General features: G+C 39.1%; 3 protein-coding genes, 1 long non-coding RNA gene and 1 pseudogene across 4 annotated transcripts; 2 read left to right on the forward strand and 3 right to left on the reverse strand.

Annotated features, from left to right (window-relative positions):
* Positions 1-3,597: 3,597 nt before the first annotated feature.
* LOC122671109 (protein AUXIN SIGNALING F-BOX 2-like) lies at positions 3,598-6,559 on the forward strand. Its single transcript, XM_043868207.1, has 4 exons — positions 3,598-3,630; positions 3,685-4,187; positions 5,196-5,691; positions 5,777-6,559. The coding sequence occupies exons 2-4, from the start codon at positions 3,736-3,738 to the stop codon at positions 6,545-6,547; spliced, it is 1,719 nt and encodes a 572-aa protein (XP_043724142.1). The 5' UTR covers positions 3,598-3,630; positions 3,685-3,735; the 3' UTR covers positions 6,548-6,559.
* An 11,823-nt stretch (positions 6,560-18,382) lies between these two features.
* On the forward strand, positions 18,383-20,726 carry LOC122671111 (annotated as a pseudogene).
* A 2,345-nt stretch (positions 20,727-23,071) lies between these two features.
* LOC122671112 lies at positions 23,072-26,687 on the reverse strand. The gene is made up of 2 exons (XR_006334311.1): positions 26,504-26,687; positions 23,072-23,307 (listed from the first exon to the last, which is right to left on the reverse strand). It is a non-coding gene; the product is annotated as an uncharacterized LOC122671112 (long non-coding RNA).
* Positions 26,688-35,659: 8,972 nt separating this feature from the next.
* LOC122671110 lies at positions 35,660-36,756 on the reverse strand. Its single transcript, XM_043868208.1, has 2 exons — positions 36,482-36,756; positions 35,660-36,041 (listed from the first exon to the last, which is right to left on the reverse strand). Exons 1-2 carry the CDS (start codon positions 36,692-36,694, stop codon positions 35,700-35,702), a joined length of 555 nt encoding a protein of 184 aa, XP_043724143.1. The 5' UTR covers positions 36,695-36,756; the 3' UTR covers positions 35,660-35,699.
* A 5,718-nt stretch (positions 36,757-42,474) lies between these two features.
* LOC122672847 (translocon-associated protein subunit beta-like) lies at positions 42,475-52,125 on the reverse strand. The gene is made up of 6 exons (XM_043870343.1): positions 51,871-52,125; positions 44,111-44,209; positions 43,863-43,971; positions 43,705-43,776; positions 43,585-43,590; positions 42,475-42,896 (listed from the first exon to the last, which is right to left on the reverse strand). The coding sequence occupies exons 1-6, from the start codon at positions 52,053-52,055 to the stop codon at positions 42,780-42,782; spliced, it is 588 nt and encodes a 195-aa protein (XP_043726278.1). The 5' UTR covers positions 52,056-52,125; the 3' UTR covers positions 42,475-42,779.
* Between the last annotated feature and the right edge of the window lie 19,964 nt (positions 52,126-72,089).

Here is a 72,089-nt window from a genome sequence, read left to right on the forward strand (position 1 = left end):
GATTTTTATCGTCTTCATTTGTCTGTCCCTCCATTTCCTCCATTTCATCTAATAGGAGGCGAGTGGCCCTCACCCAGGTAGTGTGTTGGGGCAGGGGATGGGTGATCATTTCAGGGAGCTAAATGTGTCGAACAAGAAACATTCTCCCATTTTATAATCAAAACCCCTTTCCTCTCTCTCTCTCTCTCACACACACACACGCGCGCACTGCGCACACATTCATTATACCACTTCAGCTTTATTGTGATTAGTACGCCAATCCCTCATAAACTTTGATTAATGGCCGACACATCTTTTTTTTTGATATATTGATTAATGGCCGACACATCTTGGTCGACTTTGCAAGTTTTCGTCGTCATACATAGGAACACCAGTGAGTTTTAACAACAGTTTATCCAAAAAATAAAAAAGTTTTAACAACTTGGTCCCGCATATGCTCACACTTTAACCCCTACCTTTAGAGTACAGATAATAAACCAATCTATAAATCATACCCAACGCCATTAATTTATAAAGTAATATGCAATGGTCCATGCATGATCAACAGAGAAACAATTTAACCTCTACGCAGGATTCTCTTCCCACAAGTTCTTTTCATTTTAGAGGAAAAAAAAACCCGCTAACTTGCAAGTTTCAAGATAATCTCCACTCAAATCGTCTCGATTTAGATTCAATTGGTTCTTGGTACTCTTATGGTTTCTTCCATCCTTAGAAAGTTGAAACCAATTAATAAAAGGTAAGGATTAAGATTTCCTTCACTCATGTTGTATTCATCATTAACTCCCACTTCTATTGTATTAGGTCAAAAAAACCTTCTCTAATCCGAATTAGAACCCATAGTTGAAGAGATTTTCTCTTCATCAGGATAGCAAAGCTATCTATACCGGATATCTTTGGGATCTCATAATCCCATGTACTTGAGCTTACCTTTCACTTTTCATAACATGACATAGACTATTGATTGTTTCGATATCCTTGATACTCGATACAAATGGGGAGTATCAACAGAAAAAAAGAAAAAAAGAATGCTTTTTGAATTTGCGCCTGATATTGGTCTTATACAGATTGATACCAACCGATCCATATCGATATCAATGGTGACCGATAGGCACTGGTATCGGTACCCAAACCTTTGAGTATAATAGCATGCATGTTAAGGGTGAATCATTGGTAGCAGCACAAGCGCAAAAATAGCCATACTAATCTGTTTTTTTATTTCTGGGAACTAAAAAAGAGGAGAAATCTATTTGTTAATTCCGGTTAATTTTTTTATTCCTGGGAATGAATCGGGACCAAAATGTAGCTGAGAAATAAAAAACAAAGAAGCTCCATTTAGGAACTTCTCTATTCCAAAATTAACACATTGAAATAGGGCTCCACGGACTCGAGTCTCATCTCCACATGACTCCAACGGCATCTTCTCCAACAAAGTTCATCGCGGTAAGCTTTGGTTTTTTTTTTTTTTTAAGTTCTATTCTCCATCAACGGATTTGTCTCTGTTTTTTATTTTTTATTTTTTAAATGTTCCACCTTTTGTTTTGTTATTGAAATCTTATCAATATTCATTTCATGTAGTTATGGCCCAAAGGGAGAAGAAACTTGAAGAAGAAGAAGAAGAAGAAGAATAATAGAAATAAATCGTTACATTTGTTACATCGACCTCTGATATGCGGATTGAAGGAACAAAATGATATATTTGAAATAAACCAACACCACATACCAGACATGCCATACCAGGAGGATTGAAAAGCGGAACATTAGAATATTGCTCTCCACGTTCTAAAAACAGAACCCTTAGAAACAAAACTTTTCCATTCAAAAGGTGGACTTCTAGAATTTGGACATAATTCGTTAGCTGTGATGGAGATATTCAATTTGCTATTTCTTATCTAATAATATCATTCGTACGCTAAAGAAATTTGCAGATCTCCTGGTATAGTTTCAATTTTCTGCCCAGGCAGATATTATCTACTTTTATGAGTGTTTCCATCGGTTTCAATTGATACAATCAGAGAGATTAAGACACAGATAACGGAACAGAGAACATCACACTTCAAGTTTAATCGATGGAAAGATCTACAGTAATAGAGAGCAAACAAACAAAAGATAAGAATATGGGACAAGAATAGATACCTGCGGCCTGGGTTAGAATAAAATAAATGAAAACTTTTAAAATTGCCCTCTTCTCATTTAATTATTTTAAAATTTATGAAATTCGATAAAAATACTATTTAATTGTAAGAGTATAAATCAAAACGGTTCTATCATGAAAAGGAATCAAAGCTATTATTATCTCCTAAATAAGAGAATAATGAAAAAAAAGAGGATGGTTAACCCATCGTCTTAGGGTTTTTGTATGTTTTAAAATATATTATTTATTCCTATTTTCTCCCCCTACGGGAATTGGTGGAAGGAAATTCAATCAAAATAAATAAAAATAAAATAAAAAATAGATAGAAAAAATTATGTCTCTTCTCAAAATGATAAATAATGTATGTAAAATAAATTTAAAACTTACTTATCTTGATAATTTTCATGTTTACACGATGGTGTATGAAAACTTTTCCCTGGATCTAAAAAATTATCCCAAAATACAAATCGAGTCAGAATTCGTTTTGACCCACAGATAATAAGGACATCTGCATGATGAGTCTTTTACCAAAAAAAAAAAACTGCTTGCTGGGTCATATACCCATGGCTCAACATTCAACGGTGAAGATTCCCCAACCAGTCCCACATACGTGATTTCCACCCGTCCGATCTAGGGTCTGGTTGACCTAACCATGGTTAGTAAATGTGGTTGGAATCTTCACTTTAATCCGAGTTGGCTTTTAACACTAGAGTGTTTAGATACTCCTCGAAGAGATCGAGTATGAAAAAAGAGAAGAAAAAAAACAAGATAAGAATGAGTCAGTAACTCAGTCCAGTCTAGTTGTACTACTTACTGACTGTAGTGAGAGATTGAGATTGAGATTGAGATTGAGATTGAGAGGGGCTTCTTTCCTTGATCAGGGAGGGTTCCTTCCCTTCCCTTCCCTTCCCTTAATTTTGTAAATTTCTTCTTTGGGGAGAGAGATAAGCTTGGATTAAGATCTGATTTTTTGTTTTTGTTTTTTTTTTTGTTCTTTTCTCTTTTAATGGAAATTTTCAAGGCTTAGAATCTGATCTATGAATTTCATCACTTGCTGAGGGTTTGTCATCACCGTAATCATCACTTTTTGATTCATGGGTGATCACTTGAAAAAGGAAGATCTCATTTCCCCAATCCTATCCCCCACTAATTTTTTTCCACGGAGGTTTTGCTTTCATTTCCCTTTTCTGTGTGTACTGTGTAGATCTAATCTAATCTACGGAGGGGATTAGAAGAAATTTCGTACTCTGTAAATCTTGTTTTCTTCTTGGTCGTTTTTTTGTCAGATCTAGGCGGAGCTGTCGCTAGATTGCATGATTTTCTTTTCAAGATCTAATTTCTTTTGTATAAAAGCTCGTTGAATCGAGGCTTGGGAGGTTCCAGTTCTCTTCAAGATCTAATTCTTTTTATATTGTAAATGTGCTTGTTGAAGGCTTAGGAGGTTCCAGTCTCCAGCAATTGAACCTTTAGTCTTCCTCTCTTTTTCTTATTTATCTGTTAGGTTTTTAGGTTTACGAAGCTCAGTAGTCTATGTCCTCTGTAGTAGCTGACTCTTGGAGATACGTCTGGAAAGTTTTTCTTTCTTCTTCTTTGGGTGTTAAAGGATGACTTATTTCCCTGAAGAGGTTGTAGAACATGTGTTTGACTTCCTCACGTCACACCGTGACCGGAATGCGGTGTCTCTTGTCTGCAAGTCTTGGTATAGGGTGGAGAGATGGAGCAGACAGAGGGTTTTTATAGGGAATTGTTATACCATTAGTCCAGAGAGAGTAATTGCGAGGTTTCCCAGGATTAAGGCTCTTACGTTGAAAGGGAAGCCGCATTTTGCCGATTTCAATCTGGTTCCTCATGATTGGGGTGGTTTCGTCCATCCATGGATCGAGGCAATGGCTAAGAGCTATCCGGGGCTTGAAGAACTCAGGCTTAAAAGGATGGTGGTCTCCGATGAGAGCCTTGAGCTGCTCTCTCGTTCCTTTCCGAACTTTAAGTCTCTGGTTCTGGTTAGCTGTGAAGGATTTACTACAGACGGCCTCGCAGCCATAGCTGCAAATTGTAGGTAACATCATTTATCACTTTATTTTTTTCCTTTTCCAGCGATCTTGTAGTAACTGTTATCTTTTGATCTTGGATTTTCTTTTCATTACGGCTTCTTTATAGTATTCAATTTGACCTGTTCCTTGATTTCTACCTCGCAAATGATAATCAAATCTTGGAATGATGCATGAATTCTGTAAAGGTGTAGCCCTGATGTGATGATCATCTAATAATTTTAGCCATCTAATTTGAAAATTAGTTTATCGCTTATTGTCCTCAAACCCATATTGATTTATAGTTTGGAGCATTCGCATGCTGTTGGGACTTCAGGCTTTTGGCTGGTTTGTTGCACTAGTGTACCCTTGGATGTCTTATGGCTGCTTACCGAACCTGACCCCTCCCCCTTCCACACACACACACACACGGCTTTTGGCTGATTGGTTGCACTAGCGTTTTCCTTGGATGTCTTATGCCTGCTGATCGAACTTGACCCCTCCCCCTTTCATACATACGTTTCGGGTACGATGTCTTGTATTCAGTCGCTTGCATCCCTGTAAACTACCTGTATAGGGTTTCGCTATTAATTTGTAACGAGGGATCTTTCACTGTAATCAATCAGAGAGAGATGTGAGGACGAGCATCTGTAACCCTATTCTCCATTGATAGTGGAGCAGATCTCATCTCACTGTAGACGTAGGTAATCTTGCCGAACTACGTAATTCTTTGCATTGTGTGATTGTTTGTTTGTGGTTTCCATTTCTTTCTGCATCGTTCAAGGTTCTGTTTTCTACAACACACAGAAAAGAAGAAGAAAAGGAGATATTTTATACTAATTTCTGCTTGTTTTTTATCTTCTTGTGCTAATATTTAGTGCCATGACGTTCAACCTTGGAGGATATTTTCACTGTGAACTACGAAAATTTACCTTACTCTTTGCTGATGATGAACATTTTTCTTGTGTTTGCTCCTTATATGTCGATATCGGAGAGAGGTGCACTGAGATCTTGTTGTTTTCTTTTCAAACATGTAGGGTTCTTAGGGAACTGGATTTACAAGAAATTGAAGTTGAGGATCGCAAGGGACAGTGGTTGAGCTGTTTCCCCGATAGCTGCACATCACTGGTATCACTGAATTTTTCATGTCTCAAAGGAGAAGTGAATTTGGGTGCTCTTGAGAGGCTTGTTGCTAGAAGTCCAAACCTCAAGAGTCTGAAGTTAAACCGGACAGTACCATTTAGAACTCTCTACACAATCCTCTTGCAGGCACCTCAACTGGTGGACTTAGGCACAGGGTCTTACGTTCATGAGCCTTATGCAGAGCACTACGTGAATCTTATGAATGCTGTTCTCAATTGTAAATCAATTAGGAGCTTGTCTGGGTTCTTGGAGGTTGCTCCTCGCTGCCTGCCTGCAATTTACCCCATTTGCTTGAACTTGACATCCTTGAACTTGAGCTTTGCACCGGGTATTAAGGGTAGTGTACTCATCAATTTGATTCACCAGTGCCGGAAACTTCAGCGCTTATGGGTTAGATATCTTAACACTTGTTTTCTGAAATTCCACCTTGTTTTTCTGTATATTGTGGTAATCTAAGTTTTGGTCATACCTGCAGATATTGGATTGTATTGGAGACAAAGGGCTAAAAGTTGTAGCTTCTACTTGTAAAGAACTGCAGGAACTTAGGGTGTTCCCATTTGATCCCTATGGTGGGGGAAATGAAGCTGTAACCGAAGAAGGCCTCGTTGCCATATCTATGGGTTGTCCAAAGCTTCAATCTTTGCTATATTTTTGCCTCCAGATGACAAATGCAGCCCTCATTACAGTAGCGAAAAACTGCCCCAATTTCACCCGCTTCAGATTGTGCATCCTTGACCCAAAGAAACCTGATCATTCGACTCTGGAGCCGCTGGATGAAGGATTTGGGGCGATTGTTCAGTCATGCAAGGGCCTTAGGCGGTTGTCACTTTCTGGCCTTCTTACGGATCAGGTTTTTCTTTACATCGGAATGTATGCTGAGCGATTAGAGATGCTTTCAATTGCATTTGCTGGGGACAGTGATAAGGGAATGCTGTATGTTCTAAATGGGTGCAAAAATCTCAAGAAGCTGGAGATACGGGATAGCCCCTTCGGTGATGTTGCACTTCTAACGGACGTAGGGAAGTATGAAACAATGCGATCCCTTTGGATGTCGTCCTGCGATGTTACACTTGGTGGCTGCAAGATTCTTGGGAAGAAGATGCCAAGACTCAATGTAGAGATCATAAATGAACACAATCAGTTGGAACATAGCCTCAATGAGAGTCAGAAGGTGGAGAAGATGTATGTTTATCGAACCTTGGATGGACCCAGGATGGATGCACCAGATTTTGTCTGGACTTTATAAATGCTAATGACATCTATAATTTATCTCGTTTCTTAATTGTACTTTATGCAAGTCATATGATTTTATGTCAAGAGAAAGATGGTAAATTTGGGGCCCAATTTATCATTGGAAAGTTTGATTGAGGGATCATTGTCTCTGTAGAAACTCCAATGCTGTTCTTTGAGGAGTAGAAGGAAAGTGGAATGAATTATAAACGATAAGGGTAACCGTGGCTTTAGGTATTGGTATTGGGTCGCCCTATACATTTCTGGTATTAGTTGAAAATTCAAAAAATGACAATTTTTTTTTATTTCATTTGTGAATTTAGTCACGAATATTCAAAGAGGGCCAGGGCCAAGGCCAAAAATTCAGATTTCAGAATAACAAAGTAATGTGGACAATGGCCAGAGTGCCAAACATGAACTGAACTGAAGTAGTTACTTAGGTTGTGATTGGTATCCATTGTCAGAATTATGAAGCAAGAAAATAGAGGTGAATTGGTTTTCAGAATCTAGAGAATACATAACAAACACAGCCTAAGATTCTTGATTATGTTCCTTTGGTTGGCTGCTACCTACAAAAACCGGAGTCCAGAGTTCGGACCAGCAGAGTGTACTCCCAAGGCTCCAAAGAACCCTTATCTTAATTTTCCTGTTTTAATATGCTCAGGAATCTTTAAACGAGGCATAGACTCATCAGCTGGGGCTTTTTGCATTTTTTCACAGAAACATTTCGTTTTGGCAGTTGCAGGTTTTCGAACTGTGTATCATGCTTTGGAGCTGAAGGTGATATCGATTGTGTCTAGTATCAAACAAGCATCCAGATTAGGTCTAACGATAAAGAAAGTCCGGGTTTCAAACAAGGAAATACTTCAATATGTTCCACAACCCTCCCAGAAAGTCTGGCCATGGGACATCCTGCCTAATTTGATTGAACTTAATACTTTTGTACAGGATGAGATTGATTTCTGGACACTTCCTGACAATTATTGTGTGTTTTTTTTTTTGATGACAAGGTTTGCTCGAAAAGCAATCCAAGTCATCAAATTTTTTGGTTCAAGGACACTCTAGATACCTCTATATTTCTCTAGTTAATATATTGATAAACTCAGGTTGACATTGAGAGGGGGGGTGAATTAGGGTCACCAAAAACTTTCTTCCAATCTCTAACAGTTATCGTACTGGAGAAGTTTTCTCAATCACAATTCAAAATTGGCCGGGGCAGTCCTGTAATTAACAATCACACACAGACACGTTCACCATACACCACAACGTGGTTGGGTCTACCAGACAGTGTCCCTCCACTCTGCACAACACACACTTCAAATATATGTTTAAAAATAAATGCAAGACAGAACACCAGATATACGTGGTTCGGCCAGAATGCCTACGTCCACGGAGGAATACTCGTATAGGGTTTCGTATTCCCTCAATACACTACTCAAATTTTGATGGCTACAACCACCCAGGAACTCCCAATCCCTGCTTCAGTTTGTGCAACCACACAAACGAGGGCAACTATCCCAATCTCTGTGCAAGCCCCCACTTGACAGAGTTACAATAATTAATTGCAAATAACATAACTAAATCCCCCAATACAATGGCCAATATTGGCTTACAATCAAACTAGTTTTTTTTCAACTAAACATGCAACCTAGAAACTCACAATGGGGATTTACAATCGAAGATTACCTCTTGTAGAGTAATCCAACAATCATGAAGCCTTTGACGCATAGAAATCAAGTCTGTGTACGCTCCACTGCTCAAATCATCTTCAATACGGAGACATCGAGCATAAACCAGTGATGCCGTCGATTTTCTGTGCTCAAACGGTTCTGCAACTCATTCCAATGGATTCCTCTCGAAAAATCACCCAATTTCAAAATTTTTTTTGTCCCATTTGGACTTCAGATGACCAAGATATGGTTTTCCAAAGTTGGATGCTCCAAAACGGGTAACCAGTGGCAGAATCGTAAATAACTAGATTCTTCATGACGAAACCATGCGTAACGAGGACACATATCAAAGAAATTCACAAACCTATCAATGTTAAAAATAGGAGGTGATGTCATGCTGATGTCACACTCCACTACCAAATCCCTTATTTCCTTTTTCTCTCCCTTCTCTTTTAAAAAGAATCTTGCATCAATCCAAGAGGAATCTTGCACTAGATGCCGATCCGATGTTTGTGGTGAATCTGGAACTTTAACAAAACAATGAGAAACCTCTATCTCCAGTAGCACTTAAAAAAAAAAGACCAAAAAAATTTGGCTAAGTATAATTTTTTTTGTCTATTCCAGATTTGCTCTGTTTTTGCGCATCAACATGGAAACAACTATAACTTTCTCGTCTGACACTGAAATGATGCGAAACTAGTTGCGTTGGAACCATGACTCGACGAACTTCATTTATCATGAAGATTTTTCTCCCAGTTCAGCCATTAAGGCTTCCAAAAATAGCTTTAAAGTGGACCCCATTGTGCAATCCTATGAAATCGCAGCTTTTGATGTACAAGACCTTCACCTGCTGCTTTGAGTCTTTGCCAAACACTTTTAGGGACCCAAAATACTGTCAATATACATCCTCCATGTTTGGATGTCACTATAACCCTGCCAAATGATCAAATTGCCCTTGACGCTGTGTAGAAGCCTGTTTGACCAGTTCAACTCTTCCAACTCACCAAAAACCATTACCGTATCATCAAAATGTCTAGAAATGTTTCCAAAAATGACAACACAACTTCAAAATGCTCCAATTGCCCAACATATATTTTTATTTCAATAAAAAAAAAAGGGCTCCAAAGAACGGTTGGGGAAGGTGAGGGGGAGAAGGGGGTGGGATTTGCCTGACAGGACCGTGCTATGCAGTAGCAGCAAGGTAGGAAATGACTGCCTTACCCCTATTCGGGCAAGGCGCTCGGGCAGGGGTAAGGTAATCATCATTTCCCACCTTGCTGTGTCTATGCAGCACGGTCCTGCCGGACAGCTCGGCAGTAGAGAATCCAAATTGGTGGTGGTGGGGGTGGGGGTGGGGGTGGGGGTGGGGAAGCTCACGTGTACAGACCTACAAGTTCCTCTTAGCGGGCAACTTGGAAAGAATCTCTAAGCGGATTCTTCATTTTTACACACGCCTGCAACTATTATTCTAGCAATTACTATGCCCGCTCATAGTCTTGAGTTTTTCAAAACCTGCATTTGGTCACTGTAAAATTTAGATTTGACTAAAATTTTACACATGTAAGGTACTTTGAGGTATACTCATCCATAAAATTTGAACCCTGATTCCTCTCTCGTATGATATAATATGATCCCTCGTTGTATCGTAACAAGGAGATTACTAGCTAGTGGATAGCCTGCCGAATGCCAAAATGCTCATGCTAATCTGATGATTATAGAAAATTGCACTTCGACTGCCAAGTGCGAACTTTGGTGTATCCATACTGATTCTGCACATCTCCTAACCACTGTAAAGTCCTTTTTACCCTTTAACACTTGATAAAATATCCCCTCTGCATCTCCCCTTTACCGGTTAATGAGTCAATTGGTATAAATTGTTGATAATAATTGTCTATGGGAAAAAAGATTGCCACGACGTCAGTGTGTAGTTTTCTCCCACGATTTTTTTTTTTTATTTTCTTACACTTTATTTTGAAAATATGGACTCCATATAGATGATATCATTTTAGAACATCAATTGACGTGACGTATATATTCCTCCTCACACTAGGAGCGTGGGGGAACCTTCTCCCATTATCTATACATGACCATCGTAGATCAAAAGGACTTAACACCACAGGTTTGAAACATTTGCCATATGTTATCATGGATTCATGATTCAGCTCACAGGCAAAGTTTGGTACCAAAAGGTTTCCAGGAAAGATAACACTATATTTTGCATCTTCATCTCTTAATTCCCTTCTCCAGTGAAGATGGAATTCAATCCCGAAACCTTGCCACAACCAGTTAAAGCTCTTACCAGTTTGGCTCCTCTCAAATAGAATTTCTATGCATTAAGACTACCCTTCTTCACATACCTTCACATGGTATACATGGTGGTCTTAATTGCGTTGTTGCCAAATGATGGAGGGTAGAGGAGGAGGAATTATGGAACCGTATGTAAATGAAGCTGACCACAAAGAAAGAATGCTTTACAGAGGCCACAGGTAGCCTTCTATCACTATTACCAATTTGGCTCTCCTTTGGTTGTGGTGGGAGTTGTAGGGTCCAGCCTAGCAAAACAAAGGGGGTTTTGATCATTTTACAAGTGGAACCCAAATCCCATGCTTGCATGTCAAGATTCGGCTTAAATATAATTAGCCATATGGCAAAACAAAGTTTTCAACCAAACTAGGGACAATTTCCTAGATCTATTAGATTAAAACAATAATTACAAAACATGTTGGTTTACAAGAAAAATAAGTGTAGAACAAAATCAACCTTACATGTATTGTAATCATTGAGTGGGAAATGCCCTACCTTTGAATGCGTTTTTTTTTTTTATGATAAAATAAAAATTGAAACATTAATACCCTGTCTGTTTGACGGAGACTTAGGTGGGGTAGGAGAATTGGGGTGGGAAAGTGTTGATATGATACTTCAAATCCCACATTTACCTTGTTTGTTTATCTTGGGGTGGTGAATTACAGAAGCTAAGGGAACAACATTAAATGCTTTGTCTGCTTTTGAAAATCGCACCCCTATAATATTCAAAGTCCCACAAAAACAAAGGACTTTGGTTAATAATCATGAGAAAAGTATAAATCCCACCCCTATTCTCCAACCCACTACACTGTGGTACCCAATCCCACAACATTCCCACTCCATCCTCCTCCCTGTCTAATAACAAGGAAAGTAAAGATAAAATATTATTTACAAAGCCATTAATAGAAACCGCCCTCCCCTTTGAAGCTTGCTTGCTTTTATAGTAAACTTGTTAAATAACGAAACTACCCTATCATCCCATCATTAAAAATGAAATTGTTTGGGAAAATAAGTTCACTTGATCAAAAATATAAAAAGACTTCCAAAAAACATGTGACCTGAGAGGAGAGGATCCTTGAGTATTTGCTACAGTTCTTCAGACACATTCCAAACCCGAATGTTAGTCTGTATGATTTCAACCATTGATTTACGTAATTACAAGTAACCAATTAAAAGCTTATGATGAAATTTAAAAATTATTTTATTATAAAAAAATATTTTCTAATGAGAGAGTGTAGCACCAGACCCACAGAGAAATAGAGGAGAGCGAAATGATCGCCTCAACGCCTCAAACCCCATGAAAGCACACTAGAAATTGCACACTAGAGATCACCTTGTGGTGCGCGTGCTCATATTTAGGCCTGTCAAAAAAGCCCAGCTAGCCCGAACCCGCCCTGAGCCTGGCCCAGACCCGACCTTGATTTTTCAACCCGAAGGGCGGGTTTGGGTTTAGAAATACCCTAGCCCTGGCAGGGTCGGGTCGGGTCGGGTTAGGGTTTAAGCCCCGGTCTTAGCCCGGCCCGGCCCGGCCCGACCCGACCTTGTACTAATTATAATTATATACAATATAGGTTGGGCTTTTGGGTGTCTATTTTGTATCGTAGGATTTAAGGTTATTTTTTTTTGTTTTCGTTAGGACCGTAGGATTTAAGTTGTTGCTTTAGAAAACGAGAAACCCTAATTTCTTAAGTCCCAACATTTCGTTTTTTCTCCCACCCAAGTGTTTGGATTAGCCTCATCTATCGTGCTCGTTTGGAGGAGAAGATCGAAGATCCTGAGCCCTAGCCTCATGTTTGTGACTGCATGTATCGTTCTCGTTCGGAGGAGAAGGTCGCCGAAAGATTATGAGCCTAGCTTCACCTGCTTGTATCGTTCTCGTTTGGAGGAGGTCACTGGAAGATACTGAGTCCTAGCCTTACCTGCGTGTATCGTTCTCGTTTGGAGGAGAAGGTCACTGGAACTTTGGAAGCTCCTAAGCCCTAGCCTCAACTGCGAGCATCTATCGTTCTTCCTTCAAAACCCTCCTTTAGTCATTTCTTCCCCACACGAGTCCCAATACCCATCCTTCCTATAGATGCAGTTTGCTCAGTATCCTGGTCCAAGATCTGGCCCTAGACATCATGGTGGCAAGCGTTAAATCAGGCCTGAGGCAAAAGTTTGCTGGTGTTATCTTGCCAATGGATTGGTGGGTGCATATCCTTACCTTTTGTCGGTATTTTCTGTTTCTATTTTCTTCAAGAACAGGCTTCAAACACTCATTCTTGGGCTGAGAAATATTTACCATGCTGTAGCTGTACCTGTGGTTTATCTATCTTATTGGGATTAGTATTATTTACCACACTGTAGCTGTATCCATGGTTTATCTATGGCCGTAGGTCATGATTGGCTATTGTAATTCTGTTTTGATATACAGGTGTATATGAGATTAAATTATTGTAGATTATGGCCCCAAAACAATAGATTATTGTTGTCAATTCTGTTATTCTCAATTTGTTTTATGAAGCAATAATGGTGGATTTCTGTTAAGGTCGCTCAGAGATGCCACTCTCCTTAATTAATAAGTGGATCAATTGTGGGTGCAATTTTTAGATTTACCTATAGTTTCATGAGAATCTAGTGATGGTTTTAGTGACAGATGCATAGTTGAGGAATTGTTTTTATACTCTCTCCGCACTAAAAACCCCAAAATTTTTAAAAATAAAGTCAGGGTCAGGGTCAGGGTCAAGACAGGCTCAATCAGAGCCAACCCGACCCTGCCAGGGTCGGGTCAGAGTTTAGGCAGGCCCGGCCCAACCCGACCCATTGACACTCCTACTCATATTGACCCTCCTCCGGCAATTTTTCCCAATCACTTTGAACTTGCACACTAGAAATTGCAAGTATGTCTTTACCGAGTTTTCCCCAATTTGTTGAACCGTCGTCTACCTCCCCTTTTGTTGTTTACCGGTTAGGGTTTTAGAGTTACAAAGCACAGTAGTCTATGTTCACTGCCGGAGTTGACTCTTGGAGCTATGTCTGGAAAGTTCTCACTTATTAGATTCGCTTCGAGCGGATCATTTTCTTTGAATCTGCATCGTTTTATCTTTCTTCATCTTTGGGTGTTGAAGTAATAGACGAGATCCCTATTTGTTCACGACTTGCATCCCAATCCAACATTACATACCTTCTATTATTAGGAATCCTTCTAATTAGAACCCTTTCCAATCACACTTCTTCTCAGTTTAGGACTTTGAGTTTTCTATAGGTATTGAGATCCTAGGCTGTGGGCTCCTCTAACATTATAAATACCTCTCTGTAATACTGTTTTAATATGAAATAATAATATCAACTGCATTCTAGTTTAATATGGTATCAAGAGCACGAAGCTCCATTAAGCACTCATAGTCGTTTTCTCCCTCTTTTGTCTTTTTATTTATTTATTTATTTTTTCTACTCCAACGAGTAGTGACTTCTTCTGTCAATGGTGTCTCCTCCTCACTCCGGGCTCCCTGGTTCTCATCACATTCTCTCCATCAAGCTATCTTCTAAAAATTATGTGTACTGGAAAACTCAGGTTACTCCTTATCTTAAAGGTCAGTGCTACTTCGGTTATGTTAACGGCACCAAACTCAGGCCAACAGAAGCTACTGCCGCTGAAGCATGGGATGAGCAGGATTCCGCTATTATGAGTTTGCTGATCTCATCTCTCTCGGATGAGGCTTTGCCTCTTGCCGTTGGAAAAGAAACTAGTAAGGATCTCTGGGATGCTCTTCACGTTGGTTTCAGCTCCTCCTCTACACCGCGCCTTTTATCTCTTAATGTCGCTCTACAGAATCTCCAACACAAACCTGATGAATCCATTACAAAATTTCTACAGCGAGCCAAGGCTCTTTCCGATGAACTTACGACAGCGGGTAAACCCCTTCCCCAAGAAGATTTTAATATTCATATTTTTCGCTCTCTTCGTGATGACTTTCAGGCGATCGTCCCTACTTTAATGGCGTGAACTACCCCGGTTCCATACACGGAACTTCACAGCTTACTTCTCAGTCATGAGTATCTCTTGGCATCCCGTCAGGTCATCGTTGATCCTTCTATTAATGCCAACGCCAATATTGCTTAGCAACAAGGCCGTGGTGCCTCCTCCAACTACTCCAGCCATGGCACCTCCTTTCCTCGAGGACGTGACCGTGGTGGTGGGGGTGGCTGCGGTGCTCCTACTGGACCTAGCGGCTTCGGTCGCTCCAATGCTTTTGCACACAACCCGTGTACCATCTACCGTCGTACGAATCATCAAGTAGCTACATGTTTCTATCGCCAGCAGGGTATCGGACACCCATCCAGCCAACCCCTTCTCCCTACCCCCGCACCACCTTCTCCATCTCCAAATCAGCGTCCTCCCTTCCCCCCTACTGCTTATTACTCCATGCCAACCAACCTCCCTAGTCACCCGAACACTCCACACTCTCCCTTCCCATCTTATCCGGCACACCCTTCCCCATCACCCACCTATTCACCCGTCCCAATAACCAATTGGATACCTGATACGGGAGCGTCTCATCATTTCACACCTGATCTTCACAAGCATTCTCCAGTTATGAACCATATACAGGTACTAACTCTCTCATGGTCGGCAATGGTAATTCTCTTCCTATTTCTCATGTTGGACTTTCTTCTGTATCTACTCCTTCCCGTTCTCTTAAGTTATCCAATGTATTGCATGTTCCCCTCTTAACTAATTCTTTACTTTCTGTTCAGAAATTTGCCACTGATAATAATGTCTTTTTTGAATTTCATGCTTCTCATTTTTTTGTCAAGGATTCGACGTCCAACAGCATTCTTCTTTCGGGAATGAGTAACAATGGTCTCTACTCTTTGCCGTTAGGTCCTTCACTGTCTCCCTCTATCAATTTTGCTGCTCAGTCATCTTATACTCGTTGGCATCATCACCTTGGTCACCCTCATGATTGTGTCCTATGTCTTATGCTACATGGTGAAAGTCTTTCCAAGTCTCCACAGTTATGTCCTGCCTGCCAGATGGGAAAATCGTGTCGTCTACCTCTTCGCGAAACTGCCACTCGTAGTTCTTCTCCATTAGACTTGATTTTTAGTGATGTTTGGGTTCCCTCCCCCACTTTATCTTCTACTGGATATCGTTATTACGTAATTGTTGTGGATGATTTTAGTAAATTTATTTGGTTTTAGCCTCTTAAACTCAAATCCAATGTGTTCTCTATTTTCAAGAAATTTCAAGGTCTTGTTGAGCGTCAATTTAATAAGAAAATATTATTTGTTCAAACTGATTGGGGTGGTGAGTATCAACCTCTCGCAACATTTTTCTCCTCTCTTGGCATTCAGCACCGTCTCTCCTACCCTCACACTCATGAGCAGCAAGGTTCCGTTGAACGTCGTAATCGTCATATTACTAAAACTGGGCTTACTCTTCTTGCCCATGCTTCCGTTCCACAATATTATTGGGACTATGCATTTGACACTGCCATTTATTTAATTAATAGCATGCCCACATCGGTACTTGGTGATGTTTCTCCTGTTTAGCTTCTTACTGGTCATGTTCCTGATTATAATTTTCTAAAAATTTTTGGGTGTTTATGTTTTCCTTATCTTTGTTCGTATAATCGTCATAAAATGGATCCCCGATCTGCTTCTTGTGTGTTTCTTGGTTATAGTCCTAGTCATACTGGTTACCGTTGCCTGCACCTTCAGACTGGTCGCCTCTATATCGCCTGTCATGTTCGTTTTGATGAGCTTGTCTGTCCCTTTGTAGCTCTACCAGGCGCACCCCCTACTCCTTCACTTGACCCATCTCCATGGTTACTTGTCCCTACAGTAGCTCCTCCCCCTCCAGCCGCACTTACCCATCCACCCTCCCCACCAGGTTTCCCCCATACCCCTCCCTCCCCACCACCTGCCCCCATGCCCCCTACTCCTTCCACTGTCCGCCACCTCATTCAGCACTTTGACCCCCCTCACCCACCACCACCTCCCCTGGCAATTCCCCACCATAACACACCCGTACCCTTGCTGATCTCTATGCTACAACCAACCCACTTCCTCCCCCTCTCAAGCTCTCACTACCACCTCTTCCACCGAAACCGAACCCACTAGTTACACTCAAGCCAGCAAATACCCTCATTGGCGGACTGCCATGTCTGAAGAATTTGATGCCCTGCTACGTAATGGGACGTGGTCACTTGTTCCTCGTACTACTAATATGAATTTGGTTGGTTGTAAATGGATTTATAGGATTAAGCGCAAGGCGGATGGCAGTCTGGAACGGTACAAGGCCCGTCTTGTGGCGAAAGGGTATCTTCAACAACATGGCATTGATTATGATGAAATGTTTAGTCCTGTCATCAAGCCCACTACTATTCGCACGGTTCTCTCTCTTGCCATCTCCAAAGGCTGGTTTGTTCGTCAGCTTGACATCAAAAATGCTTTTCTTCATGGTCTTCTTAATGAGGAGGTCTACATGTCCCAGCCCTAGGGCTTTGAAGATTCATCTCATCCAAATTATGTTTGTCGCCTGCACAAGTCCTTGTATGGCCTTAAACAAGCCCCCAGGGCTTGGTTTCATAGATTGTCTCAGTTTCTCATTCTCTCTGGTTTTTGGGCCTCCCAAACCGACACATCATTATTTATTTATCAGAAGGGGGGTGTCACTACGTTTGTTCTTGTCTACGTGGATGACATTCTCGTTACTAGCAGTCATCCTGATCATATCCCTACTCTTCTTCGTCGGCTAGATACCGAGTTCTCCATTAAAGATTTGGGGCGCTTGGGTTTCTTCCTTGGCGTTGAGGCTATTCACATTGTCGATGGCGTATATCTATGTCAGTCCCATTATATTGCTGATCTCCTCCAACGTGCAGGCATGTCTGGTTGTAAGCCTGTTCTTACCCCGATGGCAACTATTGTTCAACTCTCTGCTCAAGGGGGTGCTTTATTTTCTGATCCCACCAAATACAAGTCAATTGTTGGGGCTCTACAATACATTACTCTTACCCGCACTGATGTCGCCTTCTCTGTGAACCGGGCGTGTCAGTTTATGCATGCTCCCAGCGGTGATCACTGGTCTATGGTGAAACGGATATTATGCTACCTCAAATACACCAAAAATTTTGGATTGTTCATTTCTAAGTCTGATTCTCTTCAGTTACAGGCCTTCATTGACGCCGATTGGGCGGGTGATGGGGATGACAGAAAATCTATTGGCGAGTATGCAATTTATATGGGGCCTAATTTGATATCTTGGACCTCCAAAAAGCAACGGACAGTGGCTAGGTCATCCATCGAATCTGAGTACAAGGCACTGGCTGATGCCTGCGCTGAGCTTACCTGGCTGCGTTCTTTATTTAGTGAACTTGGGATCCCGATTCTTCAGGCCCCGATCCTCTGGTGTGACAATATTTGTGCGACATATCTCTCTGCAAACCCAGTATTCCATGCTCGCACCAAGCATGTTGAAATAGATTTTCATTTTGTTCGCGACAAGGTCGCGCACCGTGAACTACAAGTTTGTTTTATCTCCACAAAAGATCAGATTGCTGACATTATGACTAAGGGTTTGGGCACCGCTCGTTTTGCTTTCCTACGTGACAAGCTGAAGCTTCGATCCTCTCCGTCTTCAACTTGAGGGGGTGTAATAGATGAGATCCCTATTTGTTCACGACTTGCATCCCAAACCAACATAACATACCTTCTATTATTAGGAATCCTTCTAATTAGAACCCTTTCCAATCACACTTCTTCTCAGTTTAGGACTTTGAGTTTTCTACAGTTATTGAGATCCTAGGCTGTGGGCTCCTCGAACATTATAAATACCTCTCTATAATACTGTTTTAATAAGAAATAATAATATCAACTGCATTCTAGTAAGGATGACTTGTTTCCCTGAAGAAGTTGTGGAGCATGTGTTTGATATTCTCACGTCACATCGTGACCGGAATGCTGTGTCTCTCGTTTGCAAGTCTTGGTACAGGTTGGAGAGATGGAGCAGACACAGGGGTTTTGTAGGGAATTGTTATGCCATTAGCCCAGAGAGATTAATTGCTAGGTTTCCCAGGATTAAGGCGCTTAGGTTGAAAGGGAAGCCGGCTGCTTCCGATCTCTATTCGTTTCCTGATGAATGGGGGTGGTTTCGTGCATCCATGGATCGAGGCCATGGCTAAGAGCTATCCGGGTCTCGAGGAAGTTAGCCTTAAGAGGATGGTGGTCTCCGATGAGAGCCTCCAGCTGATTTCTCATTCCTTTCCGAACTTCCAAGTCTTTGGTTGTGGTTAGATGTGAAGGATTTACTACAGACGGCCTTGCAGCTATAGCTGCCAATTGTAGGTAAGATCGTGTATCACCTACATTTATATACGTTTTGCTGTAAATGCTGTTATCTTTTAATCTGGAATTTTCTTTTTCTTGTATTACGGCTTGTTTTCTAGTATTCAACCTGACCTGTTCGTTCCTTGATTTCGACCTCACAAATTGATGAATTCTGTAGCGGTGTAGCCCAGATGTCAGGATCATCTGATAATTCTAACCCTCTAATTAGAAAACTAGTTTACTCGGTAACTAGAGATATCGCTATTTGTCCTCAAATCCATATTGATTCAACAGTTCGGAGCATTCATTCGCTTGCTGTTGGAATTTTGCATCTTCCTCCTTTCGGTTGATGATGAAGTAGAACATTTTTCTTGTGCATGCTCCATATTCGTTGATATCGGAGAGTGGTGCCCTGAAATCTTCTTGTTATTTTTTTTTTCTTTCTAATATGTAGGGTTCTTCATGAGCTGGATTTGCAAGAAATGCACATAGAGGATTGCAGGGGACAATGGCTGAGCTATTTCCCTGATAGTTGCACGTCACTGGTATCACTGAAATTTTCATGTCTTAAAGGAGAAGTGGATTTGGGTGCTCTTGAGAGGCTTGTTGCTAGAAGTCCAAACCTCAAGAGTCTTAAGTTAAACCGGACAGTGCCGGCCACTTGAAGTTCTCTACAATATCCTCTTGAGGGCACCTCAACTGGTGGACTTGGGCACAGGGTCTTACGTTCATGATCCGAGTGTGGAGTACTACATAAAGCTTATGAATGCTATTCTTGATTGTAAATCAATTAGGAGCTTGTCTGGGTTCTTCGAGGTTGCTCCTAGCTTCCTGCCTGCAATTTACCCCATTTGCTTGAACTTGACATCCTTGAACTTGAGCAATGCACCAGGGATTCCGGGTGATGAAGTCACAAAGTTGATTCACCATTGCTGGAAACTTCAACGCTTTTGGGTTAGATATCTTAACAACTGTTTCTGAAATTCTACCTTGGTTTTCTATATATTGAGGTAGTAATCTCAGTTGTCGTCATAGCTGCAGATATTGGATTGTGTTGGAAACAAAGGGCTAAAAGTTGTAGCTTCTACTTGTAAAGAATTGCAGGAACTGAGGGTGTTCCCATTGAATCCTGAAGGTGGAGGACATGCACTTGTAAACGAAAAAGGCCTTGTTGCCATAACTAAGGGTTGCCCGAAGGTTCATTCTTTGCTATATGAATGCAACCGGATGACAAATGCAGCCCTTATTTCAGTCGCAAGGAACTGCCCCAATTTAACCCGCTTCGAATTGTCCCTCGATGTGTCAAACCTACCTGATCCTAAGACCCTGCAGCTGTTGGATGAAGGATTTGGGGCAATTGTTCAGTCATGCAAGGGCCTCAGGCGGTTGTCACTTTCTGGCTTCCTTACGGATCAGGTTTTTCTTTATATTGGAATGTATGCTGAGCAGTTAGAGATGCTTTCAATTACAAGTTCTGGGGACAGCGATAAGGGAATGCTACATGTTCTAAATGGATGCAAGAATCTTAAGAAGCTGGAGATTGTGCTTAGCCCCTTTGGTGATGTTGCAATTCTAACGAATGTAGAGAAGTATGAAAAAAATGTGATACCTTTGGATGTGGCACTGCAAATTTACTCTTGAAGGCTGCAAGACTCTTGCGAAGAAGATGCCCAGACTCAATGTAGAGATCTTTGATCATTTCAAACGGATGCATGAGACTCAGATGGCGACACAGATGTACGTTTATCGAACCTTGGATGGAACCAGGAGGGATGCACCAGATACTGTCTGGACTTTATAAATGCTATTCATTTGCATCTGTTGTAACTAATGGCATTTAGAATTTATTTTCGAATTATTGTTAGATCTTTCTATGTTAATGTTGATGTTGGATGTTAATATTTTGTTGAATAGGATTATTATGTATATGACTTTCGCAACTCAGATAAAACTTATGTGATGTTATTGTGGATGAGGTAACAAACTTTTTATTTGAGTAATTTTCGTTTGTTTTGCTACAAGGAAAAACTAGTGGTATTCTGAATTGGACTAGGTTTCCCTCCACTGTCCGGTGAATGATGGATTCCCACCATCATAGGTTTACAAACCTCTCCTAGGTTTTAGTATGTTTCCTAAAATACACTGTGATACTCCCTACTCACATCTGAAGCCGCCTCGGTGATTTGGTCCTCTGGAATTTATCTGGTTTCTTCGTTGTACTTCATGCAAGTGTTGAATGGTTACTGTTCCAGGGAAACGACGGTAAGTTTAGGGCCCAATCTACGAACTTTTATTTGGTCCATTGGTAAGTTTGATTTTTGGATCAATTTCCCATTGTTGAAGAAACTCCACTGCTGTTCGTTAAGAATTAGAAGGAAAAAAGGAATGAATTATGAATGAAGGGGTAAGGGTAGTACTATCCATCCATAAGGTGGACTCAATTCAATTTTGTTTTTGGAATTGGGAGCTTTATATATATATTTAGTATAGAGGAAGGGGGGGGGGGGGAAATCGAATCAGGGAGGGGATAAGGTACCAGTCAGAAGACTCGAACTCGAGACCTCCTGGTGAGCATGGGCATGAAGCACAATATATATGTTTTGTGCTTAAAGGCCACCTGCCCATACAAATAGCTAGCATTTGGCATTTACTAGCGGGATTGTCTACATCATTCCTCTTTATGTGTATTTAGATGTCTCAACCCTTTTTTTATTTTTATTATTTCACTAACGGAATTTACTAAATGATACCTCTTTATGCGTATTTAGATCTCTCAACCCTTTTTTTTATTTATTTATTTATTGCACTAACGGAATTTACTAAATGATACCTCTTAATGCGTATTTACATCTCTTAAAGAAAAAATAAAAAACCTGACTGATTTGACATACTACTCCCGAATTGCACCACACTGCGCATGTCAAGAATTGGAGAGAATTTTAATCCATTTTTCAAAGCCAAAGGAGAAAAAGTTTCCACCATTATGTCAGTATAAAAAATTATCATTATTTTACACATTTTGTCGAACACACATGTAAAATAACAAGATTTACATGTGGATGCCTTTTTGAGTACCCATCCTTCAATTGTCCAGAATTTTGTAACTTTCGTTTGCCAAAATTTATAAAAATATCTTTTAGGGAAAGGTTTTGTTCACGACCATGAATGGTGCATATTTGCACCATAAACCCTCATTCCCATCCATGCCACTATGTGAGGAAAATATTATAAAAGAAATACAAGTGAGACGATGTTAAATTTTATTTTTTTAAAATTTTTTCAAAACCTTGAAATCATTTCTATCGCATCTTACCCAATTTTTAATATTATAGATTGATAATTTGACAAGTTTACCAATGAATGGATGGATAAGCCTAACATGATATGGTTCACTATTTATGAGATTTTTTTCCTTGTTTTTTTTTTTTTTTCCAGCTGTCCCTAATCTATCCAACCAAGTTCTCTTACTTCACCCTGCAACTTACCAGGGTGTACTAGAATGACATAATTATATAAACACATCAGATCCATCTACAATTTGGTTGATCATTAGATTTCAATGTGCGCAACATGGAATCGTTATCCCCTCCAATTCGCTGCGCCCTCCAATTCCTCACATAAGGGCGGAAATGACCACCCTACACCCTGCCCGAAAACACTGTCCAAGGTGGGATCCACTCCCCCTATTAGAGGAATTGAAGGTGCCCGCGAATTGGAGGTGATAATTATTCAGGCAAAATGTCAAAATTTGTGGGCTAACTGAACTGCAAATTCATGGAGGTGTGAAGATAGGGGCTTCTGGTCATGGCATACGGGTGTCAAAGCTCTCCATCCCATAAGAAAAGCCCAGAAACAGGGAAGGCCATGAGAATTATTTTCCTAACTTAGCCACGAGGGCAAAAAAAAGCTGTTTGAACAAAAGAGGCCAATTGCAGCACGGACTATAACTTTCACTTTCTACCTGCAAATACTGGCCTACAATATATGGAACATCTAGAATCATATCAGATGGTAACATGAAGCATTACCCAGAACATGGTTAAGATATTTGGCTCGGTGAAACATGATTAGAGAAATGATATTCTCCCACAAAAATACCATGGCAGCAACAACAGAAAAGAGTCGTTTGCTCAGGAAGAGCCTATGATACCAGAACTCGGGCTAAAAAATCCCTCTGCAATCTACTAACCCTGGATTCAACATTCTAGGTTAGGATTATTAGAATGAATGCGGTGTAAGAAAACCTAGACATGTAAGAATTATGGTCATAGTTTTCATTGATAAAGTTCATGCAACATAATGAAATGTGTTCCATTACATAGACAAGGGATACCAAAGACTGGGTTTTAGGAGAATATCAAACAACATAAAATAAATTGTAAATAGCAACAGCAGTATGTACCACATCCCATGTACATCATCAGAGGCCTCAATAAAGGCTTAGAAGCAGCACTCTTCCAACACACAGCAGCAACAGAGAGCAGCCAAACTGGAAAGTGGGAATAAATAAATCAGGTTAAACTAAAAGAAATCCAAATGATATTCACATCACTACGAATAACACCAAAGCCCAGTTCACAGACTTAGAGCTAATCTGAGACCATTGTGGCTTTGGAGTTTGGTAACAGAAAATACTGCAAGAAATTCCAAGTCTGACAACTTTTTTTTTTTTAAATTACCAAAAAATAATGCTAATTTTTCCCTTTTGAGATAAGAATTGATTTTAAGGATGGATTATGGTAGTACTATTTCAGCTGTGTATTTGCTAAGTTTAACTGGACAGATTTCTAATTTTTATTTTCTAATGGTTGGATGCTTTTTAAACATGGTTTCACCTTCCCCTCTGCCTCTCTGCCTTGAAACAAATAACATGTGACATGAGAATAAGGCTCAATCCCATCACCATCTCTGTATATATATATATATATATATATATAGAGAGAGAGAGAGAGGGAGAGAGAGAGAGAGAGAGAGATTGTCCTGTAACCAGAAACAATGTGGTGTTCTAACCTTCACAAGATCTGGTAACAATAGATAGGAAAATTGAAGTTATAACTGAATAATATATATTCTATTCAAAAAAATCAACCACTTGATAATGAGATTGATAGTGATTATTCATTCCCAAGCCAGCTGTTGGGGGGGGGGGGGGGGAGTAGGGAAGAGCCCTCTGATAGTCCCTAATATCTCAAAACCAAAAAGAATTTCTCACCACAATTTCCTGTGAAAAAGTAAAATTCTTCCAAACCAATCACCAAATTCTTAATAATTCCTACCAAAAAAAAAAAAAACTGACTTGATATTAATCAGCTTATAATTTGAAATGTACAAATCTGCAAAATTGACAAAGAAGAATATGACTAGCATCCCAAAAACAAGGATCCATAATAACTGAAAACCCAAGAGAATGTCACTAAATTTGCTACTATAAAAAATAAATTTCATCCAAACCAATCAATGAATTCCAATTCAATCTTTCCTACTCAAAAAAAAATTTCCAACTTAATATCAATCTGCTTAATTATACCTTAAAATGTCTAATTCGCAACATGTCTTTAAAAAAAAAAAAAAAGATACCAATATGGCAGATTTCGAAGGGAGGGCAAAAATGAGATCAGGGACAACAGTGACAATCCAAGAACTCCAGACTAGACTCAGAAACGAGCCTCTCTCTTTCTCTCACCGTGTGTGAGTGTAGACGTGTCGTTCCTGGGCAATAGTTTACCTCGAAGCAGGCTCCTAAAACCTATGGATTTGAATATAATCAAAACACAACTCAAGCACTTAAGTTCAAAGATTTTATGAGTACTTGCTCTCAGTTCTTATGTTTCCCTTGCACAAGATAATTTGGCCTTTTAAGGTAATACATATTTTTAGAATGTTCTGGGAAGGTTGAGACTTGAGAGCTAGTGTATAAGTAGTTCAAATTTGGGACTGGAATGAAGAATTTTAAGTATCTGCCATGAGAGTTCTTAGAAGGCCCAGTTGCATTCAATGCAACATTTCCCAATTAAAAAATTGACTTCATTTATTTTATGATTGCAAGAACTGGTTTAAGGCCAACAAGATGATGGAAGCATGTAGAAGCAGTCAAATAAAAGTCTAAAGGGTTTTAAGTAAGGAAGAACTCAAGGAACTAGAAAAACAGCTCAAGCTGCTCAATAAATGCAGTGACTGCTGTGGAATATAAGTTATAAGAGGGGTTCTAGAGGAGGGAGATATTCTCAACACTGTTTAGTTTGACTAGTGGGTTGATTACTAGTTCAGAATGAACTCCTCTCCCGACATTCTAACAACACAAACAAGTCAGCAAGTCTTAGTAAGAAGTAAAAAGTTTCAGGTTTGATTGATCCTGGTTTTCCAAAGCTTCAGGTTTAATTGATCCTAGTTTTCCATTGAGCCCTGTGTGGGATCTAACATCACATCAGAATTTACTGTTGAACAAAAATGATTAGCAATTGCAACCATGGAGATACATATAGGATCTGGCTTCCAATAGTAAGGTGACACGTGTAACGGACCAGAACCAAACATGGCCTATGAGGTACAGGCCAGCAACCTAGGTTAAACCTCCAACCTCAGGCTCTTCACTTGCCAGAACCATGAAAGAGGAACTATACACGTGGCTCAAAAAAAAGATAACCATTGACGACACTAGCTTAGCCATTGACAAATTCTGTCAACCATTCCTGTTCAGACCTCCCAACTACCTAATGAATACATGATCCAGAGGATAAGGACATTTCCGAGGGCACCATATAGGTAAGGACCTTTATCCAGTGCTGTGCATTGCAGCGCTGCTGTGCCATGGTGCGGCTGCACAGCAGCAGATAAAAATTCATATAGATAAGGAAACCATACTCAGAAGAAGGTAAGTTCACCCTCATTCGAGTCAGTCTATTGGATTCATTTTTGAGCTCTGCTACCAGTTTTTCGTCTCCGGCTCCGATAACTGCTGTTCCTCTAATATTTGATTTAGGTATCCGAGAGTCCGCAGAGTCAGCTCCGGACCACTCATCCACTCTGTCTTCCAGACTACCAGAGGATCTCGGCAGCAACACATGCTTCATCAATAGCCATTCTCAATGGAAAAAAAAAACTCAGATTATCGTTGTGCAGTGGAGGATCTAACATCACAGCTGAATTTCCTGTTGAACAAAAATGACTAGCAACTGCAACTATGGATCATCAGTAGCCGTTCTCAACGGAAAAAATTCATTTTATATATTGTCGTGTACCCATTATCATCATGCATGGACAAAGAGCTGCCCAAGCAAGATCCATTGTGGTAGACGATTGTGGACATTTTACTCAAATGGGATGGAACCATAATGACCGCCATAATTGAAAAAGAAGTTTTTTTTCGTACCCATAGTTGCTCAGGTTTAGATTCTATAATCAGAAAGCAAAATACCAAACAGGTCCTTAAATTATTGTTTCGCAAGGATAAAAGATAGAGCCGCTTTACAAGAAAAAAGCAATTCTGGGAATATTTTTATAATCAGAATCTCAAAATAAAGAAAGGGAGTTAGGAAAGCCTCTCTTATTTGGGGGTAATAACTAATAATTTCTTTTGCCTTCTTCCAATTCAGATGTATTTTATTTCTCTGAAGGGTCAAAAACTCTAAAGCTCGAGTCGAGCGGTAAAATGGAGAGTTGTGGGGTACGAGAATGACGTAACGTACCACCCTTTAAGGACCGAGTCACAGCCAGCTTGATCGTTGTACTGGTATTGCTGGTAGGGAGGGTACTGCCCGGGTGGCCGTTGTGGAGGGTACCCTTCGTTGAAGTAACCCTGATACCCAGGAGGAAGCGGTGGTGGATAGACCTGATTCCCAGGAGGCGGCGGCGGAGTGTAAGTCTGCGGTGGTGGGTAATGAAACGAGGACCCTGAAACCACACCAACCCAAAAAAAAAAAAAAAAAAAAAAAGAAAATCTTCAATGAGAAATCAATCCATCCAGAATTCCAAATTCAAATAGCCAAACATTAAATCTCAAATTCTTAACCCCGAAGACTAAAACCAGAGCTTTCTTAAACTTCAAATTTCAAGAGGAGAAAATAAAGAAGATACAAATGGAAAATGAATGTTTTAATCCCCAAAAAAAAAATTGAGAGAGAAAGCTTTGAAGGGAAAAATCTAAGCATAGGACCTGAACTGATTAAAAAAATAATCTAAGCTTAAAACAAGAAAGAAGAACCTGGAGGAGGGTATGACTCTTGAACCCTTTCGTAACTCATCTTCTTCTTCTTCTTCTGAGTCTGATGACCAAATCGGTTTCGGTTTCCCGACAGAAATTGCAGCTGAGAGACAATCCCAAGGAGAGGACTCTCTGTTTTAATTTTTCATCAGCCGCTCTGTGGCACCGACTGGGCAAAGTTATGCTACTGCCTATGTACTTGGTACAATCCTACTGATTACTGTGTCACCTTCACATGCATCATCTCATACCCTGGATGATAATGAGTATATTATTGTACAATTCCAACGACCACATGAAATGCATTAATGCATCATCCGATGAGATACCTATAATCGACGGTTGATGCTCTTCTGTAACCGTCATGAGTGGGATTAGTGAATCTCCGGGCTACGTTTGGTATGCATTCTCAGAAATCCGAATACATTCTGCATCTAAAGTGTAGTTTGATATGGAAATATTTTTTTTTGGAATTCCAGAATCATAATCTATTCTGATAATACATATCAAACACAACCTTAGATTCTCCGTATCAAATAATAATTCTGGATGTGATCATTTAATATTGGATTGTGTTTGGATGTACTACATCCTGGATTATGGTCCTAGTGAAATGAAAAAATATAAATCCTCAAGTCTACTATTCACATGTCAAATTTCAGTCCAATCCGATTTTTCAGAAAAAAATATTTAAAAGTTGGACTAACGAAGAGAGGGTGTGCATACACCATTACATGGAAAGATAAATGACTCTATTGATGCCCATCAATTTAAGACCCCACATCATTGTTAATTGTTTGGGTAATCGAGCCTCATAGGCCTTGGCATGGACATGTTTTTACGGTCCGTCAGTTATCCGTCCATAATCAGACTTGATGTAATCTAATTAGTCGGGCTTTAAATATGCTAATTAACTAATTGGATTATAATCGGACTAGATGGGCCGAAACAGGCTACAAACGGTTGGTCAGCAATCCCGCGATCTCTCAATTATTTATCAGTTGGTGCTTGAGCTTGACATGTTTAATAATTGGTCAGGACGATCTCGGGCTTCAACTAGTTGGTTCAAGTCAGGGCTGCCAGTACTGGCCAAGTTTTGACACCCCTACATGACTATTAAGTGTTTGTAACACACTGAGAAGAAAGCAGCAAGATAATTAAGACTAGTGATCCATCTATATATAAGGCGAGTAAGCAACATAGAAGAGGGATTATCATTTTGAAATACACACTTCTTACAAACTATCCAAATATAATACATAGTTAATTATATCAGAAATTGACAAAAACAACATTTATCAGCATAAGAAAAGAAAGAAGACGGAACAAATTTAATGGATAAAAATTGGCTGCTGCTCGGGTTGCAGCTATGTTCCTGCTACTCCAATTGTCCCTATTTTTCACTTTGCGTTCACAAATATCCTCTTAGATTTTAGTATTTTCCAAAATACCATTCTAGATTGTAAATCGAAGCCTATAATTGGGGGCAACAGAAACATGGGTTGCAGTGAAATTTTTTCCGGAACAAATGATTTATATATGTCAATAATTTCTTACCAAAAAAAAAATATGTCAATAATAAAAGAAACATATAAAGGTACTCTATGTGAATTTCCAAAGGCCCTGCCACCCAAGTGTGTTTAGAAAAGTATAAGATAGAAAGAGATGTCATGATCGAAGACTCGTTTCCTAGTTTACAAAGAGGAAAGTCACATAGGTTCAAATTTCATTATATTAACAAGTTTGTCTTTTGTGGCAACGCCTTCGATTAAAATTTGAGAAAATTTCACGGACACCCCGTAAAAGTATCCAATATCTTAAAATTTTATTGGTCAAAATGTCACAAACGCCCAAATGTTAAGCACAGTTACCCAAAGGTGAAATATTCATTTTACCCTTTAGTTATTTAAATAAAAGAACAAAACTGTCATTTCATCTTCTTCCCTCTATGGCTGCGGCTCCGGCGACCATCACCTGCTCCGGCCGATGTCATCTCAAAACCTAAGTCGATTCTGGTTGCAGCAATCCTTATGCTGCCTATCTGCTACATTGGTCCTAGTTATTGATACTACGAAAATGAACTAGGATCCCCTTATTGCTATACTATTGTTTCTTATGAAGATTACAAGTTCTTGAAGTCAGACATTAAACATTCCTGAAGATTGTGCTTGCAGTTTCAGATTTCATCATACAAAGTTACAGATCAGAGAGAAAAAAGAAATCAAATGCTGGTTTTTCCTCCTTTTTCTCTTCATCTTTCTTCTCCTCCTTCGTTTCCTCTTCTTTATCTACCGGTGGTGCGGCTTCAGCTTCCGCTGGAGCTTTCGATTTCTGCTCCGGTGGTGCGGCAGTGTCGAGAGCTAGGAGATCTTCATCGACATAATAGACCTTCAAGCCCATTTCTCCTTTGATCTGCGAAAAGACGCTTCTTTTCTCCAGAGGATAACGGAATCACAACAATCAGATCAGCTAGATCAGCCAAAAACTTCATTCAAAACCATTTCCACAACATGAAGCTATTATTCTCAACCCCATCCGTCCCAGATGGTCACCAACCGAAACCCTTGCACTTCAATCTCCAATCACTCAAGCATCTAATTCCACAAGCCGGTGAAGCCACACATTCTGAGCTCAAACCGGAGCTCCTAGGGTTTCCCCCACAACAAAACAAGCAGAACACACAAATCAAGCTGCAGAAAATGACGAAACCACTAGATCCCAGCCACTTCAAGCAAGAAACCCCCCACTTTTTCCAAAATAAAAACTAGCGTTTCAGATCCCAATTTCACAAAACCACCACCGGAGTTCTTGACTTTACCTAGGAAATTACTTCGCCTCACTGTCTTCTTATCGTTGTAGATGTTAAGCTCAAGGATTTCAGAGGCCATGGTGTCCAGATCATTAACTAGAAACTCAAGCTTCTCGTCCCACTATGGATTCAGATCTCTGAACTTCGTCTTCGTCCGTCGCCTCTGACCATCGAAATCGACGATCACATAAGCACTGGCGGACCTTGCCCGTCCTTGGGCATTAGATTTCTCGCGTTGCAGACCTCAACAATGAGCTTCCGACTGCAATTATCTGCCATTCTTACAAGGCAAAGAACCAAACTTTCTGCTATTAGAATGAATTTCAGACATCTAATGGATGAGGCGGTGGCGGGGTTGCAGGGGAGCAAGAGAATGAGGGCTGGAGGGGGTGGCGGCGGCGGCGGCGGAGGAAAAAACAGCAGAAGGAGAAGAAGAAGGGGAGAAAAAAGGAATAAAAAAAAAGTTTTGAATAAAAACGAGGGTAAAATTGTTTTTTAAAAAAAAGTAACTTCTAACATCATTAATTCATTATTAAGGGTATTATAAGGATTTCACTGTGGTAAGGATCCGTTCATCATTTAAAAAGAATTAACAGACACTGAATTGCAGAGACTAACGGAGTGGATTAAATTAAAATAAATTCATAAAAATAAGGGGTGTTTGTGATATTTTAATTAAATATGATAAATTTTTGAGATATTAGATACTTTTGGGGGGTGTCCATAAATATTTCCCTTAAAATTTTATAAAAGAAAAAAAACTTAAAGCTTTAATCTCCCAAACCACTTTCCAAATCTTTTCCCCACCCATTACAAGTGAAAAGGCAAAAATCATTCATTAACTAGAGAAGGTATCCTCCAATTGGAATTTTAGGATCTGGCTCTCCTCCAACCGTGATGAGAGCTCGAGGATTCAGTCCAACCAAAACAAGGGTTGGGGGGGGGGGGGGTTGAAATGACCAAACACCTTACAATTGGCTGGGTTGGATCCTCCAACTCCCACCACGGGTGGCGGAGAATCGAATTGGAAATTTTAACCATCACTCTAGCAAGATGAGAAGGAAACAAATGGAGTAGCAACCAGAAATTCCAATGACCTCTAATAATAAGTCACTAACAACTTAATTGTTAGAAACCCGATAGATGGACGATATCATAAAATCCTGAAGGGCAAGAAATCATGGGTCATTCCATATAGAAATAGAAGTTCCATCCCCAACCTGTCGAATAAACAAACCTTCTAATTAAGAAGAAGAACATGAGACAATCCAACCCAAAGTAAGATCCCTTTTTAAGCATAGTTCAGTGATACATACCTCCTACCAGCTTGGAACAATGAATTAACCTGCCAAAGACCAAGTTTTGACTGGACAATCAATAACCTTATAACAAATGGCATTTTTCCTTCTCCGCTTAGCAACTAAAGGAATCACAAGTAAAAAGAGCACCATCTTTCATAGATGAGACCCTCAAAATATTCAGAAGTACATTTATTAAAAAATATTTCACTTTTAGAGAAATTGATCTATTGGCCGGACAAATCCTGACTCAGGTTTAACATCGAATGAATTGTCAAAGCATCATTCTTAGTAGTAACGACAGAAGATTAGGGTGTCATAAAATTCTTTTTTAAAAAAAGATGAGAAATTTCAGGAGCCTCAACTGCAATCTTAATACTCCTAAATAAGTTAAGCTCTCCATGACCCTTAAATAGTCTAGATAAACCCTTTATAGCAAAAAATAAAAAAGATATTTCTTTAATGGGCATCCTTGACACTCACCCTGAATGGCTCAAACATACCAAACAGCTACCTCGGTAGAATATGAACAAGTCAAGACAAGATAAGTAATAATATCACACCAAAATTGATGGAAACCTAAAAACTCAAAAATAACTCTTATTTAAGTTTGTCATTGGTTGTAGAGATGTCCAGCTTATGAGCCATCCAACCCCTCTTGCCATTGTGATACCTAAGAAACTCAAAATCTCATGGGTTGTACCAATGTTATCAAAAAATTTCCGATCCTTAACACATTGTCCAACAACTTAATAATTATTTTCAACACCATCGTACAAAAACTAATCGGCCTAAAAACATCCACACACCAGAATTATGTTTCTTTTAAATAAGATAAAGGAGGGTATGATTGGAATCATACATTAAATTCAAAAAGAAATCATGGACATGATCAACAACATATCTTTTTTAACTACATCCCACCCTTTCTGAAGAAAATAGCTGGAGCACTATCATGACCCCCTGGGCTTTGAGATTACTAATACTAAACACAGATTGTTTAATTTTCTCTTCAGAAGACAAAACAATAAGACTTCAATTCTCAGCCTCACCGATAATGGGATCAAAGAGACTCTCAGTAAAAGACGGATCAACAAATTGAAAAAATAGAACCAAAATGCTTAACAAATCTATTAGCAATAAAGATAACTCAAACACTGTCTCACCACTCTCATTTAATATAAACATGGGCAAGAGATCTCTACTTGGTTGCATGGTGTCTACACAAACGTCTGGGCCAATGGGTGATCACGCCTGGGAATCTACCCAGGGGGGCAGAGGCGTTATCTCACAGTACCCTGTGAGAGGGCATGGGAAACACCACCAAGTACAAATCCTTTTCCATATATATATATATATATATATATACCTGAATTGCACCTTTTTAATGCCTTGAAAAAAACTTTCTCAACTTCCAAAATCTAAAAAATTTGATTAAAAATCTCAGGATGCTAGTGAGGACATCAGATTTTTAAGGAAAAAAAATATTTCTCAAACAAAAATAGTTTTATTTGGAAAAAGTGAAAGTTTTCTTCCACTCGCAGAAGACGGTTCACCCACCATCCTAGGGTTCACAAACCTCTATAGTGTTTTAACATGTTCCCAAAATACCCTCTTGATGCCCTCTCCCACCTTCTCCTTTCCCACAGTCGGTGAATGGAATCTCAATTATCGTCGGTGAAAGATTTTCAGAAAATATTCCCTAAAACAAATTGACGGCCAGCAATATAAGGGAACAAGAAAATGTCAATACATTTGGGAGTGGGAGTGGGAGGGGGAGGGGGAGGGGGGGGGGGGGATTGATGGGTTGTGTATGATTAAATTTGGCTCTCAAAATTTGTCATAGGCTTAACCAAACGGCATTAGTGGTTGTATCACATGCAGAGTACTTAGCTCATGTAGCCTAAGTGCCTAACCAAATCGCAGAAGGAATAAAGGCATCTAGGGTCATTTACGATAATACACAAGGTAGGTCTACATTGTTAAGGTGAAGACGTGGTTTGGGGTATTGGATCCGATTGGCCGATTTTGGTCGGATCGGATTGGTATCAGCCGAGACCGATCCTGATACCAATCTGATCCAGCTGTACGGATAGAGGTAAAAAATGAATTTTTTTTTAATTTTTTATTATATAAGAAAACAGGGACAAAAGTGTCATCTTTGCCCGAGTTTGGACGATCCCAATCCGTATCGGTCGACCTGATCCCTATCCAGTCCGATCCAGCCGATATCGAGATCACGAACCATGGGTGAAGACCTCCCCTAACATACTTTTTCCTCTCATTAAGCTGGGGTATATGAGACACCTAGGTCTAAAGGTGTCAAATTGGGATTGAGATCTCGACCGTCTTAGAACCGATCACCTAACACCCAGACCGATCCATCACGTTACCGAATGGGACGATTCTGCGAGTTATTTCGGATCTATTATTAAATAGAACAGGACAGTTCTAGGACGATTTTCTCAACATATCCAAAATAGAAGGACCAATAAGAAGCCAACCGGAACCAGATCGACAAAAACTTGTTTAAGATGTATATTTACTTATTTAGGGTTAGTAAATACTTAATAGTTACAACCTCTAGAAGAGTTATATCATAAACAAAGAAAAACTAAGGGATATGTGTTAATGAAACACTTGTATATGAGGGAGACATTGAGAAGCTAGAACCATTAAGGAATCAAAACCTAACTATGTCTCAAGGGAGGGGGATCGCTGACAGGCTGTATGGCCCCTGCACTAGCACAGGGTCCAATGAAAACGTGTGCATTGGGCATCCAATAGGGGTGGGTTTTTTCATTTTACAGAGACGGGGTGGTCATTTCATCCTTCTTATGTCTGGTCATAGTCGCCATGCAACCGTTTTTCTCATGTCTTAATTACAAAGATATATTTATATTTGAATGTTTGAGACTTGGGAAAATTTTGTAACCTCACTTTTTTGTTCGTAGCTTTATTCTTAAAATTTCTTTTATATAATATTTAATGCAATGATCAAAAGAAATTTTCAAAAATTGAAATTTTATTTCATGCAATATTTTATGTAATTTTTTATGTGAGATGAAAGATTACTTTTATTGAAAAAACTAAATAACTTCTGGGTGAAAGAATGCCACTTGATCGCACCATACATACTGCCTCTATCTTGACATAGGGGTGTGTGAAATTATTGCCGCACTCCCCTGGAACATTGAAAAAGGGTGGTGTGTATGGCACGATTGGTTGGCGCGTATGGCACGACTAGGTGGCATTCTTTATTCCATATCTTTTAGAAAAAAAACAAGGGGCAAGAAAATAAATGACAGTTTCCTTCACCACACGGTAAAGTTCAACCACCATCATAAGGTTGTACCCACTTGCACCCATCAAAAAATCCATAGTGAATAGATTACCATCCACCATGACTGATTTGTAACGCTTACATCAGCATAGGGGTCAATGAGACCGTGAGTAGGATAGGGCAATACTTTCGCACACTCTTGTGTATGGGCGTAGGAGCCATGCAACTTTGAGTACCCAGAACAATTATGAAACTGGACCAAAACAACCCACTGTTAAATGGGACCAGATATCAGTTTTGTGACCATTTGCCTTATGAGACTAAATTCTCATAGGACTTCGGAGGCTATGATCCCACAAAACAAAGCTAAACTGTTCTTGAGGATCCCTGTAATGGGACCCCTTCCAAACCCCACCATTGCAAGACATATACGAAGTCTGTGTCATTGAGAAAATGAAAATTAAAGAACTAATGACAGTTTTCCCAATAAAATTATGAAGCCTCTGCTCAATCATTTCACTCATAATTCATTCATGAATCATTCTTCATTAACTAAATTGAGTCAAATAATAATAATAATGGTATAACCGCATTTATTGGCGAAAAGATCGTATGAGACTTTGTTATTTTATGATTTTATCTCCTAAAATACAGATTTTTGAGAAATTAATTAAGGTAGAATCCAGTACGATCCAAATACGCCACCATTACGAAACCAAACAGGAAACGAAGACAAAACAGCATTAATAACGAAGATATTATAAATTTTGGAAGGAATGCTTGCCAGGCCACTTCGCTTGCTTAATTTAATGGGGATCCATTCATTTTTATGGAAATTTTTTCTCTGGTCGGAGAACCCAGAGATGGTTTAGAAAAGAAATCAAAATACCCATCTTTTATTTTCTTAAAACTCCGAAGTTGAGAACGAATATCTTTATCCGAAAGTTTAAAAAAAAACAGAGAATTAATTGCAGGAATACAGAAAGGAAACGAGAGCCACACGTCGCCATCATGACTGATTTTATTCTATTCTCCCCCCTCTCCCCACCACCCCCCAAAAAAAAAAAAAAAATCCTCATTGACCTCTTTGGAGCTCGTCTCTGCAACTCTAATGGCGCCCGGAAATAGAACAAACAGTTCCCAGAATCACTATAATAGAAAAGGAAGATTGAAGACCCAAAAATCTTTCTATGATCACTTCATCAAACAATCTAACTAACCACATGAAAATAGGAGTATGAAATGAAAGAAGAAAAAAAAGAGATAAAAATAAGGGAATCAAGTATTATGATCATGGGAGTCGTTTTTCGATCGATCGATTGAAGTGAAGGATGAGACCGTTGCATTTGGGGCACTCTTGGACCTGTTTGGGAAGCATAAAGTACATGAAACATCTCTTGCAACCGGCAACAACGAGAACATCATCGCCTTCATAACGGTAATCGTCCCTTGAAGAAGAAGAAGGTGTGGAGGTAGAAGAGGAACCCTCGCTGTCATACTCATACCCATTCCAATACGAGTTCTCCTCTTCAGAATAGAAATCTAAACCACCACCACAAGCCCTTGTTGTCTTCCTTGGATCTTCTTTCGCTTTCGTTCCATTCTCCCAGTTCATGTAGTAAATCTCCCCCGTCTGTAAAAGTAAACACGCACCCAAAAATTTTAAAAATTAAAACAAAATTTTGATTCTTGGTTCTTGAGTCAAGAACACCAAGATATATGGACGAGCTCCGATGCAGCAAAATCTAAAAAATCCAAGGCAACAAAAGAATGCCGGTTACTATGGTTTTATCTATCTCTCTCATCATCCAAAACCGAAAACAGAAACAAGTATACATGTGTGTGATTGATGGAGGGAGGGAGAGTTAATGACTACAAGACAAAAAGAAAACACAGAATGGCGACCTCTGGACGAACCTGAACAGAAAGATTTCACAAGACATACCCAAAAGAGCGAACAGAGAGAGAGAGAGAGAGAGAGAGAGAGAGAGAGAGAGAGAGAGAGAGAGGGCTGGTTAGGTTTCGCATTTAATGAAGAGGGAAGGAGGGAGGGGGGTGTGTTTTGGGGGTAACCTTTAAATCGAGGCATTGTTCCCACCGGTAAGGAAGAGTGACTTGAGAATTTAGCTCGACGGAGGTATCGACGATCGTGAGATTCTCCGGTTCATCTGAAGTGGCCGACCGTCCAACGCCACCGCCGGCACCGCTGCTGTCTCGGTTAAGAGAGCAATTCTGAAGAGATCGCTCAAGTGATGCGGTTATCTTCTTCATATTTGGGGCTGTCATTGGAAAGGCGAAACAAACAGAGAGAGAGAGAGAGAGAGAGAGAGAAGAGGTTTTCCGGATTTGGTGTTTGGGGAGGGAGAGAAGTTGGAGAAGAGAAACTAAAACTAACACATCATAATAATAATAATAATAATAATAATAATAATAAGTGAGAACAAAAGGTAATAAATTCCTTAATAAATAATTAATAGATTAAAGGTGGGGGAGGGGTATCCACCTATTAGATTAAAGGTGGGAGAGGGGTATCCACCTATTTTACCATGTATAGGGTAAAATCAATAAAAGGAAGGTAGTCCAATATCAAAAGGACATCTAACTCTTAAGAAGAAAAGAGATAAAAAGAGAAGGTGACTAAAAGATAGAGATTGAGTGAGAGAGAGAGAGAAATCGAGATTGCAATTTTAGTAATCTCTTTAGAGTTTATGAGGAGCGATAGAAGGAGAGAGTGAAGAGTGAAGAGACGACAAGCGGTAAAAACGTGGTTTCCAAACAAAATGCCCAAGCACTTCTTACTCCTTCAGCCCTTATTATTCCTTTAAAGTTTAAACTGTTCAAAAACCCGGAACCAAGATCCGGATCAGTCCTAGAATCAGCCAAAACCGGAATTAAAATCCGATCGGAATGGACCCGAATAGGCCAATTTTTTCAATCCTTGTGTTCATTTGAATGAAAAGACAAAAAACTACACTGACGAAACTATCCATGTAAATAAATGGAAATTACTAGGAAGTAGAACAGATTTTATTAGATTAGGTTTGCGCCAACAAAAAATTGGAGTTGGTATTCCATCAAAAATTTAAAAAAAAATGGAGTTGGTAAAGGGGCGGCTTCAAAGGCAAAAGTTTTTCTTCACCCACTCTTCATCCGTGATGATTTTTGATCGTACGATTTTGAATCCTTAAATGAATCTTATCGTTAAATAATCTCATCCTTGTTCAATGTCCAAAATACCTTTTCTTAGTCAAAACAAAGATCAAATTCTATGATTGAAGAGATTTTCTTTTCACCATTCACTTACCGTGGAAAAAAACACTCAATCTATCTCAACTCTTCGATCTTATATTTTTTTTTGATGAAAGTGTAATCACACAAATCACACATTAATCTCAAAATGTTAACAGTGTATCCATCGACTCCTTTTTTGTCCGATGGATTGGAGTCTAGGAATAGTTAAGGATATTTCAGAGATTTGCTTGGGAGGGGTAGGGCAATTATGGAGGTCGGCTTAGGTTCATGTACGAGAACATTTTCGTACACCTGAGTCTGTAAATTTTTTTTTTTTTTGGGTTATGCTGATGGCTTTTGTGGTACCAATACAGCAATACTTGATCCTTGATTCCTTTGGTACAACACTTTAAGCTTTTGACCATTGAGGCAACCAAAGGTATTGATATATTGGGTCCGTAATTATGACCCTTTTGAAAGAAAACTTTAACCTTGATATTTTCTTTTTTGGGCGCCGTGGCGGGGGGGGTGTTCTCCCATTGGCATACTGGCAATGCTTTCCTTTGTCCTCTTACATCCTGATCCTGTGAGTCTCATGTTGTCATTCTCTCTCTAACATGATTATGTGAGTTCACTACTAAAGAAACTGTTTCCCACATCATGATTGGTGTAGGGGCTCTCCCACATATTTGGCAAATTAATTACTCCCCAAAGTTGTGTATGAGTTTCTCAAACTCTAAGACTGTGTTTGGTATGCATTTATGGAATAATTTTTAGGTTTCCAACGCATTCTAAAGTGAGAAAATAGAGGGGAAAAAATGGGTTTCAAAATGCATTGTAGACCTAGAATCTATTATGACAATTCATACCAACATAGCCTAAAGGATATAAACTACCTTTGTTGCAAAAGCCAGGAATTGTGAGGAAGTGAAATTGGGGGATATGATGGTAATTTCACAAGATTAGATATGAAATGCATTTTGAAAATTACTTGTACACCCCCTTACAATGGATGACACCCCTCAAGTTTGAAACTATTATTTGAAGCCTCCTACATTGTAAGATTTTTTACAATTAGCCCCTATCTGTTAGTGAGCCATCACTTAGTGATGACATCATAGGTTAGAAAAATCCTAAATGCCCAGACCACCCTTTAAGGGTAGTGAATTGACCCTTTGGCCATAGTAGAAGGAAGATGCCTCCCCTTTCATCGTTGAACAAATCTCCATTCCATTGTTGTTGCTGTGGCGATTTATAGATGCTGGAGAAAAACGAAACAAACAACCTAGGGACATCCTACCGCCGGCCATAAAAAAAACCCCAAAACATTCTAACCTATTTTCTAATTTTCTTCTCCAGGAGAAAGAGGGATTAGAAAAGCATGACTGGAGAAACCCCAACTGAATTTTTCTGCTATATATATACAAGATTTTTAAATTAGTAGAAAATCATGCTTTTCTATCACTGTTAAACTTGTGGATAGCTTTGGGCAATCTTATCTACAAAACCCTAGATCGAAACCCTACGGGAAAGGCGTGATCGAACGCACTTGAGGTCCCTCCTATTGGTTGCATCAAGAGGTTGAAAAGAACCTATATTTTTTTAGGTTAAAACATTTAAAGGGTAAGTTGATCATTTTAATTGAATAACTCATAAGGGTAAAATGGACTTTTTCATTCAACCACACAGATTAACACTGCCAGATTTCAACCACGCAGACTAATACTGTTAGATTTCATGGGGTTTCAAGTAATTGTTTCAAATTTTGAGGGTGTCAAGCAATCGGACCATAGTACAAGGGGAGTACAAGTAATTTACCCTTAAGAATGATAGCTTTGCAAACAACCCCCCAAAAAAACACGTGTGACAGCTCAAAATGGCCGAAAGGGTAAAGGAGAAGGGAGGCAGTATTGTTGCGTATACGAGTGAAAAGGGTTCTATATCTTCTCTTTGTGTGATGAAATCACTAATATTCCCTTCCGTTAAATAATTATAGGAGATCTCAATTACAAGTAATCTTTTAGTGTAGAATTGTGAAGTAGTTGAAGCTGAGTATTCAAAACTGCTGGACCTTGATGGGTTAAATGATCACACAGTCTTAACCAAAAAATTGGGGTGGTAAAGGAAGACAAAGGATGTGGACTGGGGAACTTCAACAGCAATCTCTGCCTATAGAGACCATAAACCTCAAACTCACACGAATGAAAAAGAGTTCAATTCAAACAAATATAACCTTCAAGTATTCCATTTCCCACAATGGAGCTGGAAACATTTCAGCCATGGATATATCTCCTCATCTAAACGATTCAAGATAAAATCTATTCCGCCGGTGTGATTCAAAGCTCTTTGGCATAAAAGGGGGAATGTGAATAAATAGAACAAATTATAGTCAGACGCCTTTTCATCAGCTATAAATAAATAGATCATTCGAAGACGAGGAGGGAACACATTATGGCTTTATTACAAGAAAATAGATTTATGAGAATTTTGTTTTTTATTTTGGGATGGGAGAGAGAGAGAGAGAGTGGGAGAGAATCTTTCTTTCTTTCGCTTTTTCGGTTTCTTAATTCTGCTTGTCACAGTGTTTCTCGTGAGTGAGGCTATCTATGCCTGAGGGGTTGAGGCTAAGGGCTGAGGGGGGCCTGAGGCTGTGGTTTTTTTGAATACTGGTCTCCTGGACGATGTGGAATTTTAATGGAAGGAATCTCCAACAGAGAACTGACAGCACAGCTTTCGTCCCTCTCTCTTCGCTTTCAGTTTCAGAATTCCCAGTACAGTACTACTACTCTCTGGGTCTGGGTCTGGGTCTGGGTCTGGGTCTTTCAGCTTTCCCTCCTCTTTGTTTTCACCACCTCTCCTTAGTCCTTTCCTTACTCTCATTATTAACTCCCTCCCTCCACCACTGCCAATAAATAAACCAAATCAAACGAATCACCAATTCGGCATTAACCATTAAACAAAGGGAAAATACCAGTGTAAAAGTGTTGAATAAATTTAGGAAACATAAATTTAATATAATCCTTCATTCTATTTCTCTGTGGAATATGGGTGTTGTGTCTTTCTTAATTTCGCTGCAAACATTCCTTCCTTTCCTCGATTTCCCACAAACTCTTCCCCCCCCCCCAAATCAACTCAACCCATCTTGACCTTTCCCTCCCTTCTCGGTGTTACCAATCACCATTGTCTTCTCAACGTCTCTCTCTCTCTCTCTCTCTCTCGTATCGAGTGCTCGACCAGGAATTTTTTTTCCCTGCTAAACGCAAAATAATCAGCTGAGAATATAAAATGTAGGTACAAAAATCCTAATTATCAAATACTAAGCATCAAATCCTTGTAGCAGTAATAGAGGTTTTTACTAATTTCTCGAAAAGGACAATCTTATACAGGTGAGGCACATGGGATGGGATTCCTGGCATCGAGAATCCTGCAAAAAATTTAAAAGTATTTGTGTTTCGTAAAAGGCTTCATGAGCCTCTCAACTCAACCTGTAAGATGGTCGCTTTGCCTTTAAGATTCAACGGAGAAAGAAATTTGGTAAACGTTTAAAAAAAAAAAAAGAATAATTTTTATTGTATCCGAGAATTTCGAGCTGAGGTGCAAAAGCAAGCACAAAGGGAACATCCCTTAGTGGCCTCCTCGCAAATGCCGACATTGGTTGCCATGCAATTTTGAATAGACTATTTAATCTCTCTCTCTCCAAAACAATGCTCTTCACATACAGTTTCGTGACAAACGTATTTTTGAACAATAGAATGTAGAGTATAATCCTAAAAATTGCAGAAACAGATATTCTAATAAAAAAAATTGATTAATTAAAAATTCTAGTTAAGTGTTAATCTCTTGGCAGTCATATAGAATTATATGCAAATCCCTTGCAATTAAATATTTTAATTTGGTAATAGATACCCTTTTAATAGAAAATGGAGAAAAGTTCTCTGTGGGGAAAGTGTGTAACTGTCCATGCCCAAACATAACAGAGGCAAAATGACTGTCACACCCCCATGATGTGCGCAGGGACCACGCTGCCCGGTAGAAAATATATTTTGGAACTTATACTTTGACTGCACAAAAGGGTCCAACTGTGAGTGATATGTAAAATACGAAAAGTTACTTGCTCTTGCTGCTTTTATAACATTTTTTCTGCATGCCTCCTTCAACTTCTCCATGCCACATTTGCTAATCAGTGATAATTATCTCAGCAAAATTGTTCTTGAACTGAAGCTACACTTTCCCTCAATTGTTGTAAGTCTCTGATTTAAAGAAATCAGATCCATGCCTGGTGGTTGATCCTTCCTCAGTGGAACCAACCGAGCTTTGCTGTGCCTGCTTACTGATTCCTCTACGCTTTACGGTTTATGATTTTGATACTGTGGATCAGTATGGACCGTGGATAGTGGATACAAGAACAAGAACCAGGTTTTTTAAATTATTTCATTTCCATTTATTCAAGACCAGTAAATATTCCTTCAGTGTAGGCTGGAAGAATTACATCTCTTCATAGAACTCATTGATGATTATAATTTCAGAGAATCAAGTTGATATGAACAATTTCACAGATGTATGCAGTTTGGGTTTGTACTGTGTCTTAATTGTCATCCAAATATAATTGGGTCCAAGAGTTTTGGAATGAGCCGTGTCACTGTTAATATGCCCTCCCACCCCCACCCTCCTTTCACTTTGAGGTAAGTTCTCAGATTAAACCTAACAGGAAATAGGCCCAAATTCCATGCCATTGCACTTCTATGAAGAAGGGCTACTTCACTGGAACGGATCTATATAGGTGGTGAAGTCCCTAGATGAAATCATGGAAAAAACTGCATCATAACCGTCCATCCTTTAATCATCAGAACCCCAATACTTTTCTGCAGTAAATGCATCTCACTAAACCTAGTCCTTAACTTATTGCTGGGAATTTATCAATAACGCTACAAAACAAGGTGACTCAACTCAGGTTCAAGTCATCTTTCATGTCCCGTTGCCATGCTACAAAAAAATCTCAAGAGTTTTTAACTACTACAAGTTTGAATGGTATGACCTAATAACTAGAAGAGCTTGACAGGAGTTATGTAGGACAAGCTTTTGCCTCCAAAAATTTCCAATTGAAGACCACTCCATGAAGCTGGTTTCCCATCTATAATGCTCAACGCCTCTTCTTGCATCCCTTTACAGCACCAGATTTTGAAGGGGTGGCAATCATGTACACAAACAATACCACCATGGAGATCACCGATACTAATGATCCATATTTGGTCAACATCTGCAATTGAGAGAGCTACAAATTAAGACAGTAGTCCTTGTTTATTTCAAAAGAGTTAATATTTGTCTCATTATGGAAAGAAGGGGGGAGGGGGGATACTCATTCCTTCTGCTGTACACGTCAAACATTATGGTCACTGATCAGACTACTGGGCCAAAATTAACCAGAGCATATGATTCTTGCCATACTTGTCTCTTTGGATTGCTCACAATAGGTTTTAAAAAAAAGGAATGTCTAAAGGACACATCTATGGGTGTGTTTAGAACTAGACACCTTCATTTAATTGCCCCTTGTCTTATTTCCAAAAACATTTGCAGTTTCTGTCATTTCACATTGGAACTGCATTAGATGACTTTCAACTTTTTAAAAACCCCTTTTTTACCCTGCATTAAGTACCTCATTGAATAATTTTTAGGAATAAAACAAGACACAAATTATGAATCTATTTACATAAAAAAACAGAGAGAAAAAAAAACATGTACAGACAAAGATGGCTAAAATCCTGGTTTGGCAGAACTCAGTGACCCTCAAATGTGGCCCCAAGTCCCCATCAGCCCAAAATGCAAGACAACGTTACAGAATTTTTTATGTCAAACAACTGCAACTTTTCCTCGAATCAGTGAAAATAATCCTTCACTTAATCTTTCATCTCAAACTATAACATTGAAGCATTTAAAGCCAAACTCACCTTTGCCTGAGAAAGTAGGCCCCCACCAAAAGTGATTTCATGCAAGAACATGCAAATACTCCGTCAATAAAAAGAATACCTCCATAAATTGATCTGAAAGATTTACTTCAGAAACCTTACCCATTCAAACTTCTTTTCTGGTGGTCTGTCTGCAAGGATATCTAGAGGTGGCAGTGGGGTCGAATAAGCCTCCTACAATTGATGTACGACAGTCATCAGCCAATTTGAAACTTTTCTCATTAAACATAAGCTTTATAGATCCTATGGCAATGTCAAACCTGCAGTGCTGCCTTAGTTGGGATGCGGAATTTGATGATGGCAGGTGCACCGTAGAACATGGTTTTCACTTTAGATTCCAGAACGAAAGAATGAGAAACAAGAGAACCACTGTCAATCCCCAACCCCCCCGAAAAAAAAGAAAAAAAAAAAGAAAAAAGAAAAAATTATTGGTTTTTAATTCAGGAAAAAAAGAGAGTAGGGAAGTAGGTTGGAGCAGATGAGGTAACAAAATTTTTGTAGAACTCACGCATCAATCCTTTCCCATGACTTGGAAGTGTTACCACTGACCATGTCAAAGACATTTTGAGTCCAACTATCATCAGCCAGACTTACATCATATGCTGTCCTGAGAGAGTCAAAAAGGCAAAAAAAAAAAAAATTTGAAACTCGTTACAATATCAGAATTAGAAACCAGCAACCACAAGAGAGAAGATGGAAGAGAAGAACGGAGAGATTGCTAAAGAAACTAGCTACCGATGGTTGTAGCCTCCCCTCTCATATCATTATATAAGTTTCAGATTACACAGTATCCTAATAGAACTAGGAAAGTAAATCAGCAATGCAATCTAATCTAGAGAGATAATTCTAGACTAATAAGGAAACAACTGAGAGCAAAGGGAACACCTAAATACTACTACCGCTGGGACATAAAAACTATTAATCCATGATAGAGGGACTCCCCCTATCTTGGTATACAATAATACCAATGCCCACGGTTTAACAGTACTGTTGAAATTTAAGGGAACAGTTCTATTGGAACTAGGAGTAAAGGTGTTTGAGATGTAATATTCGGAATTTTATGAAGCAGAGTCCTTTTGACTCTGTAAGAGTTGCAGATACTACAAAGAAAAAAAAAATAGTCTAAATTACAGTAATGCTAATGTCGATCAACCTTCCCTCTCTGAAATGAACTTCAATTTATGAAAGGAGAACAGAACAACTTGTACACAACAATACCAAAAAAGCAAAAAGGGGTGACAAATTTGTAGCTAGACATCCCTAGCAAATATTCAGTGAATGAAATAGGTGATTCCACTGATTCCCAGTTGAGAGACACATGTGACACACTAAGGAAAAATGTCCATGATCTCCATCTCCTTTAGATCATTCACATGCATTATCCTTATCAATGAATTCCCCTTTAGAGGGGAAAGGGGAATCTTAAGAATATCTATACGAGGAAACCAGGTGCATTTATGAATTTCATTATATAAAATTTTGACAAAAGATTTTGGAGAAAGTTTCCCATATATGCCCAAATTCATTTATCATTAAGCTCTTGGAAAATGGAGAAACACTCAAGCCAGTTAATGAGTGAAATCGTCTCCTTGAGTTTGTTGTCTGTAACTTCTCTCCTAAGGTCAAAGTTCGCTTTCAGCCAGACATACACAAGAAATTAACATCCCCTTGGTCCTGACTCTGATAATAGCACCATAAATCTAGAGCACAGGATGGTTTCCCCATTGAAGGTTCTTCCCCTTCCAACATCTAAGCCTCTCACTTTCCCCACACCATGTCTGAATTTAGAATCCTTGAGGGAAATTAAATTCATGATCTTCCAAAGATAGGTTAGAGTAACTCTATCAAGAAAACTCAAACCCCAAATTGGATTTCACACTTAGACCCATTGATCCTCTGGTACTGGTTTTTCTAGGGAATCTCCTAAGCCACTGCTAAGTCCTGATAACCAAACTACTTTTGGACTAATATAAGCTTCAAAAAACACTGATAAGAAGGTGGTTGGTAATGTTTGATCTGAAAAGAATAATATTGTCTCCCTAATGGAGGTAAAGAGTTTTGGTCCCTCCAATTTCTTGGAGAACTTCTGATGTAGTTTGGACCACTCGAACCAGCATGAACCAAGACTTTAAACTGGACCAGGTTCAGGGGATCAAGCAGCCAGTCTTGGGTGGACCAGCCAGCTCGCAGGAGCTTAGTCTTTCTAGTTTTGCTGCTTTAATTGATTCCTAGTTATATTAGGATAGTTTGTTCATTTCTAATTTTTATTTCAGTTGTAATTAGTGTAGCTACTTAGTTAATATAGTTTCCTATTCATACTAGGATTCTGTTTCAGTTATTATATATACAATGTAAGGCTCTTTGGCCAGGCACGATGAAGATTAATAAAGATGAGATATTCTGTGGAGCTGTGCAATTCAGCCTTAGGCGAGAAACCTTGGTGGGAAGCATAGTAAGTGAGAAACTGATCCTTGCAAGTGGGAAGCCATAGTCTGTGAGGAACTGATCCTTGCAGGTGGGAAGCCTTAGACCTTCTATTCTTCTATGCACTAAGAAGCCATAGTCAGTGAGAAACTGCCATTACTACCATCCGACTGCTGTTTGATCTGGTTTAACATCTCTGATCGTGTGGGTTTTAGATCTCAGATTTGTTACCGTTATTTGGTAATCAAGCCCTGCAATTAGAAGCCTTATTAAATTAAGTTTACCAAAAAAAAAAAAAAAAGAAGCCTTATTAATTTCTGATTTCAACCTGGCAGTTCCCCTGTTTTCTGTGAGGCTTCAGCATGAATTGATTTGTGAGTTCAGGCTGATCTGTTAATCAGGTCCAGCCCAACTATTGAGGAATTAAAGGGGGACACTAAGAGTCAAACTAGACAAGGGATTGAGTGCTTTCTAAGCTCTATTTGTCTGAAGTGAAAGAAGCTTTAAGAAAGATGAAAGTAGGCAAAACACTTGGTCCAGACGAGGTCCCAATAGAGGTGTGGAAGAGCCTAGGAATCTATGGTTTATCTTGGCTAACCAAGCTGCTTAATAAAATTATGAGCACAAGGAAAATGCCAGACAAATGGAGTGTGGTCTCAACTTACAAAAATAAAGGTAATATATAGAGCTGCAATAACTATAGAGAAAGGAAACTACTATTTCAAAGAACCAATTTGGTTTTCTACCAGGAAGATCCATGATGGAAGCTATTTTCTTATTTAGGAGGCTCATGGAAAGATGTTGAGAGGGCAAGAAAAATCTCCATATGATCTTTATTGACCTAGAAAAAGCCCACTATAGGGTCCCCAGAGATTTAATCTGCCATATTCTTGAGAAGAGAAGGGCTTCAAGTAAGGACATAATTAGAGATATGTATGAAGATGTGGTGACTAGCATAAGAATGGTGGGGGTCAAGGTAGTGAATTCCCAATTACAATTGGGTTACATCAAAGATTCTTAAGCCGTTATCTGTTTGCGCTTATCATGGATGATTTAACCAAAGACATCCAAGATGAGGTTCCTTGGTGTATGCTTTCACTGATGATATTGTTTTGGTGGACAAGACAAAAGCAGGGATTAACGCCAAGTTGGAGCTATGGAGATCAACCTTGGAATCAAAAGGTTTTAAGATAAATACAACAAAGATGGAGTCTATGGTGTGTAACTTTAGTCACACTAGGAGTCTAGGACAGCTACTGAGGTGGTGAATTTGTTTTTTTGGGTGAATGGTGGTGAGAGGAGATTCCACAAAGTGATTATTATAGGTAACTGGGCTCAATCATAAGTAAAGAAAGTGACATAGAGGCAGTGAATATTGATGAGAGGGAGAGTCCACAAAGTGATTATTTTAGGTATCTGGGCTCAATCATAAGTAAAGAAAGTAATATAGAGGATGATGTTGTTCAGAGAATTATAATAGGTTGGTTGAAGTGGAAAAGTGCGTCCAGAGTGTCGTGTGATCGGCATATTCCTTTAAAGCTTAGATGAAAATTTTATAGGACTATCATACGACCGGCTATGATATATGGTGCAGAAAAATGGGCAGTTAAGAAGCATCATACAAATAAACTAAGTGTAACGGAGATGAGGACGTGTGGCAAAATTAGGAAGGACAGAGTAAGGAATGAACACATTAGAACTAAGTTGGGTGTAGCTCCGATACATGATAAGCTATGAGAAAGTCGTTTGAGGCATGGCCATGTTCAACGGAGGCCTTCGGATGCTCCAGTCCAAAGGAGTGATTTGATCAGATTGAAAGAGCTAAAAGAGCCAGGGGTAGGCCTATAATAACCCTAGGAGGGGTGGTGAAGAAAGACATGCATAGCCTAGGCCTTATACCACGTATAACTTCTGATAGAGCTGATTGGAGGGCAATGATCGATGTAGCCGACCCCATTTAGTTGGGATAAGGCTTTGTTGTTGTTGTTGTTGTTGTTGCATGTTTAATCTATAACAAGCAACACCAAGCACCGAAAATACGTACCAGATCTCGACATCAAGTGGCCTGTAGATATGGTGACTATCAACTATCTATATCCAATTCATAATAGAAGAAATTGAACTATTTGCCAAGAAATCCAGAGCAGGCAGGATGATATTCAGAAAATTCATGAAAAAATTAGCAAAATATGGTTTGGTACAAATTTGGACTGACTCTGAATGAGATTCAAAAGTTCAGAAAATTTCAGAACTTCTGAAGAGTCTGAATAATTCAGCCTAAAAATTTTCAGGCTCCAAAAAATTGTTCCTCGTGAATAATTCAGGAACCAAATAATTTGACCCAAAAATTTCAGCATATTTATCCCCACAAACAAAAAAACTTCAATAATTAAAAAAAAATATTCAGAAAAGAGACCCATTTTTCTGTCCTGAATTTTCAAAAAATAAACTTTTTACACCCGAATTGAGTTGTTTCCAACTTTTTTCTACATTCTGCTTTTCTGACTGCTGCTTTTTTCAAAATTGCATACCAAATTAAACCCAAATTGTTGGTTTCTGAATTATTTCCCAATTCGAATTTGCGAACTATGGCCAGGACAGAGTATTCTGCTGTAGGAGCATTAGCAGTTTGTTCTCCAAGGAAGCATGGTACTATCAGCCTCTCTTATCATTTGGAAATCTTTGGCTAGATTTAAGGGCAGAGTGGAGTGGGAGCAAAGTCGCTTTGTGATCATCTCTAGAAGGCTTTATTCTTAGATTATATGCAAGCACAGGCAACATTTGAAGGCATTTTAAGATACTTCTAGATTAGATACCTGGAAACCATAGTAAAATAAAAAAAAACCATTCGTGTACCACAAAATCCAAAGAGATCATCATGAGGTGACTATTGGATAAGATTAGGAGCTAACAGCTTAAAAAGGTCAAAAGAAAGCATAGAATAGCAATTTTCAAAACTTTGCATGCCCTATCAAGCAATAATGCTATAAGAATAAACAAATCTAATCATACCAGGCTCGATTGTCTCAAGCATCAACTTGAAGCAAGAAACCTAGATTCTAAACCAACATCATGGCGAGAAAGTATGGCTAATCATAAGATGAGTTCTTCTTTTTTGTTTTTTTATTACCTTCCTCACGTATGTATAAGACCGAACCAATTCGATTTCTAAAAAGGATTAGTAATCCTTGATTAATCTAGATGATTATATAATTCACTGCAGGCAGAGCGCTTTGGTTCATACGTAAATTCATGGTAGAGAGCAATATAAATTCAAGGATTTCGAAGCACTAGAGAAATTAAAATCAGATTGATGTATTACAATACGAAAGAACAATTGAAAATGAATTATAGGACTGAGGGAATAACATTGCAGTCCTGACATGGTATTTTATATAGACTATATCCCTCTCCAAAGCCTGACTATATTGTTGGGCATATGGCATCAGAAAAGTGATAGCAGGCATGATTGAAGAGTTGTCATTGTTGGCAACATCCTGTGAGTAGTCATTGTTAGGAATGGCATTCCGTCCTTCCTTGTGTGTATGGATGATGAGGCAGCATGAGTTTGATGAAGCAACATGTTTGGAGAGCATGCATGTTCAAGTGAATAGAGAGTGGAAAGGATTAAGGTGAAGGGACCTAGATAGAGTAGGCAAAACAATTTTAGAACTCTGGTTTTGCATTGGCATCATCTTTGTGTAATTTTTGAGTTGTCTTAGAGGACAAATATGTTGAAACTCAAAACTCAAAGATTGTAGCCCTTCAAGTCCTCTTTCAATTGGCTTTGGAATCAGTTCAATCGGAATTCATATGGGGGAGATATGACTCGAACATTATCTATTGCATAGAATTTCTAGATTTTACTATTTTGACACATACAACAACTTCATAGGCATTCTAAGTCACCGTCCATTCGAAATCTGCAGAAGCTTATAACAAAAAAATTATTGATATTCGAGTCTATGCCACTGAAATCTGATCATTCAGACGTCGTACAAGTGAGATATGACCCTTTTTTTCTACTGGGGCGCAAAGCAGTAGAAAGCCTGACAGGAAAGATTCCAAATCAAGGGCTCTTGTTTAACCTGCGTTTTGAAGCCCTACTTAAGCTTTTTTTTTAGTTATTTTTATGTTGAATTCTCCTTTGCACGAACCAGAAACGAAAAACTGGGCTTTGTAAGGAAGAAGAAAAGAAGAGGAAAAGAGAGTGGAAAGCCTCCTTTGCAAAAACCTACCACTACCTACCATTCTTGAAGGATTAATGCTCCATTGAAGCATTGAAGACTGGTTGTTGGGTGCTTTGCGAGGATATTCAAGTTGGGCTTGCACTAGGGAGTTGAAAAGTCAAGAAAAATAGTTTCAAATTGGGGATTTCATCTTGGTTGCTTCAAACTCACATCAAAGGCACTAATTGAAGTTTATTGGCTCTCTGGAGATCGAGTTTTGATTAAAAAGCAAGGGTTGTAAGCTTTATTTTATCTTTGGCTTTTATTAATCATTACTTGCATCTCAGATTTGAGTCCTATTACCCAGTTTTGTGTTTGGTAGACTAGGTGCTTGAAAAATAGTTTGAACCAACTCATGATTGTATTTGGGACATTTTTATAAGCCTATTGTTATTTTCCATCATTGTATTTGGCTATCAAGTAGGTGCTTGCTAGCAAAGGGTGGGTGTTCCCTTACAATGGGTGTTGTGAAAACCAGGAGTGAGTGCTCCTGAATTATTGAGCTGAGAATAGAGCAAATACAAAGCCCAGCTGGGCATTGCTTCGTGGATGTAGGCTTGTAGCCGAACCATGTAAAATTCTGGTGTTGTGGGTATTATTATTTGTGCATCTATTGATGTGTTATCTATTGTAGGATGGGTGTGTACACCTGGTAGGCCTCACCACAAGATTTGCCTGTGGGTGAGATGTGGGTTTACTACACAACTGTGTGGTAAATTGCATAGGGTGTGAAAAATTACAGTTAGCAGTCAAGCAATTTGAGCAGGAGATTTATAGCATGTTTGAGGAATTAGAAAGGAAATTTTAAAATACATTGATTCACCCCGCCCCCCTCTCAGTGTCAAGCCAAGTTTATCACATAGTTTGAAACACAAAAAGGGCCGGGAAGATTAATATAAAAGGTTCTCAAAACCTACTCTAGCCTCTAGGTGGCCAAGAAAAATCCTACCCTAATTTAGATTCAATACACAAATCCACGTAGTGGTCATTTTTTGTAGGAGCATCTAAATTTCCAGGGGTCACTAACGAATATGAAAAATACAGATAACAAATAGGATATGAACTGAGATTCACACCAACAGAGAGTCCGACCAGCATGAACGAATGAAAATACCGACGTGCATCAAAGAGGAAATACAATCATGCAATACAAACACAAATTTTGCATCACAAGGTAAGAGCGAAATGCATAGTCCCCTAAGAAAGTCGTTAACAGATAATCAGATAGAAAACGGGCAGGGAAAAAGAGGAACAAGGAAGCAGAAAATATACAACGTAATTTTTTTTTTTTTTTTGGGGGGTGGTGGGGGTTGGGGCGAGCACTTAAATTCACAAACTACTAAAGGCCGAGCTAACACTAAACAGCATCCAGGAAACGCGAATGTATCCCTGAAACTGAGAGGAATTTGTATCTAAAAAAGAGCTCAGATACTCCATGGCCAATCATTAGATAGGACCAATTGGCATAATCCACAACGAAAGAGTCAAAATAAAAAAGCCAATGTAGAATCCACCAGAATGACAGGCCAAGAGACTGATCAAAACTAACAGATTGAAGATTGTAGTGATAGATCAACTTTAATGCAAATTAAAACGGAAATACTCGAGAACGTACGCAGGTCCCTGGTTGTAGAGGTCGATCGAGATGGAGACTCTTTCAGCGCCGGACTTGAGTCTGTTGAGACTGACCTTCTTGTGAGCGACGATGAAAGGAGCGTCTGAACTACCAAAAGTTGCAGAAACGAGAAATAGAGCTACGATTACAGAGATCAAAGCCACCTCCATTGCGGGATTCGCCATGGCTGCCTCGCCTCCCTGATCGGGGAAGTTTTTCGGATCGTTAAGAGTGGTAAATCTTTCGTACAAAATGAGATGAGTTTAGAGCCCGCCTCCTTGATAACCTTAAGAGAAACTTACCCCAAGGGGTCAGCTCAGGCTTGTCAACCGGTACGGTTTCGGTAAAACGGTACGGTTTCGGTACGGTACCAAAAATAGGTACCCAATACCGATACCGTACCGTACCGTTTAGAAGGTCTACTTTTAATACCGCAATCGTACCATCACGGTACGGTTTCGGTATGGTATGAATACGGTATATAAAACGGTATACTCACGGTACGGTTTCGGTATAATATAAAAACGGTACAAAAACGGTATGAATTCTATTTTTATAAAAGATGATATAAAAACACTATAAATTCGAATGAAATGGTTTTTAAATCGTTTTTTTTTTAACTGCAGGGGTTCTCAATTGTCAAATAGGATATATTTGCTAAAGTTCCCATCACCATCAGTAGAAATGTCTTTCCAGTTTCAACTCTTGAGTGCATCTACAGGAGCTCTCAATGCCCAGATAGGCTACAATGCTACATCAACGCATTCTGTTGGTATTTCAGAAACATTATGAACAGATTTCTGCTGCTTTGGTCATCACATATTGCAATATTCAAGGTTTTATCAGTCTAAAAAGTATAGAAAATAGAGAGAGATATAGAGAGAGCAGCAGCAGCTTTGAGAAAATCTATCAGAAAATAAAAGAAACCACATCACAGAGAACGAAATCGAACTGAGATTTTTCACAGATTTTCCAGTGATTCACTTATAAAAAAACACAACTACACTCAAAGGTAACCAAGAACGAGAGAGATTCATTGTGTACCTGATAAATCTCCGCCTCCGCTGTTAGGGTTTTCGGTGAACTGAAGAAGATGACCCTTGTGAGTTGTGAGAGGAGTTGTGTTTGAACTTTGAAGAGGTTAAGGTTACTCCATTACTCCATTATGAGACTGAAGTCTGAAACTTTGAGAATCGAAAGCCTGAAATGCTCCATTGTTGTGAGACTCAAGGTCTCAAACTCTGAAAGTCGCAAGCGGGAGAGGAGTCGAGGACGAGAGGGCGGAGAGGCCAAGTCGTTAAGAAATTAGGGATTTAGGTTTAGGGTCTTAGGAGTTAGAAATTGGTTTTACAAAAATACCCCCAAAAAATGGTATGGTTTCGGTATGAATTCGGTATAACGGTACTGTAACGGTACATACCGACGGTATTATACCCAATACCGATACCGTACCGTACCGTGATCAAAACCGTTTGCCCATACCGTACCGTACCGTTTTTGAAACAGTACGGTTTGGTACGGTTTTACACGGGCGGTTTCGGTTTCGGTACACGGTTTCGGTTCCAAATTGACACCCTTACAGCTCAGTTGGCAATAGACCAACTTCTCAAATAAGAGGTCATGAGTTCAAACCACCTTGGGGCCTATCCCCATCTCCTAATTCCCCTTTTTATTATACAAGCTCTTAATCCATAAAAAAACAAAAACCTTATGAAAAATAATTTCTGGTGTTTTTCTATTTAGAAAAACGGAAAAACACTTAAAAACAGTGTGATAATGAAGTATTTTTTGTGACTGTTTTTAGAAACAAAAATCAAAATTTATGGTTCCCTTTCTGCTCGACATCGTCCTCAAGAACCACACTCTCTACTCTCATCGTCCTCAAGAGCTTCACAGAGAAATTGTAACTCACTATTGTCACTCGAGAAATCCACTACGGCCATTGAACTTCACCTGCAACTATCCTCTCCGCTTGACAGTGTCTTACGAAGTGTAATCTGACGTGCAACTTCTTCTTCTTCAATCTAATCTAGGGTTTTAAAAATACCCAAATTCGGTTTACGAAGTGTAGGGTTTGTTTTCTTCGTATTCGCTCAAAATGTAGGTGTAAACGAATTTAAAATTCACTTTAACAAAAAAAAAAGGAAAGATGTCAGGAGCATGGCCCCTACACCAGACCAATGGGGGGAGCGCACATGGAAGCATCTATTTGGGTGATATTTCCACCTTTCATGAGGGGCTGGACGATCATTTTCCCTATGTCTTACCGTGGGCACACTCACAGTGCTCGGATTAAGTTCTTTTTCACTTTTTAAAGATCACTTATTTTTTATAGCTAAAAAAGGAAAAAGGAAAAGACAATGCCACTTAGTTGCGGAGCGTAGGCCACCCCTGCACCCAAACACGTGCACATGAAATGACCACCACACCCCTGGATGGAAAATCTTTCTAGGGGGTGCAACGGTCCTTAGGCCTGCCCCGGTGTCTGGTGCAGGGGGGGCATGCACTGTGCGACTGGAAGGCGTTCTTTCTCCCAAAGAAAAAATAGCACTAAAACATAAATGAGGTTCCAATGTCCAAATTATCAGAGTTAAACTTAGTAGATTGGGCTCCTACAGCTAGTCTATGAGCCAAATCGATAATAGTTTGGGCTTTGTAGGGAATGCACAAGACGCGCAAAAGTTTGGGGAATGCTCTTGAATTTTTTATTTTTTGGGGGTAGAATGCTCTTGGATTGCAAAAAACAAAGTCTTTAGGGATAAAAAAGCTAGACATTTGGAGTGATTGTGAAGAATTGGCAACATATATGACTCAAACCTCTTTTCAATTGCCATGGGAAGTCTTTACCTTTTTTGTTGGATATTACATTTGTAATTAAGTCTTTTTAAGGATGAGCCCCGGGTTCTAGTAATTGGTATCTGTCCCGATCAATACCAATTCAGATCGGAAAGATGTATGTACCCTTGTTTCCTTTGAAAATTTGATTTTTTTAATAAAATTTTTACCCTTATCCGTACTGGTACACTGATACAGGATTGGCCAGGAATCAGTATTGGTCTTCACCGATATTATTCGGGTCATAGCCAAATAAATGGAATAATTAACTTTTCCTTTTGGTTCACAAGTACCTTCCTAGGTTCTAGTATTTTTTAAAATACCATTATAGATTCTTTTTCTTTGACTGTGAAGTGGGTAGCAGGAACATTCCAGCAACCCGGTCGTTATTCCAAAAGAAGCAACAGATAAGGAATTTAAAGATAGAAGTATATGGTTGCGTGCGACTTTTTTAACGAAGAAGATTGGTATAAAATTGTTTGTTTTTGTCAACGAGTTAATGTTGGCTACAAAACCAAAACTTTTCAAGTCTGGAAGTCCTGATGTGTGTGGCAACATATTACATGGCCATTTTATTGCATTTGAGAGAACCAAACCCAACAACAACTTGGGTCGTCAATGTCTCATATATGCATGATGGTCCTCCTGTAATTAAAGATTAAAAGCTTTGATACCCAACGTGTGTGTGGGCGTCAAAATTTGTAAATGATTTCTTGGTCGATCAAATAGATAGATCCTTCTGCAACTTCCCTTTCAAGTAATATTAATTGTCAAACCCTCTTCTCTTTCCTTCTCAATTTTGAAAATTTTTTTTTCTCCTCCTTCCATGCCCAACCTGCCTTTGGCTATAAATAGAGGGTCCATGCATTGTCATTGGCATTAGCATTGGTGTGCACTGTGTAGTGAAGGAAGGAAATGAAATGGGAAAGTTGAGCAGTTTTGTGATTTAAGGAGGAAGAGAGGTCTTACATGAAGATAAGAGCCCGCGTTTGATAGCCAAGGATGACTTGCCTATGTCCTCCCAACCAAAGGATGGAAAAAGGGTTCTTCTCTAATGTACGCCATATATATATTTGTGTGGTTCATAGGGAGTTATCCGGGGCTAGTCTGACCTGCTCTTATATTTCATGTTAGACCTGCTTTTCTTCATCCACTACTACCAATGAAACCTCTGCTTTGCTCTGCTCTTCTCTGCTCTGCTCTTCTCCTCCCATATGATATGAGAAGCCTTTCTTCCAAGGAAACAAGTGATCTATGACTCCATCAAAAACATATATAGGTATGTAGATGTTCTTATTGTTTTAGTAAGTCTTAACATTACAAGTGTCAACCCAACAACAACAACAACATTGTTTTGATCATTATTGTAATTGGAATTGCTTGCTTGTGTATAAGAAGTAGCTGAACTGTGTAACTGGTTGTTTTTTAGAATTTTGTCTGAATGTTTTTCCATTGTAAGTAGAGGGTGGACCTTGGTACAACGGTAAGATTGCTCTATTGTGATCAAGTGGTCACAGGTTCGAATCTTTGGAAACAGCCTCTCTCCAAAATAGGGGTAAGACTGCTACACTATGACCCTCCCCAGACCGGCCCCACAGTGACGGGAGCCTTATGCACTGGGTACGCCCTTTTTTAATGTTTCTTCATTGTGTTTAAACATTGATCCAACATTAATGTATTACGATGTAGGAGCTAGCATCAACTACAGCTTATTCTTCAAGGAAGCATAGTATCATCCGAATCTCTTATCATTTGGAAATCTTTGAGCTAGTCTCAAGGGCGAGCAGGGTGGTGTGAGAGTAAAGCTGCTTTGTGGCCGTCTCTAGAGGAATTTATTTTTAGATTACATATGCAAGTACATGAACCATTTGAAGGCATTTTAAGATACTGAGTTAGGATAAGGTCAAAAGAAGTCAATTGCCTCTTTCTCCGTTGTTTGGTGATATCTTTAATTTCGCATTGATGGTCTTGGGTCCCAACCACAAAACAGATCCTGTCCAGCATCTTACCCGAGCTGCATGTGCAGCGCCGGACAGAGTGAGACGTGAAAAGACTGACTCACCCTTGCTCGGGCAAGGTGCTAGGACAGGAGTGAAACAGTCTTTTCACACCTCATTCTATCCGGCGCTGCATGTGCAGCCCGGGCAGGGTGCTGGACAGAAGCCAAGTCCGTTCCAACTTGTCCTACAGCCTAAAAACAAAAAAGGAGGCCAAATTATGGATTTGCTATGGTGCAGCTGCAGTGCATGTGAGCTTTTACACCAGACGTTAACAACACATTGGATCGTCTACTCTCTATCTACAAGATTACAGACTTGTAGTTCTACAGTCCTATATGTAATAAATATGTACTTCCAATATACTGCAGTCCTTACATAGTATTTTTGTATCTTATACACAAGACAATATCCCTGAAACCTGGCCAATACCGGATTGCTCAATATCCATCCCCCATCTCCAATTATTCTAGTGATGTATCTATTTAGGTTTCTCTTGATACTTCTATTCTATTGCTGATGTGTTTCAGTCATTACCTAAATTAAATTATCCTAGTTTGATTTGCGCAGGAACTTCTAACCCAATCCTAGGTAGAGCGGGGTGGACTGCTCCCTGCATTTTGTTAGAAGGACAAATTGTTTTGGTCTTGTTTTGATCTGCAGGTTATTTGGACACAGGCCATTTTTCGGAATCAATTATCACAAGTTTGTCACGAAAATCATGGAGATTTGGTGTTTCAATGAAGGGCTGCTTGAACTCGTCTCTATTCCAAAGATTCCCTGGCTTTGGCACCTGGTTCCTCATCTCTTGAAGATTTTGAACTCTACAAATGGAATCTCTCTATCAATTTTCATCAGGACCCTATAGTGCTGACGTTCACTAATTTTTTGATTCACTTTGCCATAATAAACATGCAATATTTTTTTTTAGGGAAATTTACACATACCACCCCTGAGGTTTGACGAAAAGATATTTTCACCCCCCAGTTTTGGAAAATTCTACGTACCCCCTGAGGTTTGCATACGGTAACAAATAAGTCCATTCTGTCAGTTCATGACTAACACTGTTAAAAATTAGACTTGAACTGATGGAATTGCCCTTCTAAGAAGAAACCAAAAAATAAAAAATAAAAAAAGAGAAAAAAAAACCCTGCAACTCATCTTCCCCAAACGATTTGGGGAAGATGAGTTGTAGGTCTCAAACCTCTTTTAGCTCATGCCTTTTAATTTGACTATTGGGGGAAATTTTACTGAAATATCTATGGTGCCTAAATATGGCATACCTGTAAATCTTAATAGAGAAGTATTACAATAGACATGAGAAGGGATGTAGATATGAGGTTTGAGTTGGGTGGCGGTGGGTGGTGGAGGTGCGGTTTGTGGATGTGGTGGTGGTGAGAAATTGGATCTGAAGAAGATGATTCAAGAGCTGGATTTGTCTGATGTCCCTCGGGTCTTCATCTGCCCCATTCTCTTGAACCCAAAGTTGAAACCCATTTTCTGATAACATCCTACAACAGAGGTATTTGAAGAAACGAAGAAGATCAGGGTTCCTCTCCATCTCCCATTTCTCTTATTTTTTTAATTGTACACCTCCGCCCTGTCTCTCTTTCTCTAATTTTTTAAGATATGGATGTGGGCGGCTTGTGGCGATGCTTGGTATACCAGTGCATGGATGGTGGCGTGATTGCATATGCGGTTGCAACAACGGTGGCCATCTGTTGGGTGCGAGATGTGGCGGAGAAGACTGGAGAGGATGGTGGCGGGGCTACAGGGGAGCGAGAGAAGGAGGATTTGAGGTGGGGGTGGCGGTGGCAGCGGCAGCGGCGGCGAGGGAAAAATAGTAGAAGGAGAAGAAAAAGTAGGAGGAAAGAAAAAGGAATGGGTTGCTCTACACTTGGTGCTTCAATCTTGAAAATCTGTAAAATCACTTGGTGCTTCGTTTGGGGAAAATGAGGGGAAATCGAATTGCAGCCTCTGGAACCGTCTCAAACAGCTTGAAATCTACAGATTTGGTGTCACTTAGGTCTACTGGAATGATCCAAAACACCACAGCTCTAGAAATCAAGTGGTTTTTGGATTATAGATTTCTGAAATTGAAATCAGCAGTAATCACTTTAGGTCTGCCCCAAGTGCAAATGGGTTCAATCGAAGGGGTTTGTCCTTATGGTTTTGAAACCTGCAACTCATCTTCCCCAATTCGATTGGGGAAGATGAGTTGCCGGTTTTTTTTCTTTGTTTCCTTAGTAAGGGTAATTTTGCCCATTCACCTCTTTTTGTTTTTGGGTTTTTCTTAGAGAAGGGCAATTCCATCAATTCAAGTCTAATTTTTAATAGTGTTAGTCATGAACTGACGGAATGGGCTTATTTATTACCATTTGGAAACCTCATGGGGGGTACGCAAAATTTTCCAAAACTGGGGGGTGAAAATATCCTTTCGTCAAACCTCAAGGGTGGTATGTGTAAATTTCCCTTTTTTTTAAATGTTTTTAATGGTGACACGTACTGTAAATTCTGCCCTTTTCTAATTTAAGGTATTTTCTTTTATGCAAGTTATCGACACCAATTCCAGGTGGCCAAGAAAAATTATAACCTAATTTAGATTCAATAGTCAATACACAATTCCTACTTAGTAGTCAGTTTTTTCTAGGACCAGTTGAAATGATCCAATATAACGAAAGAGTCAAAATCAAAAAGCCAATGTAGAACCCACCGGATTGACGGACCAAGAGACCGATCCTGAGATTAGATCGATCTGACAATATATTCCTGAATCGTTTCCCCTGGATTGATCAAATCGATTGGTCAGCAGAGATTTTAAATTCTTTAAGTGTTGTGCGCTACTTAAAGAAAGAAATCACTTATCTTTCTAGATAGTTTCACATACTGATTAATTTTCTAACGCATTTAATTTGTTATTAGGTTGTGTCATGTGCTACAATTGATAAATACATAAGCCACAATTGATATTTTCACTCATTGATGGAAAAATTCTACATACGGTAGTGTTTGTCACGTTTTTAGTATGATCAAAATCCTGTGCTAAAGGTTTTTGCAACGAAACCTTTTAACTTCTACGATGGTTTTATTCCGTCGCCCAACTCTTAGCTTCTTTAGAATCGTTTGAAATATTGGAAATTGGATTGGCCGAATCATCTGGTTTGAATCAAAATCGGCTGTGACCGATGTCGATTTCCTACCGTTTTGACATGGTTGATTATTGATCCAAAATCCTAAAATTATTGAGTTCTCAGATTTGAGAGATGATTTTAGGGTTTTTATTGGGATAAACTCTGGCCAATTCTATTCCAATTCGATCCCTGGTTCTGTGTTTTTAATTCTTACTCTCAAGATTAGTACATGTTGTAAGCGTTACATTAAATTTATTTATTTATTTATTTATTTATTTTTTTTTTTGGGTTGAAGCATTTACACTACTTATGATATTGATGGTTGGTATAAAGTTGATGGCCGTAGTTATCCTGCCAAGGCATATGTGCTGAAAATTCAGTTTAGACGGTCTCATAAATGTGTATATGCCATGCAGCAACGTTTGGCCCAAGCAAATCAACCCAACGTTTGTTGGTAGAAAAATAACAGTATGGGGAGAAGTATATAACTTATCTGTTTTGTATGGCAATTTGTATGTCATCGAAATATCTTTGTAGAAATTGATCGGAGAAGAAATTGATAGCACCAATATCATTCATTTATATCACTTGAATCATAAAATCTGTATTTTGAGTTGAGTCGTATTAACGTACTTTTCTTAAGGTATTTGAACACCCTAAATATCTGCAAACCGGATTGACCTTACGTTCTCACCTCCAAGATGAAACAACTCCAATCACAGATGGCAGCACCCAAAGTGTGATTACAAATAGGCAGTATCCGAAGGTAATACTCACTAATTTATTGACCTAGACACACTATGTATGGTTGAGAGGATAACAAAAATAAGAATATTTTCAAAACAATGTTAGAGAAATAGGCAAGACCTCCTCTCTTTATATAGGAGAAGAAGATCGAGACACTACTAAGAGATGTTTCCATAAGATATGCCCCAAACTATATCTTTTCCTACAAGGCTTGTTTGTTAGTCATTCAAACAAGAATTTTAATAGAACACCCATTTACTATTTAGGTGTCTATTAGAAAAGGACTCAACCCTCTTAATACACATTTTATAATATAAAATAATATTTTAAATCTATAACTTTAAAATCATTTAAAAACCCAACATTTGCCTCTTTAAGTTTGGTACATATTATTCAGTTCCAAACTCTACTTCATGCTGGCCCTGCCATGATTTTAGCTGAGGCCTGATAGGGATGCCAGAAGGTCAAAATGAAGATGGACCTTACAAATCCAGACCACAGAGAGTATTTAATTTCCTCATCCAAATATTCAATTTTTGATTCGATGGATTTGAACAACTGATTCATGTTCAGATAATGATTGATTAGATTGAATGAGGATTCTCATTCAATGGTTATTTGCAGTGGATCTACAGTCTGGGCCCATGGAGAGATAAGAAGAAGTTGTAGTAGTGCATGAGATCGGACCACTTACCCATAAGTAAGGGTGTAAAAATCAAACTGGAATCGAATCGAATTGTTTACATCGAAACCTTGAAATCGTTTAAACCAATCGAAACAAATATTACTTATATGTTAATAAGTGACCACTATTGCCTCTAGATAATAGGTTGTTGCTTAATTTGAAAACAATGAAAGTCAAACTTGGATTTGGTAGAAGTGTATATGTGGAATTTGTAATAAAATAATTGAGTTGGATTCATTCAAATACATTATTATATATAATAGTATTCAATGTTTATATGAATATTTTGGCTTTTCAATGAATTAGAAGCATATCCTTTTCAATGTGACTTTTTCATTACATCCAGCAAGCATAAATTTCGGTGTAAAATAGACAAACCGTCTATGAACTAAATATCTAAAAGTCTAAAATCGTGACCGAAACCATTTTAGGATAAACCAAAATCGTTTAAAAACCAAGAAACAAAACCGTTTACTAGATGTCTGTGGTTTCAATAACTGAGACTTTTTAATAAAAGGTTCGATTCTAGTTTCACCTAAAAATCATTGCACCAAACCAAACCAAACCGATTACACCAAATATGAACCATTTAGCGCTTTTGTGCCCATAAGTGTATGTTTCATGTACTATTAAGTGACTAAATGCATATGTATTGGCAAGAGTCGGGGCAAGAGTGTCAATTTAGTACTGGAATTGAAATTGTCCATTTACAATCGAATTGTGGAAAAAAATCTCGATTTTTTCAATTTTGAATAATGAAATTTTATTTAGTTTGGTTTCAAGTAGTCAAGTACCAATATTTACTGAAGAATAAGAATAATGAGGAGTGAGGAGTGGAGAGGGAGAGAGAAAAAGAGAGGGTTGACAATCTTGGTTATTCCAAAAGGAGAAACAGAAAGGAATTTAAAGAAAGAAGAACGACACGACACGTGAATGAAGTGATTGATAGAAGTGTTTGGTTCCCAGCAACCTTTTTTAAGGAAGAAGATTGGTATAAAATGTTGTTGGCTTTGTCAACGAGATAATATTTGGCTACAAAATTAATACAAAAACTTTCTGTCGGAATTCCTGATGTGATCGATCAGTGGCAACATAAATTCAGACATTTGAGAGAACCAAAACCAACAGCAACTTGGTTGGGTCGTCAATGTCTGATGCATGGATATATATCATGGTGCTTTAATTAAAGATAAGAGGTCTTAGATACCTAATTTGGATGAGGTATTGATCGATCGTGATGAGAAGCAGATTTTACTTGGCGATCCGAATCTGATCTCCTCACCTCCAACAAACACACCCCCAACCCCACCCCACCCCACCAACCTGCCTAGCTTTGGCTATAAATAGAGACTCCATGTATTGTCATTGGCATTGGCATTGGCATTGGCATTGGCATTGGTGTGCAAGTGAAGCAAGGAAATGCAATGGGCCGGGAAAGATCAGTTTTGCAATTGATCCATCGAGAGGATCGGAAGAGAGGTCTTACATGAAGATAAGAGCCGTAGGTGTTTGATAGCCAAGGATGACTTGCCTATGTCCTCCCTCCCAAGGGTGAAATAGTGGCGGTCTTCTTCTAACTTATACATTTGACCTATCCCTCTCTATTCTCTTCCGCTCATCCCTCCATATATCACTCATCTCTGCAACCCCTCCCCTCCTTGTGTGGTTCATAGGGAGTTGTCCTGTGGTTAGTCTGACCGGCTCTTATATTTCATGTTAGACCTGCTTTTCTTCATCCACGAACGATGGAACCTCTGCTAGCTCCTCCCCTATGATAATCCTTTGAAGGAGACAAGTGACTCCGTGAAAAATTACAGGTATGTAGATGATCTTATATATTGTTTAGTAAGTTAATTAGTCTTAACAATATTAGTGTCAACCTGATCAGGTGGGTGCACGGTTCCGGATTCCATAATTCTCTGGAAAGGCAATTCAAATGTTTTCCTTCCCCTCTAAATTGGCTTGGGAGATTCTGAGAAACCCTCACCCTCAAGTGCCTTGGACCTCTTGTGTATGTTTTTATTCTTTTATTCTTTATCAGTCCTTTACTAATTACTACTTGGCGCTGTATGTTGGATGCCCTCCCGACCAAGGACCAATTTCGGAAACGATCTATTCAGGTAGCTTCCTAGCTATTGTAGCTTTTATTGGACAAGGTTGGAGAGTTGGGACCATTTATTTTATTTGGGGAGTGATTATGAGGTTGTGCTCATCATCTAGAGGCTCTGGGAGAAGTGTGGAGTTAGAGGCTCAGTGAGTGGAGAGCTCATTCAAGGAAGATATGATAAGTTGCATTGCCAAGCTTGCATTCTATTGCACTATAGCTTATATTTGGAAGGAAAGAATTTTTTTATATCATTCAGAATAAGCCTCGCCATGTACCAATTATTATCAAGGACATTCACTCGGATGTGGAGGAATGATATCGTGCTATCATTCCCAAGGGGCCCAAATCCCCTATGAATCAATACCTTGCAGAGAGACCCCATTTGGTCTACTAGATAGTTTGTTGGCTTTTGTGGGTTTTTGGGTCCTATGCTTCTTTGAGGGTTGTCTTGTTTGTATCTCCTTTTGCTTCTTAGCTTCTTTTGCCTTATTCGTAGGCTCCCTAGCTCTTGTAAGGCCTGTCATTGAGTCCTAATGGGAGCCCCCCCGGTTGAGATTGTACATTGTTTTTCTTTTCCATTTGCAATAAATATGATATTACCTATTAATAAAAAAAAATAAAGATATCCATCATGCGTTCTCATTGGTCCCATACTGGTCTAGGGACCATATGGAAAATTATCCTCTTCAATTTCTTAAAGGGTGGCAATGCGGTAGTGCTAGGTGGAGATGAACACTTGACAACTGTTGCATCCAACTATCCATATCAATGAGATTGGACCATTGGATGCGGCAGCTACCAGGTGTCAACATCTCCACCTAACACTACCGTACTACCACACTGTTGGAATTGAAGAGGATAATAATCCGAAGCCATATGGCTAGGCAACGATCTCTTGCCCAATTTGATAAATACATAGGTGAAAGTCCAAATTCTTTATACTTCTTGGGATTGCTTTCAAGGCCTACCCTTTGGATCTTGTACAATTGACTATTTATAGGTAAGATAATGCTTCTCACTCTATCCGGAAGTGTGAAATAATTCTATACAAAGCAACTTCAGATGCACTTGTTTTATGAAGTTAGCGCATGGTTTTATAAAGTTGTTCTTCTTCTGATTTTATACACTGTACGAGTTATCCAGGAGAAGTAGCAACACAGATCTTCTACGGTGCAGCTGCCCGTAGCGACGCAGACTGGGATGCGTACGCAATGACCACCTTATCCCTGTTCGAGCAAGGCATTTGGGCAGGGGTAAGGCGGTCTTTGCACGTGCGGCTCAGTCTAAGCCGCTCAGACCTCTATGGATATATAGCGCGCTGTAGAGGATCTGGATCCAGAGAGCTAGGGATGATGTTGTGATTGTAATCTTGACAAAGCGTGATACCCTTTGGATACAAGGTGGTGATGTCAGTGTAGTAAAAATGTATTCCCCTCCCCCTTTTGTCTTATTTTCTCTTTGATTAATTGAAAAGCGTCATTTTGTATACTTGACTGTGGATTTTCTATACAAATTCTGTCTTTTTGGATATTTCAAGAATTTGTAAATAATGTAAATATTAAATTTTCATAATTTTAATTACCAGATTTTTAATGGTTAGATACTTAGATTGTTGGAATTCATAGACAGTTGATTAGTGTAATTTCTATATTAAAAGCAAGTTTCTAAATATTCCTATTGATGATTTATGGACGAATTTGGAAAATTGAATATTATTCCAACATCTACATATATATATATATATATATATATATATATATATATATCTAGTCTAAATGCCGCTAAGGGTATCATCATTGTCAGAGTGACCTCTAGAGGTGACAAAATGAAAAGCTAAACAGTAAGAATACAGAAATCCCAGTCCAAATCTTATAAATCTTCTGTCAAAGAAGAAAAGGAGGGTAAAGCTCCCAATTAACTACTCATTGATCGTTGCTGTTGAGAGAAAAATCCCAAGAAATCAATTTTCACTTCTTCCTAAACCTCCTTCCGCTGAAATCTCCCTGTCCATGGAATTCCGAGAAAAACCTAATTGCCATCAAACTAGAAAAAGGAAACAAAACAAAACAAAACCGCATATCGAATTGAAAATTGAATCTTGTTATCATTGCAATTGTGAATTGTATTACTTGATTGTAAAGATTACTAGAGTAATATTTATAGTGTACAAGTAACCCAATATATTGGGATTCTATGAAGATATGCCTAAGAGATATACATGTGATAATAGGATAAGTATGGAAGGAACCATATATATCACATGCCATAATGATGGAAAGTTTCTATTATCGTATGGTAGATATGGGAGGAGATGTGCACTCTTATGGAAACTATATATAGAAACCCAATATAACGCGTTACTGAAATGGTAACGGTCATATTAGTCAATAAATCTACACTTCCACTGCTTCTCAGCATGTCTGGGGGAGTTGACAGCGATATCCATCTTACCAAAGAAAAAGAAAACGGAGGACAGCAGAAATCGCAAAAACAGAACACCTGCAGAGGTTTCCTGTGGTTCGACGACTCTATATACTCTCGCCATCATCGTCGTCTTCCCAACCCGACTACTATCCGACTCCTAAATTCCGATCTTTGCGTTTGTTCCAGTGTTCTACAATTCGATGGGGATCTTCACGATTGTGGATTGGTTGTGGGGTTGAGATGGGTTTTTAGGTTTAGATTCATCTTAGGATTCGGGAAGTAGTCGGGTTGGGCGCTCAATGGGTTTGTTTTAACCTCCAGGATATCTTAGCCGTTGGATGGGAGAAGTACATGTGTTGCCTCCCCAGGTCTCATTGGGATCTCATTGGAGAGGAGCCAAATCCGGATTATTTGACCCAACGTGAAACCCAACGTTTGGCCGCTCAAGTTGAGTATAGGTGGTACAGGCCCAAAAACTACCCCATGCAGGCCCTGCCATCATTTTAGCCTAGACTTAGTAGAGCTGCCAACAGGTGATCAAAAAGAAGATGGCCCTCAACAGATCCAAACCCGGTATTTATTTTGTAGATCCAAATATCCAATTATTTTTGGTTAAAAGGAGCTTAAATTTAGTAGAAATATAGAGATTACATCCTGTAGAATGTCATACCAGAGGCATCATTCCTTATTAAGATGGAAAGTGCCTCAGGTAGACAAGTTATACTTAAATCAAGATCATGTACACATCTAACAAACCCCGCTAAAAAGTCAACACAAGTGTTGATCTCCCTAACATGATGGATGAAACTACAACTGTAAAAATCATCACGTAACTCACGTATCTCTTCAAGCAACCAAAATACATCCCACTGGCCCCTACAATCATCTGCATTGCCACCCTTGAATTAGAACGCACCTGCACCTGCTGCACTTGCATGGCCCTCGCTTTCAACAAACCCCTCCTAATGGCCCAAAGTTCCATATAGAGAACATCATCACTCTGTAACCCACCAGCAAGCGCAAAGACTGGATTGCCCCTCGGGTCTCGACCAATAACACCATAACCACCCACTCCATGTTTAACAGACCCATCACAGTTGATAGCAATCCAACCACTAGGGGGTCTTGGCCAAACAAATGGAACCGGTGTAGAATGGATAAAGTTAACACCAATTCCTCATCGACCACAAAATTCTCTATTACTGCTGCTGTCTATAACACCGGAGTGTACCTCAGTAAACCTCCTCTTTGTATCAATGATGACTTGCTGAAAAACTGAATCTGAAGTGGAGCAGGCCCGGTGAAAAATCCTTGCACTTCGCTCTTGCCAAATACGGTAGATTGATGCCACCAAGCTGATCTTCCTCACACTCGAGATTAGTGAATTCCCTTGGACATGATCACATAGCCATGCAACTTCATCCTTCCATGTAGGCATTGGACATCTATCAAAACCATTCAACCTCAAGACTTTCTCCCAAACAGCAGTCGAGAAGTTACATTGAAAAAACAGATGTTCAACATTCTCCACTCCACCACTACACAAAACACATGAGGAATCAGCAGCCAGACCCCATTGTCTAAACTTGTCACGTGTCGAAAGAGCATCATTAACAGCCCACCGGGCAATAAAAGAGAACCTTGGTTGGGTGTAAGAGAACCACACTTAGCCACACCAAATATCCAATTATTGATCCGATGGATTTGAATAACCCTAATCGTGTTCGGAACTTTGGATAATAATTGATTAGACTGAAAAATGATTCCAATCCAATGGTTATTTTATAGTGAATCTGCAGTCCGGGCCATGAAGAAGAAGAAACAGATGAGATCAGACCGAATCACTTACTTATAGCGTAGGCTTCACGTACAGTTAGGTGACTAAATGCATATGTATTGGTAGGATTCGAGTTGTGGGTTGCGTGGGCAAGCATGAAGCATGGTTATAAATATCAGAGTTGAGTTCATGATCACGTACGTGAGCATGCGAGAACGGCTCACAGCATCCCACAGGGTGGATTCCATCTGAACAGCTGTGAGTCGTTCTCGTTCTAAATATCAGTATTGGGTAAAGATGTCAATCGGTGCGGTTTTGATTATTTGGTTCGATTGCGGTGCGGTTTACTTTTTGATAAGGTGAAATCGAAACAGAACCAAATAGGAATCAATCAAAATTAGAATCATTTTACATACAATCCAATTTTACCGAGTTTCTATTCGGTTTTCGTTATCTGATTCATAATCGGTTTACATGCGGTTTGTGCAGTGTCATTTTTTGAAAGCTGTAATGAGGATAACCTCAATTTTCAAAGCCTTTATATCCGTGTTTCCCTATTCTCTCATTGTCTCTCCTTCACTCATCAAATTTTCCATACCTATGTGATTAAAAAAAAAAATATATTTTTTACCCATCCTTCTTTTCCTTTCCTATTTTTTGTTTTTCCATTTTTTTTGTTTTCTACTCTCACATGACAAACAAAATTATTTCTTCTATTACAAATTAGGTTTTGTTAATCCATTTTAACATCATCCATCATTTTCAATTCATACTTGAACAAATATAATATATAGTTAACCCTTGACAATTTTTTTTTTTTGGGTAGAAAAAAGGTTATTCATTCATGCGTGCCCAACGCCAAACAAAGGAGAACAAAAGACATAACACTGATAGAAAAAAGGCTATTCATTCATTCATTCAAGTATGATGCAATAATTATGTTTATTAAAGTAATAATTATGTTATTAATTAATCCAATTGATGCATGGGCTAGTATTCGAGTAAGAGGTATTGGTTTCTATTCGGTTTATCTGGTTTCTTATTCGAATTAGAATTGCGATTATGCGGTACAAATCAAAACCGAACCGGAAGAAAACCTATAAAATCAAAACCAAATCATTTTTCTATGGTACGGTTTGGCTCGATCGTAAACGGTCAGTTCCGGTTTCATTTTGACACCCTTAGTATTGGGATCCATATCTGTTTTTTTGGTAAGAATATTGGGATCCATATTGGTCTTGGATGTTATTGACAATATGTGAGACTATTTTTCGTTTTTAAAACATATTTACCTTTAATAAAAAATTCATTCCATCAATACAGGAGTGGGCAAGCCGGATAATGACCGATCCGCCTGATCAGTTGCCAATATTTATAACTAGGGTGTCAAAACCTAGCCCGAATTGGTAAAACAATTGAAAATGAATGAAAAAATCCAGACTAAACCAAACCGATCCTTATCGGACTGGTTTTGGATTGAGATATGACGGAACCGGCGTCGGACTGCATCGAACCGTCTGATATCCAGACCCAAAACCAAACCAATAAAACCAATAACCGATAAAAAAAATATATGAGTATGAGGTTATGAATGGAGATTATCCATTGATTTCAATATTATTGAGAAAATTTTTTATTTTAAGGGGAATCGTTACAAATCAACGAGTGAGGTTATGAACATGGAAATTGATTTGTAAAAATGTTTCCTTTTTTTTTTTTTTTTTTTTTTGATGAAATAAAAATGTTTTCATTGATCTCCTTGTTCACTATATAAAATTAGTTGGACAGTTAAATGAATGATTTGATAGTAGAATTCATTTTTTGATATTTAATCTCCAACAATGATTTCGCTAGAAACTCTATTTGTCCTTTAATTTCAATATTATCATTGTCTTACAATTTATTCATTTTTGTTCCGATTACAACATGAACACATCAAATCAATTTCCTTATTCCTGATTGTTTACTTGTTTGACTTGGGGAGGTTTTTACCTAATCATTCCTCACTACAAGTTATAAATGTAATATTTTGTTGTAATTCAAACCGGAAACAAATCGATCTGAACAGTATTAACCCTATACTGAAAAATCGAAATCGTACAGGACCAAAAACCGAAGTTCCTTAATGGTTTGGTTTTGGTCCTACTCATTCTCAGACAAATCGATTCAACCCAATCGAAACCAAGCCGAACCGACAGTTTGACACCCTTTTATAAGGATGCCTGCAAGTAAGGAGAATGGATCATCTCCATGTACGTGCAGGTGACTGTGTAGGTGAATGAGTACATTTGAGAAACATCCACTTGTCCCATTTGTTTTCATAAATACCCATTCTCCCCGAAAAATTATCCTCTCAGATTCTCTGTCCGGTATAGTTCCCTAGTGCCTCTAATAAGAGGGGGGTGGACCCCACCCAGGCAGTGTGTTCGGGCAGGGGGTAAGGTGGTCATTTGGACCTTTATCCCCTGAGGTTTCCTGACCGGTACGGTTGTGCAGTTGCTCTCATAGGGAGGGCTGAAATGACCATTCCACCCCTTGATCGAACACACTACCCGGGTGGGGTCCACCACCCTTTTATTAGAGGCACTAGGGAACCGTACCCGTCAGGAGAACCACAAATGATAAAATTCGTGGTCATTTCCGTCTCTCAATGAGAGAAACCGGACAAACTGTACACCGGGCAGGGAACTAGAGAAGATAAAAATACCTTGTCCCCTTGTAAATGGCAAAAAATGGGACATGTGGTTCTCTTATGTGAGAGAGAGAGAGAGAGAGAGAGAGAGAGAGAGAGAGAGAGAGTTGACAATCTTCGTTATCCAAATGGGGCGATCGAGTTGAGAATCTTTGTTATTCCAAAAGTAGCAGAGCAAATGAGTTTAAAGATAGTAGAGCGACAGGTGAAGGAATTGATGATAAAACTGTTTGGATACCTGCAACTTTCTTAACGAAGAAGATTGGTATAATTAAATTGTTTGATTTTGTCAACGAGTTAATTAAAAAAATATATTGGCTACAAAACAAAAACTTTCTTAAAGTCTCGGAATTCCTGATGTGATGAGTGGCAACATAACATGGCCATATTATATTATTGCATTTGAGAGAGAGAGAGAGAGAGAGAGAGAGAGAGAGAGAGAACCAAAAGCAACAACTTGGGTAGTCAATTATGTCTCATATATGCATAGATGGTCCTCCTCCTGTAATTAAAGATAAGAGCTCATCTCTGATTCCCAACTTGGGTGTGTCAAAATTTTGTAAATGTTGTTTTAATTCTTAGTCTTATATCAGAATCTGATAGATCCTTCTGCTTGCAACTTCCCTAGCTTTCAAGTAATTAATATTAATTGTCAAAGCTTCTTCTCTTTTTTTTTTTCAATTTTGAAAAATTATTTCCTCCTTCAACCCACACCTACACAGCCCTTAGAAAGAGTTAATTAAAGATCACGAGATACTAATTAAATTAAGTGGGATACTTCAAATCCAAGCTGCGTAACAGAAGCAAATCTTTCGATCTTCTTCGTCTTCTTCTCTCCTTCCTAATTCTAATTAACAAGTACTTTTATCTTCTTAATTAGGTAGCTGCGTTGTGACATTAACAGTTTACACGTGTGTTGATTCCTCCTGTTTATTCTTGAGAATATATTCCCTCATGAAAGTTGTTCATGAATCATATATAGCATCTCACTCACTCAAGAACGAAGAGATTAAAAAAAAAAAAATTAAAGCTATGGCCAGATGAGGTATTGATCGATGAGCTATAAAAAGGGACTCTTATATTCTGTTAGCCTGACCGGCTCTTATATTTCATGTTAGACCTGCTTTTCTTCGTCCACGAATGATGAAACCTTCGCACCTCACGTACGTAGGATAATCCTTAATTTGAAGGAGACAACAAGTGATTCCGTGATAAAATGCATGCAGGTACGTAGATGATCTTATATATTGTTTTAATAAGTTTGTCTTAACAATATAAATCTCAACCTCAGGTGGGCGAATGATTCCGGATTCCATTATCAATTCAAAATGGTGTTTTTTCCTCTCAAGTGCTCTGGACCTCTTATGTATGCTTTCATTAATCTTGTATTCCTCATCAGTCATTCACTACTTAGCGCTGTATGCTGAATGGCCTCCCGACCAGGGACCAACTTTGAAGACGATCTATTCATGTAACTCCCTATTGTAGCTTTTGTTGGACGGGCCACTGGAGAGCATGGACCATCTATTTTTTGGAATACCCCTTCCCCTCCCATATATAGGAAGTTATCCTAAGGTTGTGCTCGTCATCTAGGAGACCTAAGGGGAGTGTTGAACTGGAGGTTCAGTGGGTGGGGAGCTCATTCAAGAGAGATCTAATATGTTGCATTGTCAACCTTGCATTCTGCTGCATTATTGCTCACATTTGGAAGGAAATTAAGGAATTTATGTATCATTCAGATCGAATAAGACTCGCCCCACGCCAATAATTATCAGGGACATTCACTCGGATGTGGAGGAACAGTGTCATGCTATCATTCCCAAG

Source organism: Telopea speciosissima, chromosome 8 (genome assembly GCF_018873765.1).
Source record: "Telopea speciosissima isolate NSW1024214 ecotype Mountain lineage chromosome 8, Tspe_v1, whole genome shotgun sequence".
Lineage (NCBI taxonomy): Eukaryota > Viridiplantae > Streptophyta > Magnoliopsida > Proteales > Proteaceae > Telopea > Telopea speciosissima.

Bases quoted from the DNA above. Each gene is read 5' to 3' on its own strand.
- LOC122671109 (XM_043868207.1), top strand. From the start codon at position 3,736: ATGACTTATTTCCCTGAAGAGGTTGTAGAACATGTGTTTGACTTCCTC. The intron at 4,188-5,195 runs GTAACATCATTT...TCAAACATGTAG, and splicing joins GCCATAGCTGCAAATTGTAG to GGTTCTTAGGGAACTGGATT. The intron at 5,692-5,776 runs GTTAGATATCTT...TCATACCTGCAG, and splicing joins GGAAACTTCAGCGCTTATGG to ATATTGGATTGTATTGGAGA.
- LOC122671110 (XM_043868208.1), bottom strand. From the start codon at position 36,694: ATGACAGCCCCAAATATGAAGAAGATAACCGCATCACTTGAGCGATCT. The intron at 36,042-36,481 runs GTTACCCCCAAA...TTACTTTTACAG, and splicing joins AACAATGCCTCGATTTAAAG to ACGGGGGAGATTTACTACAT.
- LOC122672847 (XM_043870343.1), bottom strand. From the start codon at position 52,055: ATGGCGAATCCCGCAATGGAGGTGGCTTTGATCTCTGTAATCGTAGCT. The intron at 44,210-51,870 runs GTACGTTCTCGA...TGACTCTCTCAG, and splicing joins CTCTACAACCAGGGACCTGC to GACAGCATATGATGTAAGTC. The intron at 43,777-43,862 runs GTTTGACATTGC...CATCAATTGTAG, and splicing joins CAACTAAGGCAGCACTGCAG to GAGGCTTATTCGACCCCACT.